Source organism: Vulpes lagopus, chromosome 1 (genome assembly GCF_018345385.1).
Source record: "Vulpes lagopus strain Blue_001 chromosome 1, ASM1834538v1, whole genome shotgun sequence".
Classification (NCBI taxonomy): Eukaryota; Metazoa; Chordata; class Mammalia; order Carnivora; family Canidae; genus Vulpes; species Vulpes lagopus.
This window is the reverse complement of record NC_054824.1, coordinates 142,789,779-142,856,720: the sequence shown is the minus strand read 5'-3', so window position 1 is coordinate 142,856,720 and position 66,942 is coordinate 142,789,779. Positions and strand designations below refer to the sequence as shown.

General features: G+C 49.2%; 5 protein-coding genes across 9 annotated transcripts; all 5 read left to right on the top strand.

Moving 5' to 3' along the window:
- Window positions 1–14,871: 14,871 nt before the first annotated feature.
- On the top strand, window positions 14,872–20,618 carry S100A2 (S100 calcium binding protein A2). 3 transcript variants are annotated; one of them, XM_041767592.1, is made up of 3 exons: window positions 14,872–14,894; window positions 18,996–19,143; window positions 20,224–20,618. In XM_041767592.1, the coding sequence occupies exons 2-3, from the start codon at window positions 19,003–19,005 to the stop codon at window positions 20,374–20,376; spliced, it is 294 nt and encodes a 97-aa protein (XP_041623526.1). In that variant the 5' UTR covers window positions 14,872–14,894; window positions 18,996–19,002; the 3' UTR covers window positions 20,377–20,618. The 3 variants fall into 3 exon arrangements, with proteins under 3 accessions (XP_041623526.1, XP_041623518.1, XP_041623510.1); XM_041767584.1 differs by lacking the exon at window positions 14,872–14,894 and adding an exon at window positions 15,982–16,067; XM_041767576.1 differs by lacking the exon at window positions 14,872–14,894 and adding an exon at window positions 17,613–17,774.
- Window positions 20,619–30,038: 9,420 nt separating this feature from the next.
- On the top strand, window positions 30,039–30,853 carry S100A3 (S100 calcium binding protein A3). Its single transcript, XM_041766067.1, has 2 exons — window positions 30,039–30,179; window positions 30,532–30,853. Exons 1-2 carry the CDS (start codon window positions 30,039–30,041, stop codon window positions 30,694–30,696), a joined length of 306 nt encoding a protein of 101 aa, XP_041622001.1. The 3' UTR covers window positions 30,697–30,853.
- A 1,459-nt stretch (window positions 30,854–32,312) lies between these two features.
- S100A4 (S100 calcium binding protein A4) lies at window positions 32,313–34,345 on the top strand. Its single transcript, XM_041765415.1, has 3 exons — window positions 32,313–32,367; window positions 33,200–33,355; window positions 34,049–34,345. Exons 2-3 carry the CDS (start codon window positions 33,215–33,217, stop codon window positions 34,211–34,213), a joined length of 306 nt encoding a protein of 101 aa, XP_041621349.1. The 5' UTR covers window positions 32,313–32,367; window positions 33,200–33,214; the 3' UTR covers window positions 34,214–34,345.
- Window positions 34,346–36,025: 1,680 nt separating this feature from the next.
- Window positions 36,026–39,248, top strand: S100A5 (S100 calcium binding protein A5). Of its 3 annotated transcripts, none has more exons than XM_041721900.1 (3): window positions 36,026–36,070; window positions 37,191–37,340; window positions 38,980–39,248. In XM_041721900.1, exons 2-3 carry the CDS (start codon window positions 37,203–37,205, stop codon window positions 39,121–39,123), a joined length of 282 nt encoding a protein of 93 aa, XP_041577834.1. In that variant the 5' UTR covers window positions 36,026–36,070; window positions 37,191–37,202; the 3' UTR covers window positions 39,124–39,248. The 3 variants fall into 3 exon arrangements, with proteins under 3 accessions (XP_041577834.1, XP_041577823.1, XP_041577841.1); XM_041721889.1 differs by lacking the exon at window positions 36,026–36,070 and adding an exon at window positions 36,850–37,058; XM_041721907.1 differs by lacking the exons at window positions 36,026–36,070; window positions 37,191–37,340 and adding an exon at window positions 37,721–37,870.
- An 892-nt stretch (window positions 39,249–40,140) lies between these two features.
- S100A6 (S100 calcium binding protein A6) lies at window positions 40,141–41,301 on the top strand. Its single transcript, XM_041763934.1, has 3 exons — window positions 40,141–40,309; window positions 40,598–40,756; window positions 41,066–41,301. Exons 2-3 carry the CDS (start codon window positions 40,619–40,621, stop codon window positions 41,198–41,200), a joined length of 273 nt encoding a protein of 90 aa, XP_041619868.1. The 5' UTR covers window positions 40,141–40,309; window positions 40,598–40,618; the 3' UTR covers window positions 41,201–41,301.
- The last annotated feature ends 25,641 nt before the right edge of the window (window positions 41,302–66,942 follow it).

Below are 66,942 nucleotides of genomic sequence, written 5' to 3'. Positions count from 1 at the left end.
CATACCCAGGAAAGCACAGTGGTGAGGGCTGGCGACCATGGGCAGGTGCAGCCTCCCCCAGGGGCCTGGAAACACACCCGCACAAATGGGGGATGACGGCATCACATGTTCATCTTAGATACTCGTGCAGCAGCTGGAGGGATCCTTTGCAAGTGCCAATCAGATTATGTCTGCCTTATGCTCAAAATATCTCAGTGGCCCCCTGTTGGCCTCCAAGGGAAAGCCGAAGTCCTGTCAGTGGCCCTGAGGCCCCCGTGAGCCCAGAACCTGCCCGCCACCTGCCAGGTTCCCCCCTCCGCCCCACCTCTTCTCCTCGAGGCTTTTGCTTAATGCAGCTGTTCCCATGGAGCCTTTCATGGCCAGTTTCCTTTCAATTAGCCTCCCCGCAGGTTCTTCCTCCTTGTGGCCTTTCCCCCTGCACTGCACAGGTAACTTCTGAAATACGCGTGCATCACTCATGCTGCCTGGCCTTCCCTTGGCACCAACCAAGCTGCAGGACGGAAGGTTGTCAGGTCTGTCCTGTGCCCTGGGCTGTCCTTGGGCCAGCACACAGTGAGGGCACACACCTGCTGAGCCCACGGATGTCCACATGGATGTTTCGCAGTGTCTGAAACCCACTAAGTCCAAAAACAAACTCCTGGTTTCCTCTCTAAATCTGTGCTACCCCCCCCCCCACGGTAATGGTGCCCCCATCTACTCAGTCCCTCCGTTCAGGTCTGGACTTTCCCTCACCTTAACTTCCCATATGCAATTCATCAGCAAGTTCTACCTCAGAAATCAGTCTTCAATCTCTCTCTTTCCCTCTCAGATGCTCCTCCCCTCATTTCAGGCCCCCGACACCCCCCACTTTACAGGAGCCTGTCACCCGCTTCCCATGTGGCTGCTAGAAACAACCACTTGGCTCATCTTTTCTGCTTCTTTTTTAGAATGTCCATGACCCATATCCATGAGTCCCAGCAGCATTGACAAAAATTCAAGCAATACAGCAAATCCTGATGCAACAGAGGAATCACTATCCCACCACCCAGAATAAGCACTAGCACTGAGTGAGCACCATTTAGATCTCTCACAGTATAAAACAGCTAGAAAGAGAGAGAGAGGGACTTACAGGAAAAAAAGCCACAAACATGGACCATAATACATGTTATTTGTAATAAAAAGGAGTGGGGCACCTGGGTGCCTCGTGGTTGAGCATCTGCCTTTTTTTTTTTTTTAAAAGATTTTATCTATTTATTCATGAAAGACACACACAGAGAGACGGCGGGGGTGGGTTGGGGGGTGGGGGCAGACACACAGGCAGAGGGAGAAGCAGGCTCCATGCAGAGAGCCTGACATGGGACTAGATCCTGAGCCTCCAGGATCACACACTGGACTGAAGGCAGCGCTAAACCGCTGACCCCTGGGTGGCCCAAATATCTGCCTTTGGCTCAGGTTGTATCCTGGGGTCCTGGGATATAAATAAATAAATAAATAAATAAATAAATAAATAAATAAATAAATATCAATGCATTAGATGAGAATGTGTATTTTCTCTTTCTTGGGTGTAGAAGTTTATATTTGCCAGTATCTTGAATTTATCAATAAGATTACTCATCTGTTTTATACCTCTATTTTCATCTCCTTGATCATCCAGTTCTAAGAAGAGTGTGTTAAAATCTAACCATTATTTATTTATTTATTTCTTCCAAAGCAAAGTTGTTGGTTCATATATTTTGAGGCTATGAGGCTATATTCTTGGTGCTTCTATGTTTATGATATTTGTATTTTCTTTCTTTTTTTTTTTGAAAGATTTTATTTATTCATTAGAGACAGAGAGAGAGAGAGAGAGAGAGAGAGAGAGGCAGAGACACAGGCAGAGGGAGAAGCAGGCTCCATGCAGGGAGCCTGATGTGGGACTCGATCCTGAGTCTACAGGATCACGCCCCGGCGGAAGGCGGCGCCAAACCCCTAAGCCACCGGGGCTGCCCGATATTTGTATTATTTTCTACTTGTCTCATTTTTTTCATGTTGAACTTTTCTTTATCAAATATCAAAATTATTACCCAGATTTTTTTTGGGGGGGGGTCATTGCTATTATTCATTATGCTTTATAATATTCAGTCAACACATAAACTAATCTATTACTTTTAAGTCTTTCCCCCATTGGTTCTTTTTTAAATTTTATTTAAATTCAATTAATTAACATATAATGTATAATAATACATATAATACATTTCAGAGGTAGAGGTCAGTGATGCATCAGTCTTATATAACACCCAGTGCTCATCGCATCACATGCCCTCCTTCATGTCCATCACCCAGTTACCATCCACCAACCCTCCTCCACTCCAGCAACCCTTGTTTGTTTCCTATGACTAAGAATCTCTTATGGTTTCTCTCCCTCTGATTTTGTCTTGTTTTATTTTTTCCTCTCTTCCTCTATGATACTCTGTTTTGTTTCTTAAATTCCACATGAGTGAGATCATATGATAATTGTCTTTTTCTGATTGACTTATTTCACTTAGCATAATATCCTCTAGTTCCATCCATGTCTTTGCAAATGGCAAAATTTCATTGTTTTTGATGGCTGCGTAGTATTCCATTATATATACCACGTCTTCTTTATCCATTCATCTTTTGATGAACATCCGGGCTCTTTCCATAGTTTGGCTATTGTGGACATTGCTGCTATAAACATTGAGGTGCAGGTGTCCCTTTGGATTACTACATTTGTATCTTTGGAGGAAATACCCAGTGGTGCAATTGTTGGGTCATAGCATAGCTCTATTTTCAACTTTTTGAGGAACATCCATACTGGTTTCCAGAGCAGCTCTACCAACTTACATTCCCATCAATAGTGTACAGGGTTCTCCTTTTCCACATCCTCCCTAACATCTGTCATTTCCTGACTTATAACTTTAGCCATTCTGACAGGTGTGAAGTGGTATCTCATTGTGGTTTTGATTTGTATTTCCTTGATGCCAAGCGATGTTGAGCATTTTTTCATGTGTCTGTTGGCCATTTGTCTTCTTCAGAGAAATGTCTGCTTATGTCTTTTGCCCATTTCTTGACTAGATTGTTTGTTCTTTAGGTGTTGAGTTTGATAAGTTCTTTATAGATCTTGATACTAGCCCCCTCCCCCTTTTTAAAGATTTTATTTATTTATTCATGAGAGATACAGAGCGAGAGGCAGAGACATAGGCAGAGGGAGAATTCATGCAGGGAGCCCGATGCAGGACTCATCCCGGAACCCCAGGATCATGCCCTGAGCTGAAGGCAGACACTTTAACCGCTGAACCACCCAGGTATTCTGATACTAGCCCTTTATCTGATATGTCATTTGCAAATATCTTCTGTTCTGTAGATTGCCTTTTGGTTTTGTAGACTGTTTTCCTTAGTTGTGTAAAAGCTTTTTATCTTGATGAAATCCCAATAGTTCATTTTTGCTTTTGTTTCTCTTGCTTTTGGAGATGTGTCTAGCAAGAAGTTGCTGTGGCCAAGGTCACAGAGTTTGCTGCCTGTGTTTTCCTCTAGGATTTTGATGGATTCCTGTCTCACATTTAGGTCTTTCATTCATTTTGAGTCTGTTTTTGTGTATGGTGTGAGGAAATGGTCCAGTTTCATTTTTCTGCCCATGGCTGTCCAATTTTCCCCACACCATTTGTTGAATGGTGTTGAACTGTTGAATTTTCCCCACACCATTTCCCCATACTGTCTTTTTCTTCCAGCGGATGTTCTTTTCTGTTCTGTCAAAAATTAGTTGACCACAGAGTTGAGGGTCCATTTCTGGGTTCTCTCTTCTGTTCCATTGATCTATGTGTCTGTTTGTGCCAGTACCATACTGTCTTGATGATTACAACTTTATACTAGCTGTATAAAGGCCTTGTGATGCTGCCAGCTTTGGTTTTCTTTTTCTTTTCTTTTTTTTTTTTATAAAGATTTTATTTATTTATTCATGAGAGACACACAGAGAGAGGCAGAGACACAGGCAGAGGGAGAAGCAGGCTCCCCAACGGGGAGCCTGACATGGGACTCGATCCCAGGACCCCGGCATCACGACCCTGAGCCAAAGGCAGATGCTCAACTACTGAGCCACCCAGGCGCCCCTTTGGTTTTCTTTTTCAACATTCCTTTGGCTATTCGGGGTCCTTTTGGTTTCATACAAATTTTAGGATTATTTGTACCAACTCTGTGAAATAAGTTGATGGTATTTTTAAAAAATATTTTATTTATTTATTCATAAGAGACACACACACAGAGAGGCAGAGACATAGGCAGAGGGAGAAGCAGGCTCCCTGCAAGGAACCTGCTGCAGGACTCGATCCCAGATCCTGGGATCATGCCCTGAGCTGAAGGCAGAAGCTCAACCACTGAGCCACCCAGGCATCCCAGTTCATGGTATTTTGATAGGAATTGTATTGAATGAATAGATTGCTCTGGGTAGCATAGACATTTAATAGTATTAGTTCTTTCAATCCATGAGCATGGAACATTTTTCCATTTCTTTTTGTCTTCCTCAGTTTCTTTCATGAATTTTCTATAGTTTTCTGAGTACAGATCCTTTGTTTCTTTGGTTAGATTTATTCCTAGGTATCTTATGCTTTTGGGTGCAATTGTAAATGGGATTGACTCCTTAATTTCTCTTTCTTATTGTTTCTTCTTGTCTCATTGTTAGTGTATAGAAATGCAATAGATTTCTGTGCATTCATTTTGTATCCTGCCACTTTGCTGAATTCCTGTATGAGTTCTAGCAATCTTGGGGTGGAGTCTTTTGTGTTTTCCACATAAAGTATCATGTCATCTGCAAAGATTGAGAATTTGACTTCTTCTTTGCCAATTTGGATGCCTTTTGTTTCTTTTTGTTGTCTGATTGCTGAGGCTAGGACTTCTAGTACTATGTTGACTAACAGTGGTGAGAGTGGACATCCCTGTCGTGTTCCTGACCTTAGGGGCAAAGCTCTCAGGCTTTCCCCATTGAAAATGATATTCACAGTGGGCTTTTTGTAGATGGCTTTCATGACATTGGGGTATGTTCCTTCTATCCCTACACTCTGAAGAGTTTTAATCAAGAAAGGATGCTATACTTTGACAAATGCTTTTTATGCATCTATTGAGAGGGATCATATAGTTCTTGTCCTTTCTTTTATTAATGTGCTATAGCAAGCTGATTGATTTTCAGATGTTGAACCACCCTTGCAGCCCAGGAATAAATCCCACTTGGTCATGGTGAATAATCCTTTTATTTATTTATTTATTTATTTATTTATTTATTTATTTATTTATTTTTGAATAATCCTTTTAAAGTACTCTTGGATCCTATTGGCTGATACCTTGGTGAGAATGTTGGCATCCTTGTTCAACAGGGCTATTGGTCTGTAACTCTCCTTTTTTGTGGGGTCTTTGGTGTTAGGATCAAGGTAATGCTGGCCTCATAGAAAGGGTTCAGAAGTTTTCCTTCCATTTCTATTTTTTGAAATAGCTTCATAAGAATAGGTATTAATTCTTCTTTAAATGTTTGATAGAATTCCCCTGGGAAGCCATCCAGCCCTAGATTCTTGTTTGTTGGGAGGTTTTTGATGACTGCTTCAGTTTACTTGCTGGCTTTGGATCTGTTTAGATTTTATATTTCTTCCTGTTTCATTTTTGGTAGTTTATATGTCTCTAGGAATACATTGATTTCTTCCAGATTGCCTAATTTGTTGGCATGTAGTTGCTCATAATATATTCTTAAAATTGTATTTCTTCAGTGTTAGTTGTGATCTCTCCTCTTTCATTCATGATTTTATTTATCTGGGTCCTTTTTGTTTAATTTTTGGAAAATTTGGCCAGGGGTTTATCAATCTTATTAATTCTTTCAAAGAATCATCTCCTACTTTCATAGATCTGTTCTACAGTTCTTCTGGTCTCTGTTTTATTGATTTCTGCTCTGATCTTTATTATATTATTTCTCCTACTGCTTGGTTTAGGCTTTATTTGATGTTCTTTCTCCAGCTTCTTCTTCTTCTTCTTCTTCTTCTTAAAGATTTTATTTATGTATTCATGAGAGACACATTGAGAGAGAGAGAGGCAGAGGGAGAAGCAGACTCCATGCAGGGAGCCCGACGCAGGACTCAATACCGGGTCTCCAGGATCAGGCTCTGGGCTGAAGGCGGCGCTAAACTGCTGAGCCACCCGGGCTGCCCTCTAGCTTCTTTAGGTATAAGATTAAGTTGTGTATTTGTATTTGAGACCTTTCTTATTTTTTGAGAAAGTGTTGTATTGCTATATACTTAGGATCACCTTTGCTGCATCCCAAAGGTTTTGAACAGTTGTGCTTTTATTTTCATTTGTTCACATGAATTTTTAAAATTCTTTAATTTCCTGGTTGACCTATTCATTTTTTAGAAGGATGCTCTTTAGCCTCCCTGTATTTGAGTCTTCCCGAATTTTCTCTTGTGTTTGAGTTTCAGTTTCAAAGCATTGTGGTCTGAAAATATGCAGGGAATGACCCTAATCTTTTGGTACTGGTTGAGACCTGATTTGTGACACAGTATAGAATCTATTTTGGAGAATGTTCCACGTGCACTTGAGAAGAATGTGTATTCTGTTGCATTAGGATGGAATGTTCTGAATATATCTGTGAAGGCCATCTGGTCCTGTGTGTCATTCAAAGCCCTTCTTCCTTGTTAACCTTCTGCTTAGATGATCTGTCCATTGCAGTGAGTGGAGTGTTGTAGTTCTCTACTATTATTGTACTATTATCAATGTCTTTCTTTCTTTCTTTCTTTCTTTCTTTCTTTCTTTCTTTCTTTCTTTCTTTCTTTCTTTCTTTCGATTTTATTTATTTATTCATGAGAGACACAGCAAGAGAGAGGCAGAGACACAGGCAGAGGGAGAAGGAGGCTCCACACAGGGAGCCCGATGTTGAACTCGATCCCAGGACTCCAGGATCACACCCTGGGCTGAAGGGAGATGCTAATTCACTGAGCCACCCAGGTGTCCCCAATGTGTTTCTTTAATTTTGTTATTAATTGGCTTATATAACTGGCTGCTCTCATGTTAGGGGTATCAATATTTAGAATTGATAAATCTTTTTGTTGGGTAGACCCTTTAATTATGATATAATGTCCTTCCTCATCTTTCATTACAGTCTTTGGTTTAAAATCTAATTCATCAGCACCTAGGTGGCCCAGATGGTTGAGTGTCTGCCTTCAGTTTGGGTTATAGTCTCTAGGTCCTGGGATTGAGTCCCATATTGGGCTCCCTGCTCAGCGGAGAGTACCTGAAGGTGTGTGGAGGGACACATCTTCTCAGTTTTTGGTATTTGGGAGATAGGGTCATGTCATGGTAAAACTTGCTGGCACACAGTCTGACATTCTCTGCATTTTGTCCTGCTCCCCCTCAGTTCATCCTTGATTAAGAGGCCATGTCACAAAGCAATAGGAATGTCATCCCAGCATGATTTCTTCTTAAACTACTCCTTTTCTGCTGTCCTGAGGTGTCAAACCAGGTTTCTAGGGGAAACATCTCCTCAGCCTGTTCTCAACTTCAGTATTACTGCTTCAGACAAAGGGATCCTGGATATCCCTTTAAGGGGGTGTCCTATCCAAGGGTTTGGGCAGCATATTTCTGCTTTCATGTAATGCCCTTGCTTAGATACACACATAACTACATTTGGCAGGTGCCTTTCATGATTGTGGCTTGAAGTTATACAAATTTCATTGAACATGGTCTTTTCTTCTCTTTACATTTTGTTGTGTTTGGTTATTCTTAGTGTGGCTCTGAAGGGGAGACACAGATAAGTACCTTTACTTTGCCATCTTTCACTGAGAATTCTCCAGAATCATCTTTTATTTTTTATTTACTTTTTAAAAAGATTTTATTTATTTATTCATGAGAGACACAAACACACACACAGAGAGAGAGAGAGAGAGAGAGAGAGAGAGGCAGAGACACAGGCAGAGGGAGAAGCAGGCTCCATGCAGAGTCTGATGTGCAACTTGATCCCGGATCTCCAGGATCGGGCCCTGGGCTGAAGGTGGTGCTAAACTGCTGAGCCACCCGGGCTGCCCTCCAGAAACATCTTTTAAAAAAATATTATTTTGGGGGATGCCTGGGTGGCATAGTGGTTGAGTGTCTGCCTTTTGCTCAGGGTGTGATCCTGGGATCTGGGATCGATTCCTGTGTTGGGCTCCCTCTGGGGAGCCTACTTCTCCCTCTGCCTGTGTCTCTGCCTCTTTTGCTCTCTCTGTCTCTTGTGAATGAATAAATAAATCTTTAAATATATATATATATATATATAATTTTAAAAAAGATTTTATTTATCTTTTTTAAGATTGATTGATTGATTGATTTATAAAGGTTTTATTTATTTAGTCATGAAAGACCCAGAGAGAGAGAGAGGGAGAGGCAGAGACACAGGCAGAGGGAGAAGCAGGCTCCTCACAGGGAGCCAGATGTGGGACTTGGTCCTGGTACCCCAGGATCATACCCCGGGCAGAAGGCAGGTGCTCAACCGCTGAGCCACCCAGGCATCCCTTTATCTATCTTTTTATTTATTTATTTACTTATGAGAGATAGAGAGAAGGAGTGGGGGATGGACTGACAAGACCGGGGAAGAGGGACAAGCAGGCTCCGTGGTGAGCATGGAGCCCAACACAGGGCAAGATCTCACGACCCTGAGGTCATGACCTAAGCTGAAATCAAGAGTTGGACACTTAAGTGACTGAACCATCCAGATGCCCCTAAAAAATTATTATTTTTTTAAGTAGTCTCTGTGCCCATCGTGGGGCTTGAATTCATGACCCTAAGATTAAGAGCTGCATGCTCTTTCGACTGAACCAGCCAGGCGTATCCCACCTGCCTCCAGTGACTTCCTGTTGTACTTAGAATAAAATCCAAAATCCTTACACTGGCCTACAAGGCTCTACGTGATTAGACCCTTCCTGACCTTCCCAGTTCCATCACCGGACCTTCTCCCCATCACCATCCATGGTCTGCCACACTGCTCTTTTCTTCTTTCACACCCCAAACTCTTTTGTACCTTTGGGCCAGCCTGGAACACACCCTCCTCTCCCAGTATAGGCACTCCTCATCCTTCAGGGCTCCTCCCTTAGCAAATCCTTCCCTGACTACCTGCCCAGGTGATAATTCTGTTGGTACACCTGTTCATTTTTGTTGCTAGCCCTTACTACAACCTGTACTTTACATTTATGTCCCATATTCCCCATGTGATTACATGTTCTACTAGGGCAAGGGATGTCTCTCTTGTTCACCACTGTATCCTTGGGGCCTAGACAGTGTCACTGCTGAAAAGAGATTTGCTGAGTGTACGCATAAAGCATGAATTAGGGAGTTGGATCCTTGAGAGCCGCACTTAAGAGTTTGTTTGTTTGTTTGTTTGTTTATTTTAAAAGATTTTATTTATTTATGAGAAGCTCAGAGAGAGAGAGAAAGGCAGAGACACAGGCGGAGGGAGAAGCAGGCTCCATGCAGGGAGCCCGACATGGGACTCGATCCCTGGTCTCCAGGGTCACAACCCAGGCCAAAGGTGGTGCTAAACTGCTGAGCCACTGGGGTTGCCCAACATACTTAAGAGTTTAAATAATATGGTGGTCAGGGCGCTGAGTGGCACAGTCGGTTAAGTGTCTAGGTCTTGGTTTCAGCTCAGGTCATGATCTCAGGGTCTTGAGATCAAGCCCTGCATCTGGCTCTGCGCTCAGCACAGGATCTGTTTCAAATTCTCTCTCCCTCTCCTTCTGGCCCTCCCACTTGTGCTCTCTCTCTCTCAAATAAATAAATAAATCTTAAAAGATGTGGTGGTGAGTAGTGAGACCCAGAAGGGTTTTGAGCAAGTGAGTGGCAGAATGGACAGCTATGATCATAATGGATGAAGAAGGGAGTCCAGGAAGAAACTGGTCAGGAGGTTGCTGCCTTAGGACAGCTGGGATGAGGCAGCAGCTGTAGGTACAGAGAAGAAGGGTCCGTGGGTGGACTTGGGATGGCCAGGGCTGCCTGGCTAGGCCTGGGGTTCTATGGAGCAAGTCAGAGACGATGTCCACATTGGGGCAGCAGCCAAGGCCTAGGGCTGCACTGGTGGGGCTGCCTGAGTGCAGAGGCAAATCCTTTCATTCTAGGAGTTGTCTAGATGATGATGCTCTGAGAAAGGGGGAGAGACAGAAAGGCAACCACTGTAAGCGAGCAAGAGAACAAGAGAGAAAAAGGTAGACACTAATGACAGCCCCACCAGCAGGCACAGGGGAAGGAAGAATAACCAGGAAGTGGCCAGGGCAGGAACCTGGGGTGGAGAGGTGGCGGTGAGGGCGACTGAGTTCAAATCCTGACTCTATGCTTCATCCTCTGAGCCTCTGTTTCCTGATCTGTTAATCACAGACATTGCTCACATTATAGGGTGGTTGAAAGGATTGAATTAGATAGTGTATGTGTTGTACTCAAAACAATGTCTACAAAGAGTAGGCCCTTAGTAAACTTCAGTGTCTTTCCTCCTTCCTGCTTGCCCTCCTCTTTTTTTCTTTTATCTAGCTCGAAGCTGTGCAGGTTCAGAAAGGCATTCTTTACCACTTCAGTTAGTGATGATCGTGTTCTGAGAGATTAATTATTCTTCATTCCTGTGACTGCCTGGCAAGCCCAAACATTCCAGAAATCAGCTCAGTTTATTCCCAGCAGGAAAGTCCCTTTGAGAATCCAAATGCAAACCAGAGTCTGGTTGGTGGATAGAGAGCCAGGGCACATGAAGATGACAATCTTAGCAGGTTGCGTGGGGAGCTGGCATGATGATGTGAGTGTCTGCCCCTATGCAGGGTATCAATTTCCTTCTCTATGACATGGGGTGCAGGGAGGCTAAACTGGATCAGGCTAGGTTGTCACCAAACTCCACTATCTTTGAAGCTGGACTTGCGTGTTTTGCCAATTACAATGGGAAAAAAAAAAAAAAAAGAATCAAGCAAATAAACAGATTTTTCTCAATTTTAAGATTTACTTTATTATTTTTTCCTAAGGTCTTAACATCTGATACTAGCAGATGACCAAATGAAGTTTCAAAGGATGAATAAATATTGACAAGGAAACCAGGAATACATTATTGTTTTTGTGTTTTGGGGGATGTATGGCGTTTGATTGTATTTTCATGTTGCTGAGGTGTTAGACAACCCCATCTCAGCAATGACATAAATTCTTACTATACTTCTTCTACTGCTGTATCCAAAAATCCTTTTAGTATTCACTATGTGCTTTATGTGTATCATCTTGTTTGATCTTTGAGGGGGGATGATAGCATCCTCACAATACTGAAGAGGAAACTGATGTTTAGAGGGAAATTAAGGACCATCTGTAAGGTCATATGGCTAGTGTAGTAACTGTGATAACTTCCTTCTTCTGGTAAGAATCCTTTGACCATTGGGCTGGGAACCTGACCCACAGTGCCCAGTCATAGTGCCCTGACTCCCTGGACATAAGCATTGGTTCATGGCTGAGTGTGTGAACCAAGCAAGGCCAATCAGTGCTCTTCCTGGGATAGATTGGTACTGGGTTTACAAAGCTGGGACAGCTTATGGCCTGTTCCTTTTTCCTGCTGTGGTAAGATTAAAGCCAGTGTGTAAAGAGATGAACAGTGATGAGAGAAGGATGGATGGATGGACAGCTGGATGGACAGCTGGATGGATGTTGTTGAGTTCCCTGTTTTAGTCCCAAGGCTATGGTTCATTGATCCTTTGAATTATCTCAATGAGATTACCAATTACATAACACAATATTTCCCATTTTTTGCTTCAGTGAGCTTACGTGGAACTTCTTACAGATGAAGACCCTGGATGGATAGAATGAGAAAATGGTGAGGTCAACGTTAAAACCCAGAATCTGATGTTTTCTCTGCTGTTACCATTTCCTAGTATGACATATCAATCTCTTAAAACATCTCTCTTTAAACCACTTCCTCATGAGCAACACCCTGTAATTTTTAAAATCACCGCTCATCTTCCTGAGTCAACTTTCTTTTTTTGAAGCTGCTGTTTGTCCCTTTCTGAGATTTGGGAAGGGAGGTTTCCCTGGTTTATCAGAACATATCAGAATGCATCTCTCACTTTGGGTGTTTCTTGGCTGATGGCTAATCTTTCTGCTTTGTGTTGATTTCTGTTGGCACCAGTCTTACCAAGTGACACCTTCCATCCTTGGAACTTCCATCCTGGCAAGTGGTAGAAACCTGCCCCTCAGACCTGGGTGTTTGCTGAGCCAACAGCCAGTCTCCAGGCAGAGTGAGGCTGTGAGGAAACTGCAGGCAGAGGTGTGGGGGTAGTGTCTCAGCTCCTGAGTCAGGAGCTACAGGCCTCTGTACACTGACTTTCTGCAAGGACTTGTGGATAGGGCCAAAAAGTCCCCAAACCTGAGGTCCAGCAGTATGGGGGAATGGCCTGCCTCCTTCATGAGGACATAGATACTGGTGGGGGTGGCTGGAGGTTGGGGGCACAAGGTGTGGTTTGTTTCTGACCAGATCCCCTGAGTATTGATCCTCCTTAATGGTATGTTTTCCTCTCCTGCTGCCTCCGAAGCTGACCTTTCCCACTTATGGAAAGCAGCTGCCCACCTGTAGCCCTGTCCCTGGGGGGTGGGCCCATTGGGGAGGTGAGGAGGGTGCAGCCAGCTGGTTGAGAAAGAGAGCCAGAGTGTGGAGTCTTACCTCTTGCTTGTGGACAGAGAGAGGAGTGAAAGGGCTCTGTCCCCTAGAAGCCCTCCTGGGGAGTGGGGTATTGAATTGCCTCCTCCCCAAAGCACTGGCATGGGCAAGCAAGCAGCATCTAGTGGATGCCATGGTAGCAAGTCAGCTTCTGGAAGGTTTGGGGTGGTCTGGAAACGTGGTGTTGAAGGGAGTGGGGGGATGGTGGCGATAAGGGACAGCACTAGCCATTGGCCAAATACTTGCTCTGTGTCAGGTGCTGGGGACACTGAGAATGAGCCTAGTCTACTGGGGGAGACACATAAAGAATAGTCTCATAAAAGTTGCTGTTATAGGGCAGGGGACTGGTGAAGTCTGTAGGAGGAACACCTAACTATGTGCGCGTGTGTGTCCAGCAGGTATGGGGGCTGTGAAGTAAATTTGGGGTGTTTGCAGAGGAGTTGATCTTTGAGCTAAGTTTTTTTTTTTTTTAATTTTAAAAAGATTTTATATATTTATTTAAGAGAGAGAGAAAGCGAGAGACAGAGCATGAGCAGGGGGTGGGGGCGGCAGAGGGAGAGGGACAAGCAGAGCAGGGAGCCCAATGCAGAGCTCTATCCCAGGACCCTGAGATCATGACCTGATCTGAAAGCAGACCCTTGACTGACTGAGCTGCCTAGACGTCTCTTGAGCAGACTTTAAACTGTGATTAGGAGATGGACTGGACACACTGAGGATGGGCTCTTGGAGAGAATGAATGGCTTGTAAGGGCTTTGAGGTGTGAGAGGCCAAGGCCTGTGCATCAGCGAGATTGGTGCCTGAGCAGGTGTGTTGTACTTGGTAGTTTTCTCCTCAAAGTTATGAGACATCACTGGGCTTTCACCTGAGGGGTGACATGCTGAGATTTGAATTTAAGATCACTCTGGTGGCAGAGCTGAGATGGAGTCGGAATGGTGGCAAGGTTAGGGTGGCAGGAGAGTCCAGCCATCCAGGGGCACAGGGATGGGGCCACAGCTCAGGCAGTGAGACAGAGATGTGCAGTATTGAGGATGCAGGTGGCCTAATTAGCACCTGGAGGGCAGTGAGGGGAAGCAGGAGCCTAGGAGGACAGCCATGTTTCTGGTTTGGGTTAGGTCAATGGTGGTGTTATTTGTGGCACAGAGGGATACTGAGGGAGGTGGGAGGTCTAGGTAAGGTTTCTTTTAAGTCTGCTTTAAATGCAGACTGGAGTGCACTGGGAGGCAAGAGGAAAGGGTGGTGGTTGAGGATGCCAGAGCAGCGCAGGTGGAGGAGATGCTCCCCTGGGCACCGGTGAGGTTGAGAGATGAGTCCAGGGATCCCTGGGTGGCTCAGCGGTTTGGCGCCTGCCTCTGGCCCAGGGTGCGATCCTGGAGTCCCGGGATCGAGTCCCGCGTTGGGCTCCTGGTGTGGAGCCTGCTTCTCCCTCTGCCTGTGTCTCTGCCTCTCTCTCTTTTTCTCTGCCTATCATAAATAAATAAATAAATAAATAAAAATCTTAAAAAAAAAAAAAAAAAAAAAGAGAGAGAGAGAGATGAGTCCAAGGGGCCTGGTGTAGATGTGAGGAGAGAATGGCAGAGTCACGGTCTGAGTGGGAATAGGAAGGTTAGAGCTCTCAGGGATTTGCAGGGATTGGGGTTTATCGAGATTTACCATTATGACTACCCATGTTTAAATCATACCTCGGTTACTGTGTGAGCTCTGGCAAACTTGCCTGAGCCTTAATTTCCTCCTCTGTAAAGTGGGGTGAGATTGTATCAACTTTCTGGGATTGTTGTGTAAATTAAGTGGAATAACCTGCAGAGATCACCCAGAGCACAGTGGGTGCCCTGTCACCTGCCAGCACTGGGCCCGCACTAGCTCATCACCTGGTGAGATCAGCAGGATTTCTTGTGATCATGCTCTTAGGGGATAGTTAGATAAATTATTTAATGCAGTTTGTTCTGAGAAAACATTTCAAACTATATTTTGGGGCAGAGGAATAATAAAAGGGATCCTTATGGTGAAAAGGTCGAAGCTCAAAGTTGTGGTGCGACCAGGCAGAATCTCCAGGTGAGCTAGAGGGAACACCAGGGCTTCTGCCGAACTGCCCTGGGGTGGGGTGTGTGGGCAGAACCTGGCAGTACTCAGCCCCCTTCTGCTACCTCGGTCCCTCCGCCCCGTCCTTGGCTGTTAACAGCTTCTAGACCTGTGGCTTCCCTCTCACAGGTCCGCCTGTGCGGCCCGGCTGGGATCATCCAGGAAACGCCTTGTAAGTCGGGCAGGTGTGAGGCTGTGGGTGTGGGAAGGCCCCTGGACGTGAGTCAGCGGCCTCCTCCCTGGTGAGTCAGGGGTGGGGGCCGGCTGGCAGGGAGGAGGCGGAGCAGGGCGGGGCCGGCCAGCACAGGTCTCCACCACCAGGGGGCAGGAACCAGGCGGGGAAAAGCAGCCCCAGTGCTGGAGGCCTCTGGCCCCCGGGCCGGTGGACGTGGAGCCGAGACAGCTCCGCGGGCTGGGCGTGGGCGGAGTCGCTGCCGGGGACGTGCCCATGGCCCAAGTGTGCCCGGTTTCTCTGCCTTCGTGGGCAAGTGGAGATGAACTGGGATTGGTCGCTGGGGTCATTCTCTCCAGCCCTCCTGTCTGCTGACTGGGAGGGAGCTGCTCCACTCGCTGTGAGTCAGCGGCATGTGATTCTCACCAGTGTCAGGCCTCTGGCCCCTTGATGGGCACCGTGGGGCCTCAGTTCCCGAGGAACAGGCCTCCCGGTGCCGCCCTGGCAGTCGGTGGCTCTCTGGCATACCCCTCACTGTGCCCCCCACCCCCCACCCCGTTCCTGTGGCCTTCTGGACTGTTCTCCCTGGCTCCAGGGTCTCCAGCCTGCCACTGGGGCGATTGCGCAGCAGCTTCCCTCCCTGGGCCCCAGGGCTGGAGCTGGCAGTTCCTCAGGGGGGTTCCTCAGGGATTTATAGCTTCCGGAAGCTGTTTTCCAGTGTCTAAGTGTCACTCCTGGGATCTGAGAAATCATGATTTGGTAGCAGAGCCAGTGGTGTGATTTGGGAGGTGAGAAAGTCCCCTGGCTCCTAAATACCATCCCTAGTGCCCCCACTGTGTTCAGTAACCACAGACACGGTTGGCACCGGGTGTGCGTGACCCTTTGCTCATGCAGAACTGAACGAGACCCAGTCCTCACCCAGTGAGCTCACCAATGTGGGAGTGAGGGCAAGAGAAGACAAGCCCTCGGCTGACTCAACCCAGAGCAGATGCTCTAGTCCTTGTATGGGACAGAGCAGGTAGAGATGGAATCTGGCTGGGCCTGGGGAAGTAGGTGGCCTTTAACTGGCCTTTGGGGGGTAGCTGAGATTTCAGCAGGAAAGAGGGCTATGGGGTGCAGGGGCCAGCATCCACAACAGGTCTCATGGTGAAGGCAGAGCTGTGCTCAAGGCAGGTAGGCTGTGTGCAGAAGAGGCCCCAAAGCAGGTGGGGCCAGAGTCCCAGCACCTCAGGGCCAGGCTGTGTATGGGGTCCACGGGCCACAGTGCCCTCTAAGCCTGAGAGGCCTTTTCTCAAGAGCACTCCACTCACTGGGCTTTACTGGTGGGGTGCAGTAGGATTTGATGGGGAGGGTCAGTCAGGGAGGGGTCCACCAGCACTGGGAAGGAGGGGACATGGGGGTTAGGGGGGCTCCAAGGCCTGAGTCCATCTGCATGGGTCAGTCTGCCACAGGTCCCATGGTGACCCTGGGCAGGAGCAGCCCAGCATCTATGTGACCCTGTCACATCTGTCCCAGCTCCTCCACACTCACTCAAAGCTCCCAGGGGTGCCCCACGAAGGGCCCTGTGCCAGTGCCCTCTCCCCAAGCACTGCCCCGGCTTTCCGGCCTTCTGAGAGGAGGCGGGTGCCGCTGAGTCACTGCTTGGGTATCTGGGGCTGGAGCCATGGCTGAGTCACCTGGGACTAGGGCCCGGGGGATGGGAAAGGAGCTGCTGGACATCTGGAAGGGGGAGGGGGGCTGGGCGGAGGCAGGAAGGGCAGTGCCAGCTCTGGGGGGGTGGGGACCAGGGGCAGTGGACAAAGAGCCGGGAGCCACTCATCCCTGGCAACCCCTCCCCTGGGCTGGGCCCTGAGTGGCTGCTGGGTTTGGGGAGGAGCCTGGCAGGATGGGGTGACCCAGGGTGGTGACTGTGCCCTGCCCCAGGCCTGGCCTCCACTGGGGAAGCTGCCTGCCTTGCTCACTTGCCCACCCCCCACACTGGAGAGGGGATCCTGGCCTTCCCTGCTCCCTGCAAACCTCCAGGGTCTCCCTCACAGTCTCACACAGAATGCTCACCCCACCAACCGTAGACCCCACCCTGACAGCGCCCAGACCAACAGGGCGAGCAGAGCCTCCGCCTCCTGCCTCCCTGACGCGCCTCCTGTCCACGGGGCCTCTCAGCGTGTTCTCTGCACAGGCTTCCCTCATTACCTTACCAAGAGGAATTCCCAGGAGCTCCCCTAGCTCCTTTTTTTTTTTTTTTTTTTAAAGATTTTATTTATTCATGAGACACGCAGGGAGAGGCAGAGACATAGGCAGGCTCCATGCAAGGAGCCTGATGTGGGACTTGATCCCAGGACCCCAGGATCATGCCCTGGGCCAAAGGCAGGTGCCAAACTGCTGAGCCACCCAGGGATCCCCACTCCCGTAGCTCCTTAAGTCAGCTTGCACACATACACACACTCACACACTCACGCGCACATACGCTCACATACATACACACTTACACGCCTGCCCGGGAAGTCCCTGGGAGCCTGTATCCTCTGACTCACAGATGAGCTGTGACTTGCAGGCATGTGTCAGAAGAGGCCTGGCATGAGACGCTCAGCCCACCAACGGGGGCCACTGCCCCTCACCCTGGGCCTGGGCTGCCCCTTCCCCAGACACCTCCCACTCCTCTCTGCGACCTGGGTGAGGCCTTCCTTTCCAGCTGGTGGTGGAGCTCAAAGTGTCTGGGAGGGAGGGGGCTAGCCAGGAGTGGGTGGGGGTGGCAGGAGGCCAGACTCTGGCGGGATCAGGTTAGGGCAGGTTTGGGGGCCAGAGGGGCAGGCATATAAACCCCACTGTGCACACCTGGCCCTCTGCTTTCCTTGCAGAGTGTGTCTGTCATCATCGGGTCTGGTGAGTACCTCCATCCTGCTGAGGGCTGGTTGGGGGGGTCCCCTGGGTCTCTGCCTTATTCCTGTGTCTTGACCCTTGTCTCCATACTTTCCTCATTCTGGATCTCTCCCTCTAGGGGACCTTGTTTGAAGTGTGGGAATGAGGGCTTTTCCCAGGTTCCTCTGTGAGGTCTCAGTGTGGGGGTAGCTCTGAGGCCTTCTCTTGGGTCTTATTCTGGGCATCTCAGTCTAGAGACCCTTCTTGGGGGTCTAGGCCCAGGAATATGAGGTGTGGAGGGTGATGCTGTAATGAGAGTCTTGACTGTGGTTTTTGTTTTTGTGAAGTCCTGGGTTCTAGCAGGACTGAGGGAAAGAGCCAGGGATCTCAAGTACCTGGGTCCTGCCCTGAGTGGCTGCACGGTGCCCTGCCCTCCCCCTTCTCAACTCCTCCCTTTGGAGAAGGCAGTGCTAGCAGGGTGGGCCCAGGGCACTCCTTGGCCCGGGACCCTCACCCCAGGACCCCCAAGCTTCCCAGGGCTGCTCAGAGCATTCTCAGGGGCAGAGCCGTGGAAAAGATGGCCTCTGAGTTCTGCCTGCTGTTCCCAGGGCACAGGACATGCAGTTCCTTTAGTACCAATTGTAATAGGATCCTTCTTTCTGGGGAGGGTTGTTCAGTGGCCTCCACCAGTTCCCTGTCTGATTGAGACAATGCCCCTCCCCTGGGGGCTCAGAGGTTTCCAGTGTGAGTGAAGATCCATCCCTGTCCTCTGAGAGTCCTTAGTCCAGTGGACAAAACACACTTGCCCAAGGGCACTGCCTCCAGCCTTACGGGCCCCTTGTATATGAGGGAGATGACTCCTCGGGGACTCTCATACCCTGGGCTGCAGCTGTGACTGACTAGGCTGTGGAGAGGCCACCTTCCCGGTGCTGGCACAGAGCCCACTGGTCTGTGGAAGAGGCTCCATGGAGAGGACAGTAGGTGGGACTCTGGCCACCTGCTCATTTCCCTTTCCACAGACACTCAAAGTGGGGAGCCCTGCCCTCAGGGCTGTGTCACAGGTGCGATCGGAGGAGACACGAAGCCCTGCCCTTGGTGATTTCCAAACACGGGGAAGAGTTCAGCATCTGCCTGCAGCGGGTAGTGGATATATAGCTTCTACCCAGGGAGGCACAGTGTCTGGACAGACGCAGAGAGGAGCACAAGGGCTGAAGTGTCTCCATCACTTGCCACCCCGTGCCCCAGATCCAAGATGTCCAGTCCCCTGGAGCAGGCGCTGGCTGTGATGGTCTCCACCTTCCACAAGTACTCTGGCCAAGAGGGTGACAAGTTCAAGCTGAGCAAGGCGGAGATGAAGACACTTTTGCAGAAGGAGCTGCCCAGCTTTGTTGGGGTGAGTGGGGCTGGCTGGGATGAGAGGGTCCTGATGTGTGTGTGGGGGGGTTGCTGCTGCAGGAGGTTGAGGCCCCAGTGGGAGTACCCTATCACTGCTGTTCCCACGGCTCTCCAGAGGATGGATGGCTGTCAGGGCCCTCAGCGGCCATCTGTCCAGTCCCCTCACTGAGTTGAGCAAGCCAGAGCCCCGAGAGGGGAAGTGACGGCCCAGGAGCACACAGCTCTCTTGCTCTTAGTTTCCATGTTCTATGCCAGACTAAGAAGGGACACCGGGAGAGAAAAGTGCAGCTAGCACATGCAGCCTGGGGTTGTTTGCAGACAGATGCAGTCAACTTTCAGTTTGCCCCTTGCCTTCCCCATACTGACTACTGAATAATTTTAAGTCAGGCCTCAGGCTGTGGACTTATGCAGCATGTCCTTTATTCTTTTAAAATGTTTTTTGGTTAAGCCTTTCTAATTTGGTTTCCTTTTGGCTGGTATTAAAAACTTTGCCTTTTCTGAATTCAGGAATTTCTTCATCAGCAACATGAGGTAGCGATGCCCACGTTGCTGGTCTCGGGGGGTGGTGGTTACCTGGGGGCCCCTCACTCCCCGTACAGGCAGCTGGAGACCTTTCTCACCGAAGGCCTACCTGTCCTCACTCATGTGGTCTCCTCGTAGCTCCCCGGAGCTCCCGGCCCACTTACCTACTGCCCAGTGCAGACAGAGGGCTGGGCTCTGGAGCACAGCAAGGACTGTGTCTTCTCTGTGTGCCTGCACCTTACCAAATGTGTGGTACAGAAGAGATACTAGCACCGGTGACAGATGAATGATCCCAGTGGGATATTATGCTTTAGGCCCCAACTGGAAGGGGTTGCTGAACAGTGGTTGGTATCTGACCTAAACTGCTTCAAGACTAACCTATCTTCTTCCCCTCTTTTGTTTTTGGACAAATTTCACTTGTAGCATTTATGAATCAGCAATAAAGATCTAAAAATACAAAAAAAAAAAAACAAAAAAAAACAAACCCATAGTGGGTGTGGGTTTGGTGTGGGGGTGGGTGGAGAGCAGCCTGCTGAGGTATTCTCTCTCCCTTCAGGAGAAGGTGGATGAGGAGGGCCTGAAGAAGCTGATGGGAAATCTGGATGAGAACAGTGACCAACAGGTGGATTTCCAGGAGTACGCGGTTTTTCTGGCCCTGGTCACTATCATGTGCAATGACTTCTTCCAGGACTCCCCAGACCGGCCCTGAAGCAGAACTCTTACTCTGCCAAGGGCCTCCTGGCCTACGAGGACTCTAGCTTTCCTTTTTGTATTCAATAAACTTTTCTGTTGATGGTATTCTAATTGCTCAGTGATGCCCCATACCCTGGTCTGCACAATTGGGGTGCTGGAAAACCAGAGCCTCCTTAGATCCTACCTCCCCTGGGCCCTGACTCTTTTCTGGAAATCTCCTCAAGGCCAGAGCTATGCCTCAGGTCCCAGACTTTGTGATTTCAAATACCATCAAAAAATTGAGATAGTTTGCTAACTTTTTTTCTTTTTTTGCCAAATAAAGATATTAAAAAAGGCAAATCCCATTCACCATCACCATCATTTCATAAAAAGATAAAATTCCAACAAAGGAGGAAGGATATACTCAGAACAAAGGACAGGCCTTGACATTCAATGCTGTGAACAGTTGTACTCAGAACTGCTCAAGAGGTATACATTGGTCTGAATGACTCGGCACACCTCCTCATGAAGGACTTCTTGCCAGGTTGCAGGCCATCAGCAGTGGCCCTGTTTTAGCAAAGTTTTTTTTCTTTTCTTTTCTTTTTTTTTTTGATATCTGCTCTCAGATTGGCTTTCGTGTGAATTCATCCTTCTCTGGTCTCTGTTGGAAGCTACCAAGCTCATTCCTATCAGCATCCTGATTGTTTTCTACCATGTTCCCTAAGCTTGTATAGTGAGGTTGCCATCTGTTCTGCACCCTATGTTCAATCAGGTGACAGCCTAACCAAGTGCTTTGTCACTGCCTTACAGGGTCACCGACTTTCCAACTAGCAAAGTTGAGGTCTGCATATATTTTTTTAAGATTTTATTTATTTACTTATTCGAGAGAGAGAGAAAAAGAGAGAGAGAGAGGCAGAGACACAGGCAGAGAGAGACACAGGCTCCATGCAGAGAGCCCAACGTGGGACTCCATCCAGGGTCTCCAGGATCAAGCCCTGGGCTGAAGGTGGCGCTAAACCGCTGAGCCACCTGGGCTGCCCGAGGTCTGCATATTTTATTCTGTCCTCTCTTCAATTAATTACGTACATTAGGTTTTTTCTCTCTCTCTTTCTCTTTCTTTTTAATGGGTCCCAATCCTCGTTACCAAATTCTCTACAGTTAGGAATGTATTCAGTTGTAAGGCACAGGAAACCTGACTAACAATGGGATAAATAAATTGGCATTTAAGTGCCTCATTAAATAAGTCTGAGATATGCAATTCAGGTTTGGTTCAGTGACTCAGAGATGCTGTTTGGTTACCTGTCACTGCATTAAAGTCACCCAACACTTGGTGAATTAAGACAGATTCATTTTCCCTCCAGTTTCTGTAAGGAGACCACGATCAGTCAGTGGGGTTCTCATTTGGAATTCCTCATGTGGTTTCAGATGGATGTTGGAGCTGGAGTCATCAGAAAATTCCAATCAATTCAACTTCTGAGGTAGCTCACTTAATATGTCTGGCAACTGGTGCTGGCTGTAAGCTGGGAGCTCAGCTGAAACTGTCATCTGGACCTCTCTATGTAGCTTGGACTTCTCAGAGCATGGCAACTAGGTTCTGATAAGGAGTGTCCCTTGAGTGAGTATCCCAAGAGGTCCCAATGGGGGCTATGAGACTTTCAAGGTTTATCTCAGAAACCCAAGAATATCACTTCTGCTGCATTCTATTCATCAAGCAAGTCATTAGTCTGGCCCAGATTTAAGGTTCCATCTTTTCATGAGAAGAGCAGTAGCACAAAATCGACACTGGCCACCTTTGGAGACCGTATACCATAGTCTGACTTCTAGCAACCATGTGTAGAATGCACATGACCTACCATGTCTTACCCTATTAAGGCATCCTTCCTTAGACCTACCAAGTCTCACCCCATTAAGGCATCAATGTGAAGTCCAGGGTCTTGCCATTATGTCAGCCCCAAGTTTGGGTGTTGCTGAGTACAGCTCCTTGAGAACAATTCCCCTGGACCTGAAGACCTATGAACAACACATTCAACGCACAAAGGTGAGATAGACAGGTAATAAACACACCTAGTCTAAAAGGAGTGGTGGTGGATTGAGGGCATGAAAGTGTCATTGGCCCATAGCAATTCTGAATTTGAGTTGGACGTGTGCCACCAGAATCTTGATTAGGGCCAGTTTTGCTCCCTATAACTGATTCTTCATGGGTCCACTTTCTAAGCTCTTGATTTCATTCTCTTTAACTCTTTATTTTTCCATAAGAAATGTTTGTGTTGGGCCCCTGAGTGGTTCAGTCTGTGAAGTGTCTGCCTTTGGCTCAGGTCATGATCCCAGGGTCCTGGGATCGAGCCCCATATCAGGCTCCCTGGTCAATGGGGAGTCTGCTTCTCCCTCTGCCTCTTCCCCTGCTTGTCTCTCTCTAAAACAAATAAATAAAGTCTAAAAAAAAAAAAAAAGAAATGTCTGTTTGTAGCTTTCTTAGCTGTCTCCTGCCCAAAGGAAGTTGACAACCCAAAGCTTCTTTTGTTTGCACCGTCTCTATGATTTTCAGCCCAAGATTATGTAATTCCTTTAAAAATGTTGTGGGGGGCATCCCCAGTGGCTCAGTAGTTTAGTGCCACCTTCATCCCGGGGTGTGATCCTGGGGACCTGGGATCGAGTCCCACGTTGGGCTCCCTGTATGGAGCCTGCTTCTCTCTCTGCCTGTGTCTCTGCCTCTCTCTCTCTCTGTGTCTCTCATGAATAAATAAAATAAAATCTTAAAAAAAATGTTGTGGGCTTTCTGTGTATCAACTTATAATTCATTTGATTAGACAAAAGCCACACTAGCTAACCATCCAGAGACCAGCCCCTCCCTCCCTTAGATGGACAGCCAGGGAGCTCTTATCTGAAAGGCACACTTGTGAATTATTAGAAGCCAACTTGTTTATCCAAGAAGATATGTGAGACTTGCCTTTAAATCTTTCCAAGTCTATACCTTTGACTTCGTTTTTACCTGGTGTCCTTCTCTATTGGGGAGGCCCTGCATTTGACTTTGCCCTGAGGCCATTTATCACTTTGAGAGCCAAGCTGGCCATAAAGACTGTTCTGGGTCCTCTATACTTCTTCTGAAAAACCTGAGCTGTTCCTTCTTAGGTCATTTTTTTCTTCTCATATTTTATCATGGGTGTCAGAATAAGTAGGCCCTTTCAGCATTCTGTCTAAACATCTCCTTAGCTGGATCATGAGTTCATTAGGTACTCTTTCTATTTTTCTGTTACCATAGAATTCCCAGACATTCCACGACTACCTACTAGGGGTCACCCTTCCTTCAGCCTTCAGTAATAATTTCCTCACTACCCTCTAAATTATTCCTGTGAACCTCTTTGAGGTGTTCCTAGCTTTCACTTATTGCCTGCTCCCAAAGCCAATGGTTTGTGTAACAGCATCATCCCTTCTTGCAAGGAACCAGCTCATATTAACTTACTAAGCTTTTCCTACCACCTCCTCTATCACTATGTGTAGTTTCCATTTGGCCTGCATCCCCAAGATACATCAATGAACAGTTCAATGAAATATTTTGTCATTTCATAACAAGGGTCCCTGGCTTTCCAGCCTGGACGAACTGGGCTCTTGTATCTCTCTATCTTTCCTCCTCCACATAGCCAATTCTACATTTGATTCTTTTATTTGAGGACTGCACTTTCAGATGTAAAATTCTCTACCAGTTTGGAATGTATTCAGCTCTGAGTTGCAATAACCTGATGAATAAGTGACTTAAATTATCTTATATAACAAGTCTGGGGTGGGCAGTTCAGGGTTGGTTCAAGGGGTGCAGAGATGCCACATGACACCAAGTGTCTTTTCAGTTTTTTTGCTCTGTAACCTATAGTATATATGCTTTCTACCTCGTGCATGCTGTTTCATGATCACAAGATGGCTGCTATACCTCCAGGTCTGTGTTCTAGTCTGGAAGATAGAGGAAGGGTAAGGTGCAAAAACCTTTTCCTTAGACTTTGCCTTTTTATTATGCAAAAACTAGTCTCTCCAAGGATTTCCACTTGCATCTCTTTGATCTTAAGGATATATTATGGCTAGTCCTAGCTGCAACCAAGTATTTTCACCAGGGCATGTGAAAGAAAAAAATTGTTTTTTTTTAAAGATTCTATCTATCTATCTATCTATCTATCTATCTATCTATCTATCTATCTATCTCTCTATCTATCATTTGATAAATAAAATGTGAGAGTGAGCACACATATGTGGGAGCAGAGGGTGGAACAGAGGTGGAGGGAGGGAGAGAGACAAGCTGACTCTGTACTCAGCACAGAGCCCAATGCAGGGCTTTGCCATCTGGTCTCAGGACTTTGCGATCACAACCTGAACCAAGACCAAGAGTTGGCCACTCAACCAACTAGCCATCCAGGTGCCCCCAAAATGGGTTTTAATAATAAGGAGAGACAAGAATGGACAGTGGACAAGCAATCGACAATATTTTCCTGAACTGTCTGGGAGCTGGGAGAGGCTGAATAAGGAACAGTGTTGGGACTTTACCCAGGTCTGTAAGAAAAGGCCTCACTTCTATGGGACATGGGATATGGAGCAGGGGTCTGGGCCTTCCTCCTTTTCCCCTGCCCACCTTTTCCCCTGCCCCTGTCCTTTGGCTTTGGGATGCCTGAGTGACTCAGTGGTTGAGCGTCTGCCTTTGGCTCAGAGCATGATCCCGGAGTCCCAGGATCAAGTCCCACATTGGGCTCCCTGCATAGAGCCTGCTTCTTTTCCCTCTTCCTGTGTCTCTGCCTCTCTCTCTCTGTGTCTCTCATGAATAAATGAATAAAGATGGTATTTTAAAAAAATAAATGAAGCTTAGGCTTTGTGGGAAGGGAAGGGGACCTGGGTAAGCAGAGTCCAGACGTTCTTGGACTCTTTTTTTTTTTTTTTCATTCTTGGACTCTTGATGAATCAAGGGGAAATACGGCTTATTTGTTGGTGGTCTGTATGCTCACAGTGGACCCTGGCTTTTGCTGGGGCTCAGTTCCCCATTCTTGGGCTGTTTTGTCTTGTGGAGACTGGCCTCAGCTGGCTGGGCACTGAATGGGGCTAATTTCTTTTCCTTATGCACATCTGAGAGACTTACAAACACTAGACTTAGCTAGCTGGTTGCAACAGTCTTCCTAGAAAATCTGTGCTGAGGCAGAGGGCAGAAGAGTCCAGAAATGGCAGGTTCAAAGAGGTTGGCCAGCTCTCTCCCTCCCTCCTCCTGGAGCTGCAGCTGGGAGGAGGGCCTGTTGTTCCCTTGGCTTTTGGCTCTTTGGGATCTACCTTTGGCAGCCTATTAACCCTTGCAGAAAAGATAGTGACGTCAAGTGTGGCTCTTGAGATGAATGACTGAACTAGAGCTCCCCGTGCTCCTGTCTTCAGGTCACATGAGCTCTCCGATGACTCACCGCTCCCACCCGGCTCAGCCATCAAAAGAGGTGGTGTCCTAAGCTGTACAGGCTCTCCTTGGCCTCCGTTCTTCCCAGCAAAGGCTCCCTGGCTGGAGCCCAGTAATCAAATATTCCCTGCTCACCTCTTCTTCAGGGGCTTAGATGATGAGGAAGAAGGTGGATCAGTCTAACAACACTTCATTGGCCCCACGGGGCTATGGCATTGGGGGTACTCACCCTGCCCCAGGCCCATGTCCTTTTGGAACAAGCACGTGAATGTCCAGATGCTCTAGGACACTTCATCTTATTTCTCCCTGAAGTGCAGAACCAGACACTGAGCTTCAGAGGGCAATGTAGTTTCCCAGGAGCCTTTCAAAGACCATGGTGGATAAGGTGGGGGCAGTAGAGAGAGGGGAGGGAGAGAGGCAGGGAAAGGGAGGGCCAGCGCTAGGGGAAGTCCTCCCCGATCAGATTGTGTCTACTCCTACCCGCACACCCACAGGCCAAGGAGGGACCCTCACCTTCCAAATGTGCTGGACACTTGCACAGGGCAGCTCTGGGGAAAGCCCAAGTATAGAGAATCGAGGGTAGGTCTCCACCGACAGCAGACAAAGAGGGTGGCCACCCACTGGCCTGGGGTGTGTGTGTGAGGTACCTTAGGGACCATTGCAACTCTGCAGAAGAGAGTCCAGGCCAGCTGGTTGGGAAGGCAGGTGGATTCCCAACACTGCAAGGACCCAGGAAAGCAAGGGTTTGCAGCTTACCCGTGCTCTGTGTGGAGGCAAAAGTCTGCACCAAGTGGCCCAGTGACAAGGGCCTTGCACTCTCCTTCCACCTCCCCACTCTTGACACCTCCGTGGAGGGGTTTCAGTGGGCTGGAAGGCTGGAACGGAGAATGACATCAAGCCCCTTCACATGGGAGTCTTAGGGTAGGAATCTTCCAAACCCACTTTGGAGGGCCAGACAAGGCCAGGGTTAAGTTCCAGGTGGCAGGAGGGTGCTGGAGTCTGTGGCCGAATCCAGTGAAGGGCTCTTTTCATGCCTGTCCTCTGACCCCAAAGTCCCAGGTGAGCTCTTGCCTTTCCCAGTAGCAGGCAAACAAAGGTGGAGCATCCTTCTGGAAAGTGCGACTGACTCAGGATTGCAAAGGACCTATGAGTACCAGGCTGTGGCTCTCCAGACCACCCCGTAGGGGATTAGCCTGCCACCATTGTCTTCCCCCTTGGCCCTGCTCTGTGGGTCTTGCTAGCATGGACTCCACCAGCCCACCATATGTTTATTTGTCCCATCTGTGTCATTTCCACAGAGCCCAGGACTGACCTGTCTTCCTTATGACTATGCTCACCAAGCCTTGGACAGGTGTCTTTAAATATCTACATGAGTAATGAGTGGCTCCTAGGCTTGCCACTTAGCTGTGTGACCTCACTTAACATTTATGCCCTTCCTATGCACTTCCTATGCACAGACACTATTTATCTGTGAACTTGTGTATCTGAACTCGTATACGCCCCACAGCAATCCTATGAAGTGTCACCATTATGATCCTTGATAATGGACAGAAGACGGAAGTGAGGCCCAGAACGCGGGCTGCCCTGTGGCAGGGAGGCGTCTGGCGGCAGAGCCCAGAAATCACAGGCCCCCACTTCTGTGCCCTCCTTCTTGTAACCTTGCCTATAAAACAGGGCTAATCACAGTTCTCCTTTCCCTACCTGCCCCTGCTGGCTCCCCTCACCCACAGGGGCAAAGTTTGGGTGCTGGGAAGGGCTGGGGTCCAGGCACTGTGGGCTCTCTGACTGCCTCCACCAGCACGGCCTTCCACGGAGGCCTGGGTGCGACCTTGTCTCCCCTTCCTGCATACTCTGGCAGGTCTCGGGTTCTCTTGCTATGAAATGGGGAGGGTCTCTCAGGCTGGGGGTGGGAGAGAGGGAATAGAGTCAATGATACGGAGGGGTTTCCACTTTAGGTAATACAGTGGTCTGTGCCCACTGCATCTAAAAACAATAAAAAATGCTGGACAGGATTTAAAAAAATGTGTTTCCAGCAATGAGGAGCTCACGGGGCAGTAAGGAATCAGGAGACCAAAATCTAAGAGAAAGCCAACTCTGAGAGGTGAGCCGGCACCAGGGGCCCTCATGTCCCGAGAGCATTGGCCAAGCTGAGCCAAAACCACCTTTGGCTTTCATAGTGTGTGGAATGAGGAAGACAGATGCTGAAGCCAGGGCTCATTGAGGAGGGCAGATGAAGGGCAGGCCCCATCATGTCGGGACCCCAAAGGGCTACCTACATACCCCTGCTAGCAGCCTGAAGGATCCCAGCCCCATCACATCAAGCCTCAAGAAAGGGAGGACAGCACATACCTTGGGACCCTGTGCATAGGGTCTGTAGCTCCTCACAGCTCTTAGGGCAGTTGTGGATGGGGAGCAGTCAGCCTGAGTATGGAAGGGCCTCAGAGCAGCCACCTCCTCCTATTCCTCCAACACCCTGCAGGTGGTCCTCAGGAGACAGAGCAGCCCCTGCCTGAAGCCACTGAGGACCATCGATCTCATCAGGCAGGGAGGTTATGTCAGGCCTCAGTTTCTTGCCCGCAGATGAGGAGCAAAGCAGATGCTCCCCAAGATCCCCTCTGGCACAGGGGTCTTCTGAGGAGGCTATGTGTGCCTGCACTTGGCACCCCTCTAGAGTAAGGAGGTAGTGGTGGATGTGACAGATTGGCCTGTCTCCTCCAAGTGCTCTGCTAGGGGATGGGGGCATGAGGGTGTGGTGGTGTCTGTGGCCCAGACTGGGCCTTTGATGTACTCACAGGTAGGTGGGCTGGCGGGGCCTGTAATAAGGGCCGCCAGGGCAAGAGGCAGGGGAGCCCCTAGGGGCATCCGCAGCTTGACCTGCTTGGGTCCCCATAATTGCTTCCTCCCCTCCTTGGGAGGGTACAAATAGAGATGCCTCGTCTCTAGCCTCCTACAGCTGAAACCAGCAGCAGTGGTGAGTGCCAGCTGCTGGGGTCCTGTCCTGCAGTGGGTGTCAGGTAGTTCAGGGTCTGTGGATGGGAGTGGGGCTGGGAAGGGATATCAGGTATAGGGGGCTCAGGGGGCCTCTGTACAGTGAAGGGCTGCCCGGAGTTTGGGTTAGGGGTGTGCAGAGCTGAGGGCTGGTGGGGGCAGGGGCCTCGGTGGGGAGAGAGGATTCCTTCGGGTCTCCAGACAACCAGCTTCTGAAAAAGCAACCTGGTGCCAGCCAGGCCAGAGGAGCCCAGAAGGGCCACGGAGCACCTCTTAGGTTCCACATTCCTTGGGCTGTGGCCCTTTTCTATGCTGGGAACCCAGACACCCTGTTCCAATGCTGGCTGTCACAAGGACCCTACAGGCAGTTTTTTGCCCCTCACTCCTGCCCCTTGCCTGGCCAGCCTTCTACCCCACAGGCCCGCAAAGGGGAGGCAGGGACAGAGCCTTGGCCTTGGCTGCAGTGCTGCTGATTCCTGTCCGCTGGGTCATGGGGACCAGCCTGCCTCCCCGGCTGCCTTGGTAGTTTCCGAGCAGGTGATGGGATTGGGGGAAGCAGGCATTTCCCGGAAAGGCTGCCCCTCCAACAGAACAGGGTATTCCTCTGCAGAGCTTGTAGCTCAAGACCCCCAGGGAAGTGGGAGACTGCTTCAGGTGGGGCAAATCCCCAAACTGGCTCTCTGTACACCACCTGGCTCAGGTCCCTGAGTCTGCCTGAGAGGTGAAACAAACCCCAGTTTACAGATAAGGCCCCTGACACCCAGTGTCAATGACTCATCTGAGGAGGCATGGCTACTTGGATGCAGAGTTCAGGGGAGGAGGGGTGGGTGAGGGTGGTGGTGATAAGCTGGTGGGGGTGCCTCTCAGTCCTCACCCCTCCCCGAGAATGTCCAGCTCCTCTGAGAGCTCGTGCTGTTTCCTACAGAAGGACCTTGGGTCCTAAAGGTTGGATGACTGCATTTTATGGTGCTACAGAGTGGGACTGGGTGTCAAGGATGATCAGGGAATCCTCACGGGTCCCCAGTGTGGGGGTGTTGTTGGTGGGTGGGGCACACTCCCTGAGGAGTTCACAGTGATGGTGGAGAAAGAAGACCTTTGTCCAGGAGAATAACAATGGGGTAGTTGGGAAATGTCTTAGAAGGGGCTGGAGTGGTCAGGGAAGGCCACTCGGAGGAGGTAGAGCGTGTGGGCCAGAAGCCTTGGGGAGACAAAGGTCTGGGAGTGGTCCGTGGGAGACACCTGGGCAAAGGCTCCCTGAGTCTCCGGCATGAGGCTCACATCCTTGTTCTCTGACAGTGAGGATGGCCAGGCCTCTGGAGCAGGCGGTAGCTGCCATCGTGTGCACCTTCCAGGAATATTCAGGCCGTTGCGGGGACAAGCACAAGCTCTGTCAGGCAGAGCTCAAGGAGCTGCTGCAGAAGGAGCTACCTACCTGGACCCCGGTGAGCACCCAGGGATGCACTCTGAGCCGGTGGGGCGCAGGCGGAGCTGCGAGGAAGGGACACCAAGATGGGATCCCCGTGGGCGCCACTGCTGCTGCTTTGCAGGGCTTCTGGGAGGCTGGAGCAAGAGCACCGTGCAGAATTCCCAACACATAGTGGGCCCTGAGCAGCATACAGTGGGACCTGGGGAGGGTGCTCAGGGGGCACGGCCAGGGGCTGGCTGAGGTTGGCCTTGGAAGGGGTGCGCGTGGGGTGGGGTGTGTGTGTGTGGGGAGGGGTGGCCCACAAGGGGAGGGTGGGACGTGGCATGCTCACACCTCACCCTCACTCCTCCCCCACCTCCCCTGCACAGACGGAGCTTCGAGAGTGTGACTATAATAAATTCATGAGTGTGCTGGACGCCAACCAGGACTGCGAGGTGGACTTTGTGGAGTACATGCGCTCCCTCGCCTGCCTCTGCACCTACTGCCACGAGTATTTCAAGGGCTGCGCCCCCGACCCTCCCTGCTCCCAGTAGGCCCTGCTTCCCCCAGCCCCGTCCTGTACCCTCCGCATGGTTACTCTGGGTTGTTGGCCCTGTACCTGTGAGGCCTGAGTCATGAGGGGACCTCCTCAGCATCATGGCTGTCATGGCTAGAGACACAGAGCAGGCTGCTGCCGTCTCCCTACTGAGGCCGTGGTGGTGGGAGGCGGCCAGCGCTCAGAGCCTGTGTGCACACGAGAGACCACGACAGGGAAAGGCCCACTTAACTCCTAATAAAGAACTGGTGTCACTTGGTTTGGCTTGCTTCTTTTGAGAGGGTAGCCTGGGGTTTGGGGCAGTCTTCACTCCTCCCTGGGGAGCAGGAGGCTGAGGCCAAAGTCAGCCCAGCAACAACACACCGTCTCCACCTCCTGCAGGAGGGCTGGGCTCCGTACCAGGAGAGTCTAGGGGCTTCGGGGTGTCTGTTTCTCTTTCTCTCTCTGGGGTCTCTGAAGAAGCGGTAGCCCTGGGCTGTGAAGGAAGATGCAGGGGCAGCCAGAGGCTCCCTGGGGTGGGAGCTCAGTTCTCCCGAGCTGTTCCTGTTCTGAGAAGGAGGGTGGGGTGTAGGGGTGGGGCGGGCTTGTTTGCCTGGCTGTGGGAGTCCAGAGAGCAGAACTAATAGGATTAGGGTGTCTGAGGTCTGATGAGGGGATTGCTCCTGGCCAGAGAGGGGTGCCCTGCATCGGAGGGGTAGGGGACACCTTGACCAGTGCCCATCGCTGGAGCCAGGGCCAGCCGAGTGCCTTAGGCTCTACTCCTGGTTCTCAGTCACCCTGAGTTCATACCCCACTCTGAGAAGGTGACCCCGATCCCTGCCTTCCCCCTTTTGTGCCATTTCTCCTCTAACTATCCACTCCAACCTGCATTCTTCATCCTAATGCCACTCCAACTCTAGATACCCCCTCTTGAGATCCTCCCACTGCCCAGCCCTCTGGGTACCTGCCGTCCATCCTTGAGCCCCATGTCTGATTCCTGCTCCCTACTTCATCACCACCTCACCTGGACCTCTGTCCACTGACATGCCTGGGCTGGTCCTAGCATCACCTCTGGGTGTTGTTCTGTTCTTCCTACAGACCCCCAGCCCCTGCCCTGGGCCTCATCCGTGTGGCGGAGTGCTCTCTATATAGGGGAAGGACAGTGAGATCAGTGCCACTGAGCCTGGGGTCTGTTCCTTAGTTCCTGGGCAGCTACATCTCTAGGGTAATTTCTTTCTTTTATTTCCCCAATATTCAATTTTTTTCATCTTATTTATTTTTTTAAGTAGGCTTCACACCCAACACGGGGCTTGAACTTACTACTCCAAGATCAAGAGTCACACACTCTACCCACTGAGTCAGCCAGGTGGTTTCCCGGGCCTCACTCAGCACGCCTGTGTCCTCTTTCCTTGCTGCCTGTGGGATACTGCGCCCTGACCCCCATAGCCCTGAAGTCAGGTTGAGCTGTGCCCACCACATTGACACCCCTGCCCGTACGGGCTCTCCCACTGTCCTGTGTGCCTGCCCTGGGCAGGAAGCTGCAGGCCCACGGGAGGACTGGCTCTCCCTCATCCCCAACCCCTGCTATGGGCAGGGCCTGACCAGGGTATAAATAGGACAGAGCGCTGGGCTTCCCCCACTCTTCCTCTCTTCGCACCCTCTCTCCTCATCTCTTCTCCTTCTTGGTCTGGTGAGTTGAGTCTCCTGATTAGCACACACGGGGTGTCGGGCCCAGGCTGGGGTCAGGCTCTGGGCAGAGGAAGGAGTGACTGGTGAGAGCCAGATGCACTAACTGGGTCCAGTGTGAGATCATGATGTGGAGGCCTTGGTGTGGGGTGGTGCATGTGTGTGTGCGTGCTCCTACATGCATGCATGTGAAAGAGATAAAACAACAACACAAGCAGTGTGCCCGTGGCTGGATCTGACTAGTTGGGTGGTCCTGAGATGCTGGGCTTTGCACGTGTATTGCTGTAGTGTGTGTTGGTGTGTGTGTGAGCCATGCGTGTGTGCATACTCGGGTATGGGATGCTAACTCAAGGCCACTGTAGCCTTTTGTCTGGTTGTGTCTTTGGAGCCTCTGCTCTGCACCAGCCGCCTGGAGCCTGCCTCCCACCCCCAACCCCTGCTTCTGCCACCGCACCCTGCCCCTCCCTACTCTAGGGCTAGGCCACTGGTTTTTTCCGATGTAGGCCCCTGGGCAGGCCTCCAGCAGCCCTGGGAGGGGGAGGATGGGGCAGGGTGGGGCTGCTGTGGTCACGGGAGTACTGGGGGGGCAGTCGGTGAGGCCCAGCCTGAGGGATGCTGCCTGACCCACACAGCCTGTGCAACGGTCCTGGTCAGTGTTGGAGGCCTGAAGCACACGCTTCTCAGCAGGGCTGAGCCCACCTTTCTGGGGTCCCCCTCTGGTGGGAGCAGAGTCTCACCTGGTGCTCCCTGAGGGATGGAAATGGGGTGGGGCATGCTGCATGCAGACCCAAAGTTGGGGCTGGGGGAGATAAGGGTGTCTCTGGGCTTGTCCTCAGATCCTGACAGCCACCATGACGTTCCCCCTGGAGAAGGCTCTGGATGTGATGGTGTCTACTTTCCACAAGTACTCTGGCAAGGAGGGTGACAAGTTCAAGCTCAATAGATCAGAGTTAAAGGAGCTGCTGATGCGGGAGCTGCCCAGCTTCTTGGGGGTGAGTGGCTCCTGCCTGAGAGTATGCCTCTGAGTGCCCCCTTCCCCACAGAGGAGGGGCTGGGGCCAGGGTGTGTGGGGGGGCAGGGTTTGCAGCCAGCATCTCACTGAGATGGGGAAGTCGGGCACAGAGCTTGCTGTGGAAACGCAGTTGGAAACACGGTGAGCACTTGCCACTCATTTCTTGGAGCCTGGCAAGAAGAGGGCCGGGACCCAATGGGTAAGGTTGCAGGCCAGACGTGCCAGGCATTGCACAAGTTAACGGAAGAGGAAGAAAAGTTCAGACCTAAGTTACTCCCTCAGGTAGTGGAAGGGCAAAGCTGAGACTCACACACTGCGACAGTCTTCTGGTTGCCACCAGCCCAGCAATGAGCAAGGTTTGAGTCTCCGTGGACAAGAAGACACAGTTACGGAGACACCTGCCCACACCCCTGAGCACTCACGGCTCTCGTCTATATCAAACTTTATGCAGTTTATATGTTATTCTCTGGACAACCCTGGGGGAAGGGACTGTGGTCCCTGGTCTAGCCAAGTGCAGGTGCTCAGCCGAGAGCAGGGTTCCCAGGCAGGGCCCCCAGGGCAGGCCCAGGGAGACGCTGTGCCTCCCTGAGCTCCCACCTGCAGGTGGAAACCTGCTTTAGTCTTGGCTCCATCCCCAGAGCTTGCGGTCCTACCTGTAGCCTCTTCCCTGCAGAAAAGGACAGATGAAGCCGCCTTCCAAAAGCTGATGAGCAACTTGGACAGCAACAGAGACAACGAGGTTGACTTCCAGGAGTACTGTGTCTTCCTGTCCTGCGTCGCCATGATGTGCAATGAGTTCTTCGAAGGCTTCCCTGATAAGCAGCCCCGGAAGAAGTAAAGGCCTCTGTGCGGAGGGGTTGGGTCCACCAGTTGAGGTCTTACCTGTTGGCAGCAGGCACGGGACCTCACCCTGGCTCCCCAGATGTGTGCAAGTTGTAGACCATGTTTAATAAAGATTCTTGGAAGCTTTGAGGCTGATGGTCTGGGAGACTCTGGGTCTGGGTGGGGGCTCAGGCTGGTGGGGGCAGTTCTGTGCGGAGCAGACTGGTGAGGGTCAGGGAGTGGTGAGCAGAAGACTGTCTGTAGTGCGCCTGCTGGGGTCTGGAATGGGGTTTGGGTGCCTTGGGACAGGGGGCTGAATCAGTGCCTGGCTTCCAACCCAGGGATGGGTGAGTCCAGCCTGTCCATGGTGAGGTTCTGGAGGCCACACCATTGCAGCAGCCCCAGGATATCACCCCTTTGACCTTTGTTCCTGCCCCAGAGATCCTGGGATGAGGGTTGTTAGCAGTTAGGGTCATGGTCCTCCAGAGAAGGACAAAGGACCTCAAAGGGATGAGTGGAGGATTGTGGCTGTGGTGAGAGCGAGGGAGGTGGTGGGAGGTGGCCATAACTTTGGAGCTGAAAATGGCCATAAATTTGGAGATGAAATTCCAGACACCGGATCTGATAAATGAAATTGACATTGTTCTTCCCCCAGAAAATATCAGGAATGATGTTGTGTCCCTTCTGGTCACAGGCAGGTGATTGAGGTCAGCCGACCAGGCCAGGCTGGGGTGGGTTGGGGGCCTCCGAAGGTCATGTCCTCAGCAGGAGGCTTGGTCCCCTTGACCTTTCAAGCTCTCCTCCTTCCTTCTCATTCCATCCTGTTTTTCTCTCAAGTGTCAGAGCAGAGGGCAGGTGACTCAGATATTCCTGCAGATGTGACTTGCAGAGGCCTGGGGAGGATTTGGGTCCAGGAAGCAGCCGCCTCCTCCCCTTCTGTGGTCGGAGGGAGCCCTCCCCTGGGCCTGCAGCACTCTGCCTTGGAAAGTCCCGTTGCTGGGCAACCAGTCCCTGCTGCCTCTGCAGCCCTGCAGGGGCGGGGGTGTGGGGGGTGTATGGTGGTGAGACACAGAGCACAGCGGGGCAGGGAGAGCCCAGACAGGCCAGGTGGGGCCATGGCACCACAACAAACCCCAAGTTGGCTCTGTTCTCAGACCTGAACTGGTTGGTTGGTAGAGCTATGTATTTCCTGGGATTCAGAGGACTCGTCCTGACCCTGTCCCCTTCCTTCACACACCCTGAACCTGCTTCCAACCCACCCCCACCGCATTGCCTGGCCTCCCCATTCTGTGTGCCTTCCCCGGACCCTGATCCTAGGCTTCCATTCCAAGTCTGACAAATCTTTCCCATGAAGACCACTGAGGCTGAGAGAAATCATTTATTTAAAAACTCTGCAAACGCCATAGGCTCTATCCTCACTAATGACTTTGACAGTGCCCTTGGCAGGATACATCTTCCCTCATGGATTCCCATCTCCAGGTGAGCTTGCTTTGCTCTTGGTGTGGACAGTGGCCTCGGGCACGAGCACAGTCCCTATATTTGGCCCACACTCCTGGGTCGTGTTCCCAGAGTAGCTGGTTTCTTTTCCATCCCCTTGTCCCAACAGATTGAGTGCTGGTTTTTGGTTGGCCCTGAAGCTGTGTGTGGCACAATGAACTCTAGGTGTCCCTTCCCCTTGGGAAAGGAGGGAGGCAAGACTGGCAGAGGGGTTTTTCCTCAGCCCCGTCCCAGGAGGCCTCCTCGGGTCCCCACCCATTCTCATTGGCTCTTTCCCTGCCCTGGTTTCCTGGGGATTAGAGCAAGGAAACAAAGGCAGGGAGTGTAGAAGGGAGTGTGTTTCTGCTGTGTGCTCTGTCTGCTGGCTCCTTCCCAGGTGAGTCCTTCCTTCTCACCTCCTGGCTCCTCTCTGTGGTGGGGCAAGTGGGCGATGACAAGCCTTGGGACCTCCACCAAAGAAGGCCAGGCATGAGTGGGCACTTGCTCAGAAAGGACGGCCAAGTGTGAAGCTGTGCTTCTCAGAATTTCTTGAGAAGGGGCTCTGTTGCAGATGTCCGGAAGCCCCTCCTTCCCTGTGGTCCTGGCTGAGTCTCCTGGGGGAGGCTAAGCTGAGGTTTTGGGGTGCCGAGAGGTCACTGATGGATCCAGTTCAAGAATCACTAGGTGGGCTTCAGGCTGAGGGAGGGAACCAGCTGCTCTTTCCTCCTTGCTCTGACTCCACACAGATTAACCTGGAATCCCCACGTGTTGGGGGGTATAGTCCCTTCCAAAGAGGAAGTGGTTTTTGAGTCTGAGTCTGCCTTCCATGGTGGATGGATGGAAGGTGGATGGATTGGGTGGATGTGGCTGTGTTGATGGACGAGGAGGACCACATCCAACCCAATCTTTGGGTCCAATCTCAGATTCCGGAGATTTCCATGCGCCCAACCCACTTGGTGCCAGTCGTGTGTGCATTTCTCTGGGCCAGAGATGGAGACCAGCTGGACAAGTCCAGTAACCTCTCCCCTATTTCCTGCTGAGACCATATCTCCCAGTTCCAACCCCAGCCCCCTCCAAGCCCTGGACTCTCTCTTTGCCCGGTCCTCCCCTTGTACAAGAGGACACACTCTGTCATCCAGTGATTCAGGCACTGGGGCAAAGGAGGGTGCTTAGGAAATGAGTGCCCATGCTCTGTGGGCCAGGGGCCCTTACCACCAGTTTATCTTTTGGGGAGGTCCTCTTGTCATCTACACCTAGAGCCCTTTCCAGCATTTTTGGAACATGCAGCTCCTTTGGGGCTGGCTGGTCTCATGGGTCTAGCTGCTCCACATTTGCTTCAGGTCTTACTATACAACCTGTTCTGGGACATTTGAGTCCACTTGATGGTAAGTTCTGTTTCAACCTGGGTTCTAGTTTCTGGTCCTTGAGAGAGAGCCTCAGGGCTGGGCTAGTGATGGGGAAAGCAAAAGGTCTGGCTTCCCGGGGAGGTAATCCTTCTCTCTCCCTTCACCCTCCAGAGGTACCCACTGATGGAGACTCCTCTTGAGAAGGCCCTGACCACTATGGTCAGCACTTTCCATAAATATTCTGGGAGAGAAGGCAGCAAACTGACCCTGAGCAGGAAGGAACTAAAGGAGCTGATCAAGAAGGAGTTGTGTCTTGGAGAGGTAGGTGACTGTCACCTGCAGCCAAAGACCTGAGTTCTCCCTGTGCACAGCATGGGGGAGGAGGAAAAAAGTGGAATTACATTCCACTGTCAGGGGCTCCCCTCCTGCGAAGGAGGAAGCCTCAGTTCTGCATCTGTAGAGACCCAGCCGAAAGGACCCACACCCATTCTCTGAGTGCTCTAGTCTCAGCCAGGAGAAGGGTGGCCAAAGGGAACCCCTGTGGTGAAGAAGGTGCCAATCTTGGGCCAACAGATGCAAGACCTCTGTGTGTGTGTGGGAGGAACTGGGTTTCACTGAGAAGGAGGGAGGGCAGTGTCAGAGGCTGAATTATAGCCCGTGTGAGGGGTTAGCGGTCAAGGAGCCCATCAGCCATGGGAGAGCCTGTGTGAGGAGCCATGGGGCATGAGGCACCAGGGCGCCCAGCTAGAGCAAGGGCAGGGCACCCACCTGCATGCCTGGCACAGCTGGGGCTCTCAGCTGGCACTGACATGGGAACAAAAAGGATCATTCTGCTGGAGTGTGAACACAAGGTTGGAAGGAAACAGATTGCTTCTTGCCAGATGGAGAAGCTGGGAGGCGGCTGACGGAGGGGAGGGCCTATGAGGAAGTTATATTATTTTTATGGGTAAAAAAAAAAAAAAAAAAGAGGCTCAGAAACATTATCTAGCTTGTCTAAGGACACTCAGCGAGTAAGAGGCTGAGTCCTTCCTTTTCCCCTGAAAATCCAGTCTTGAGGCCTCTCCAGTCACATGGTCAACCTTGGTGGCCTCCTCAGAGAGAGCCTTCCTTTGGGGACTGGATGGAGCAGGTGTGGGTCTCACCAGGCCTGCCCTCTGGCTTGCCTGCCAGGCTCCCTGCATTCTGGAGTTAATGAGGGCGAGGGGAGGGGCCACAGATCCCCTAGGGGTTAATTACGGGGGACAGAGGCCCTGGGGTAGGCCTGAGTTTAACAGGAGCCCAGTCTGGGGGCAAGGACCACAGCACAGAGATGTTGTTTCCATCTCCATCTCTCCTGACGCCCGTCTCCTGTGGAAAAGTGGGAGCTGAGGGCAGTAAAGAGGGGAGGGCAGAATGTGTCTGTCTGTCTTCCTGTCCCACCCAAGGGCCCTGTCTCCATCCTCCTAGTGGAGCAGGGCTGGGAGAGCAGGGGACAGACGGAGTGTGGCTGAGCCAGGGATTCATCTCCATATGGCTGTGCCCCCCAGAAAGGGAGGTGGCAGTGGCTGCTCGGCCCCAACACTGCTCTCCTGGAGTGTTGTCGGGGTCAGTTCTCAGCTACCCACTGTGGGGACAGAAGTCTGGATCATGCTCAGTGCCACATAGTCACCAAAGCATTTCTGTTAGATATTGTATAAAGTCCAGATGATTCTTTCTTTGGATGGTGGGAAGTGCTGAGGAAAAGGGAGGGTGGACCAGCTTTCCTCTGGATATTTGCTCAGACTAGGAGTCAGGTCACCACATGGTGCCAGGCCTTGTGCTGGGTGTGGGCTGGGGACACCGTGGGGGTTGAGATGTTCAGTGTTGCTGAACCAGCTGAGGGTCACCCTGAGGCTGTCCTCCCAGGGGTGGGTGGCACCGTGCACTGGGGGGCAGGGCTGAATGGGGTGGCTGACCTGTCCCTCTCCCTGTGCTCTTGAAGAAGATGAAAGAGAGCGGCATCGATGATCTGATGAGGACCTTGGACAAGAACAGTGACCAGGAGATCGACTTCAAGGAGTACACGGTGTTCCTGACCACACTGTGCATGGCCTACAACGACTTCTTCCTGGAGGAAGATAAATGACCAGGGCTCAGCCCCTTGCCCCTGGCCTCTTCAGCTGTCTCCCAGACACTCCCTGGCCCCTGGCCCTGCTCTCCCTTCTGGATGGACCCTGCTTCTGCCTTCCCTTCCAGCAGAGGAAATAAAGATTTTTTCCATTCCTGGCTGGTTTTGCAGATGTCTTGTCCACCTGGGCTGGGGGTGGGTCGGGTGAGGCAGGACTTCTCCCTGAACTGAGCCTCGGGGCGTTAGGGTCACCTACCTCCTGCCCTTCCCAGTGTGGATGCCACCCGGCTTCCTGGGCTTAGTTCTGCCCTTCAGGGAGATGGGGAAGTTGGGGCAGGCTTTCACTTGCCTTTCAGAGAAAGCTAAGATGAAGTGCTTTGAGGAGCACAGGTACTGGGGAGGGTCCTGAGGGCAGTGGTGGACAAGCCAGCCTGAGGCTACCCCATGCCAGCTTCCCCCAGCAAGCCCACCCCACCCCACCCCATCCCACCCCACCCCAATCTGTGCTTTCTGTTGTCTCCACTCCCCACTGTGAAAATCCTTTCACTGGAGAGCAGCTAAGTAAGGCCAGGGCTGGTCAGCAAGTGCTGCCTCGCAAGAGGCTTGCAGGTGGGATTCCAGGCTGGGCTGTGGGGGTGCGGGCGGCGCGGAGGAAGGGCTATGGGGGTGAGGGTGGGGTTGCGGGCGGGGACGGAGGGCTGTGGGGTGCGGGCGGGAACTTGCTTCTGTTGAGGGGTGGGTGCTGTAGATGCCCTTTGAGTCATATCCTATAGACCTGGCTGCTCCCTCTCCTTCAGCTAGGGTTGACCCGACACCCTCTGGGGACCCCCGCCCCCCTCCGTGGGCTGTGGTGTTGGCCGGGACCTCGGTGTCACGGCCCCGCAGCGGTCTCCCCTGCGATCCCCGCTCCACCCTGGGAACGCGGAACCCGGAACAGCCCCGAGCGGGAGGCGCGGAGGGCTGCGCCCCCCCTGCCCCGGCCCGCCCCGGGGTGTGTCCTGTAGACGCGGGCGCCCTGCGGGCTTGGGTGGGGGCGCGGGAGGGGCTGGGGGCGGGGCTGGGGGGACATGGGCGAGGGGGGGCAGGGCGGGGCTGGGGGCCTGGGGGCGGGGGGAGTGGGCTCCGGCCGCCGGCCCTCGCTCCCCGCCGCTAAAAGGCGCGCAGGCCGCCGCCCGTCGGTCCCTGGACGCTCTCCCGCCGAGCGGTGAGTCCCTGCGCGCCCAGCAGGCGCCCGCCCCGGCCCGAGGGGCCCCGGGCTGCGGGGGCGTGTGCGGGTCCCCTCAGGCTCCCCAGCTTCCCCCGGGCCGCTCTCGCTGCCGTCCGGTTGGTTCCTTGGCCACCTCCCTCCTGCGGGCCTCCAGAGTGCCTCTCCCTCCCCTCAAGCCCTGGGCTGACTCCTGATGGGGACCCCGACGCGGGTGGGGACACAGCTGTTGGGGAATGTGGGTGGGCGGGGGGGGCCTCCAGCACTGAGCAGCCTCTGCGCCCCCAGCTCCCAGCCCAGTGCCCAGCCATGGCGTGCCCCCTGGATCAGGCCATTGGCCTCCTTGTGGCCATCTTCCATAAGTACTCGGGCAAGGAAGGCGACAAGAACACTCTGAGCAAGAAGGAGCTGAAGGAGCTGATCCAGAAGGAGCTGACCATTGGCCCGGTGAGTTAAGTCTCCCCTAGGCCCTAGAAGCAGGGTGAGGAGAGGGAGAGGTGCCAGGTGCATCTGACTCACAGTTACTGGGACGCTCACTGAGACGGTTGGTCACTTCCCGATACTTGATACTCTCAGCCTGGTACCTGCCCCCAATGAGGAGCAGGTGTGGAGAACCAGCCCAAGGTGGACTCGCATCTTTGGTGACAGGGAGAGTGCAGAGCTACTTGCATGAGGGAGGGCTGCCTGGAGGAGGAGAGGAAGAGAACCTCAGGCTCTCCTCACATTGAGTCTGGATTTCCCATTCTGTCCCGTTAGAAGCTGCAGGATGCTGACATTGCAAAGCTGATGGACGACCTGGACAGAAACAAGGACCAGGTGGTGAACTTCCAGGAGTACGTCACCTTCCTGGGGGCCTTGGCTCTGATCTATAATGACGCCCTCAAGGGCTGAGCATACAGCAGGAAGGTGGAGACACCACCCTCCATCGGGCCTGCCTAATTGAGATCCAGTGCTGGGTAACTGTTCAATAAATACCTTTCTTTGGTCAAGTCTTCCTCTGTGTCCTGGTAGCCTAGTGATTTATGTCCCGCTCTGCTTGGTTGCTGCACCAGCCATCAGAGTTTGCTCACAGTCACCTCCGGGGGTGACTTGCAAGGCCCCACACTTGGGGCCACCCTGATGAGGCCACTGCTAGGTCATAAGATGCCTTTACATGGATTCGAAAAGGGTCCCACTCTGGGTGAAGGCTCACATGGTTCCCAGGAGAAAGGTTTCTGGGATGGGACCAAGAGGAGTGGAGAAGGAAATGGTGCCTGAACCTGGCCCTGATGGGTCTGGATTGGGGCAGAGAAAGTCCGGGTGCTGTACTTTTGGGATGTTGGTGAGGTTGGCAAGGTCTGGAGCCAAGAAAGAATTCTTGAGATTTCTTTGGTGCAAAAAGGTGGTTTTGTTAATGCACAGGGACGGGATAGTGCAATTGATTATTGAGGTTGGGGGAAGTAAAGAGAAGTTCCAGAAGGATCTTTATCAGCTAAAGGAGATTCACAGGATCCTGGGGGCATTGCTTTTGTCCAGCTAAGGCTGTTTTTCCCTCCAGCAGGGCATTGAGACAGCCAGGAGCTTCCTAGAGGAAGGTTCTGCTCTGCTGGCCTCAAGGCACTGCAGATTACAAGGACGTTTAGGGTTTTTTACATTTCCTTCTGCCTGTTCCCTTGCGTGGCTAGTCGGGGCCCTGAACCCCTGAAGATGATCGAGTTGCCTGTTTGGCCCTGGCTGTGCCGCAGTGAAGCGGAGGCAGAGAGGCCACATCTGGCAGGCCCAGAGCCTGGCTGGAGAGGCCACCCGGGACACTGGATGGCTGCGTCCATGGCAGCTGCCCACCACCCAGTTGAAGGGGGGGCATACTGTCTCCGTATTCAGTGTGTAAGTGTTCTTTGCATTGGGTTGGAGGTCTGAGTAGCTGCAGGGGGTGCTTGGGATGGTGGGGGGGGCAGGCTAGCCACAGCTTCTGGCCTCTGGATCAGTATTCAGTGAGCCCATCCCTGTAGCCTCAGAATGAATCACCCCAGTCATTTCATGGGAACCAAGCCTGGCTCTCAGCCCCTATCAGGGAGGATGACTAATTGAATTATTGTGTGAATCCATTGTTTGTATTTGTGGTTTCAGGGTATGGGGTGTGGGGGTAAACTGTATCTCAGGGCAATGGGGCATTTGTCACTGTTCTCTGCCCTCCAGGCCTAGTCGGAGCCAGACAAGTTCCTCTGTAAGTTCTGGGCACTTTGGAGGGAGACCACATCCTCCTTCCCCTCTTCCTCCCCCACTTCCTGGGGGCCCAACTTGGTGGAATTGTCGTCCTTCTGTACGGGCTACGGGCTACAATGAGTGAACAGGGGAGAACGGGCAACGGGCTACGATGGGGAGAAAGGGCAACGAGTCCTCTAGTAACCCCTCCTGCCCCTCAGGGAGTCAGAATCACCAGCCAGGGACTCAGCCCCCACAGGCTGAAAAGCCTCATCTCAGCCTTGGCGGGGTCCTTCCAACTCCATCTGGAAAAGTACCCTCCCTGCCTGTGGGGGTGGCCCCTGGAGCATGGGGCGTTCACCCTCACCATCCTGTGGGCAGACAGCAGGGTGCTGGGGGATACCGGTATGGGTTCTCTTGAACCCCAGGGGAGGAGCCTGGGGGATGGAAGCTGCCACAGCTCTGGTGCTCAGGGAGTTCCTCTTATGAAGAGGGAGACAGTATCTGGCCACCCAGGGGATGTCAGTGGCTCCAGCATAGATTCCTACATAAACAACTCAACTTTGTCTACGAGGCACCTATGTGAGTGAGTCAGTGAAAGGAAGGCCTTTTGCAAAGTCAGAATTTGAACCTCTTCCCCTCTTTCAGGGGTGAAAAGACCTTGGTGCAAAGTGAGAGGGGGAGCTGTCTCAGCAGGTAAAGACCCCTCCCCAGGGAGGAGCTGCTCTGGCCAGGCTCACCCCTGTGTTTCTGGGGCGCTCTGCTGGCTGGAGGACCAAGAGGCTGAAGTGAGACTACAAACATGCACAGTCCGCCTGCTGAATAAACAGGATTATTCTTTGGCTTCTGCTTCTCCACAGTAGTGGAGGGAATGGGAAAGAGGATTTAAAAATTAAAACAAACCCTGAATAAATAGCAAATCTTTTTGTTTGCTTTGGGAGTATGACAATTTTTAAAAGATTTTATTTTTCAATTATCCGTACATACAATGTGGGTCTCAAACTCAAGATCCCAAGACCGAGAGTCCTATGCTCTACTGACTAGGCCAGCTAGGCAGCCCAGGGTATGATTTTAAAGGTTTTGTTTTGGAGGTGATGGTGGTGGGAGGAAGCAACATTTCCAATGCTATCTGGTGGGTGCAGTCATGTTCTTAGGGGTAGTGGATGCATGAACTATTCATTTTTATTGTATTTGACTCTGATGTAAAGTTGAAGTGAACGCTTGGAGCTCACTCCGTGAAGCGGTCTGGGCTAACAGGAGGAGAGAGGTTCCTTTTTTTAAAAAAATATTTTATTTGTTTATTCATGAGAGGCACAGAGAGAGAGATAGGGGCAGAGACACAGGTAGAGGGAGAAACAGGCTCCATGCAAGGAGCCCGATGTGGGACTCGAACCGGGTCACCAGGATCACACCCTGGGCTGAAGGTGGCGCTAAACTGCTGAGCCACCGGAGCTGCTCAAGGGGAGAGGTTCTGATGGGAGTCTAGGTCACCCATCGGTGGGTGGGACGGTGGAAGTGGCAGTGTGACCTCATTCACCTAGCTCAGGGTCCTTTTCTGTTTGCTGTGTATAATTGATGTTAATTCTTCTACCTCATGGCCCTGCATGAAGCTGCTGTGTTTGTGAGCTGGGGTGGGCCCAGGAAGGGGAGAGGACTGAGTCACAGAATGGAGCTCTCTGTTCCTTGCCCAGCAAATCTGGAATTAGTAAGAATAAGGCCACCTTACTTTGGTGTAGCACTTTTGTTTTTACCAGACACTTTAACATCCATTGTCTTTTGTAATCCTCAGAAGACCTGCATGTGCTATGGGTTATCAGCCCCATTTGAGTGAAAAGGGAGGTAAGAGCCTCTACTTGGGCATGGGATCAGAGCTGGGCCTTCGCCAGCCCCTTGTCAGTGCACAAGTGTGCCTTTAAAAAAATTTTTTTTTTCTTTATTTAAGCCATCTCTATCCCCCACAGGGGGCTCAAATGCACGACCCAGAGGACAAGAGTTGCGTACTGTTCCAACTGAGCCAGCCAGGCGCCCCTAGTGTGCATCTTATCATGACATAGTTTGGCCATTCTTTCTTCATCTTTTTTTCTACATGTCTTAATTACATATTGAGAGTATACAAAATGATTTGTAGAACACATCTAAGATGTAAGAATCATGGCACAAAACCCTCGACTGTTACCTTTATGTTTCAACCTCTTGGATGGCCTTCCCCATCCTATCTCCTTCCCTCCAAGTGGAATCATTGTCTGGTCTCTGTGTTCGTCCTTTCTTTCTTTTTCTTTCTTTCTTTCTTTCTTTCTTTCTTTCTTTCTTTCTTTCTTTCTCTTTCTTTCTTTCTTTCTTTCTTTCTTTCTTTCTTTCTTTCTTCTTTCTTTCTTCCTCTTCCTTCCTTTCCCTTTTTTTTTTCTTAAGGTTTTACCCATTTATTTGACGAGAGAGAGAGAAAGAGAGAGAGCACAAGCAGGGGGAGCAGCAGAGGGAGAGGGAGAAACAGGTTTCCCACTGAGCAAGGAGGCCAACATGGGGGCCCGATCCCAGGATCCTGAGATCATGACCTGAGCCAAGGCAGATGCTCAACCACTGAACCATTACTATTCTGATCCAAATAAGTCTATAAAATTAGTCCCTGGGTGGCTCAGTCTGTGAAGCATCTGCCTTCAGCTCAGGTCATGATCCTGGGGTCCTGGGACCAAGCCCCAGGTTGGGCTCCCTGGTCAATGGGGAGTCTGCTTCTCCCTCTGCCCCTCCCCCTGCTTGTGCTCTCTCTTTTTCTTGCTCTCTCTCAGATAAATAAATAAAATCTTAAAAAAATAAATTGATCAAATTAATAAAAATCATACAAAAAGCAAATGCTTTACAAAAATAAAGAAAATTAACTTTGAAAGTGAAGGTGAAATGATATCTTAAAGAAAGGACCATCTTCATCACTGGAGCTGTTTTTGGGCTGTGGTGTGTCCTCTGCTGCTGGAAACACTGATTCTACGCTCAGGTCAACAGGGGTGGGGTTGGCTGACACCATCTTCACATAATCCTATTTCTTTTTTTTTTTTTTTTAAGATTTTATTTATTTATTCATGAGAGACACAGAGAGAGGCAGAGACACAGGCAGCAGGAGAAGCAGGCTTCATGCAGGAAGCCTGATGTGGGACTCGATCCCAGATCCCAGGATCAAGACCTGAGCCGAAGGCAGATGCTCAACAGCTGAACCACCCAGGTGTCCCACATAATCCCATTTCTTGTTTGATCAATGAGATGCTTTTGAATTTTTTTCGAGGCATGCAGTCTGTTGTTAATCATAAGCTATATAGTTTCTGTATTGAAAAATATTTATTTGCTTTGTCTCCCTTAATTACTTCATTTATGGATAGAGATTCCAATTCAGAGTAATTAGTATTAGTTTCAGCGCTGAAATGTCCATCCATCACCTGCTCAGAGATAAGAATAATTCTTGAGGTGGGGACTTTGCTTGTTGATTGCATTTTCTTTCTCCTCTTATAGATTATGAAGGTGTAGAAGAATGCTTTCTAGTAGAGTGAATCTTTGATTTGAAGTTTTAATATCTATAATTCTTAGGAACATCTCAATATATAAAGGATTAAAATTTCAGACTTTAAAAAATACTGAAGTAGCATTGCTATACCAACAAAGATGCTAATGTTTGATCCCTAAAAATTGTACAATATAGCAGAATTCTGAAATACAGAAAACAGACATTGTAATCATTTATTCCCTAAAACAAGCAACAGTCACATTCCCAGCTAAGCAAGATGCCTGCATCCACTCTCAGTCTCTTGGGGGAGGGAAGATGTTCACAGTCTGCCCTGAGGAAACTGCCTCCAGAAATGGGTCAAATTCCTTAATGCATCCCCCGCAAAGATAAACAAATATTTCTGTTTTCTTACCAAATCTTCCTAAGTGTATAATTACCTTTTCAGTGACAGCACACAGCTCCTTCCTGTTGACGTCCATTTATTTCAGACATCTAGATCATTTCTGGGTGTCCATTTCAGTCACAGATTATGTGGGCGTAAATAAATATTCTCATAAACACAGTGTTTACTTGGGAGTTAGTCTCAAGAGTGTGAGTCATTACCAGAAAAAGTCAGTTCTGTGGCATAAGTCCAGCTCCAGTTTATTATTGTATGTTCTGAGAAGTGTCCTTGTGCACAGCTCAGAGCCACAGCTTTAGTTTAGGAACACACAAATGTGTGATCCAGAGCTCGATCAGGAAATTACTGACTTTGGTAAGTAAAACTTCTCCAAGAAACTGGAAAAGCCTCTAAAACAAACTGTGTGTGTGCATGTGCATATGTTTGTGTGTGTTTGTTTCCCCATCCCTTGTCCCCAGTTTGGGGAAAAATTGTACGCACTCCTCCTTCTGTGCTCCCATTCAAGGGTTAGAGCACAGGGTTGGGAATGAGTGACCTGGGGGATCAGGCTGCACTGGGGCCTAGAACCCAGGCGCTTCCACGGGAGAGAGGCTCTGAGCAACCTGGTGATGGTCTGGTTGCCAGTCCTTTGGCTGCTCCGCTCAGTGCCATCTGTCCCCTGGGAGTTCCCTGAGAGGCCTGAGGTAGCATGATTGCCATGGACAGCCTGGCAGATGGCCAGATCTTTGGACACTGGCTGGCTGGAGCAGAAACCAGAGCATTCTGCTCCTCTTTAGGGATGTGCCACACAGTGCTAGTGACTGCAGCCCCACAGGGTAAGGAAAAAGTTGAATTAGACATCTTGGCCTTAGTTCTCCTACATTGCTGTCAAATTTGTCTTTGTTTAAAATCATACCAGCTTCTACTATGGATTGAATACAGTTCCCTCCTCCCCCATTCCTATACTGAAGTCCTAATCTCCAATGTGATGGTACCTAGAGAGGTGAAGCCTGTGGGGTGTGATCAGGTTTGGGAGAGGTCATCAGAGTGGAGCCCTTGGAGCCCCTGTGGGACGCCTGGGTGGCTCAGTGGTTGAGCGTCTGCCTTTGGCTCAGGGCATGATCCTGGAGTTCCGGGATTGAGTCCTGCATCGGGGTCCCTGCAGGGAAACTGCTTCTTTCTCTGCCTATATCTCTGCCTCTCTTTCTGTGTCTCTCATGAATAAATAAATAAAATCTTAAAAAAAGAGAGAGAGGGAGAGAGAATGGAGCCCTTGTGATAAACTTGCTGCTCTCTGTGAGTAGAAAGGAGGGCTACTCACAGACCAGACACTTGTCTGGTCTGATCTTGCCAAGTTCATGCAATCCCCTGTGTTTCCTGGCAGCCCCCTCAGGTTATCCTTTATGATATATCGGATCCCAGGCACAGGTAAGAGCTCCCACAGTCCTCTATGCCTGTCCTTATCACATGAGAGTGTGACAATCCTTCTGCAAGCCTGACCGCTTCCAGCTCCAGCCCCACTCCTGATACCCACTGTGACCTATTCAGTGCCACGGACCATGTCATCCTCATGTTTGTTGAGCACAGAACCTACTACACAATAGGTGTTTGATGAATCTTTGTTGAAGGGATGAACTCCTTTCCACCCTGGAGAGTGTGGTGGGTTGGAGGCAGGACCTAGGGGTGAGGTTTTCATGTAGGACTGCAGTCCCACAAAGCCCCACAAACCCATCAGTCATCAGGAACACAGTGAGGGCTCATTCTTGCTGCTGAGGGGTTGGTGGACAGTCCCAGCTCTGGTGGGCACACAGGGTGCTCTGTGCCTTTACCCGACATGGTGCTTGCCCTAATGCAGGCACTTACTATTATAAGCAGCTCAATGAGTGCATGGGACTTGTGAGGTGCAGTGGACCAGCCTGTCCCCTCCAAGTGTTCTCCAATAACCCCTTCTTGGCCATCGTTTTTCTCTACCCCTGAATGAAATCCTTCTGGTCTCATAGCCTTTCCGTCTTCAGATGGGAAAAGCCCCAGTCAGAGGTTCGTTCCCCCACCCCTGATCTTGGGGAAGCTGCCATGGGAGAGGGTGAGGGCAGCATCTTCACCGGTGCCTCCTTCCTGCTCCATGGGAGCTTTGGCCCTCCAGGCAGGTGAGAGGAGAAAGTGAGACCACAAAGTTCTCTCTTCCCAATGTATTTATAATCTGGCCTTGGCATCCTCATTGGGTGGTGGGAGTAATTCTTGTGGGTTTGTCAGAGCTGCCCCTGGTTTCCAACAAAAGTCTCCACAGACTCTTCACTGGGGCCACCCTGTCTGGTAGGCCATCCCCCTTCTGTGGGGGTGCACATGTGGCTGCAGGTCCTGAGCAGCCACCCGGCTACTGGGGTTGCAGTCACACCGCTCTGGAGACATTTCTCCCCATCTGCTGCTGTGCAGGACGCTTCTTCCCTGTAGGTCTTGGCTATGAGTCAGGAATCACTGCTGGTGGGTGCCAGTTCTGTAGGACGCAGCCAGAGCTCTCTGAGTGGCTCTCGCCTGGGTTAGGGAGAGGGGAAGCACCCTGCCCTCACCCTCCATGGGGTGTGGGGTGGGGAACGAGGACACACCCTGCCAGCATTCCAGTTTACTCGTCTCTCTGAGCACCCCAGTCTTCCCTACCCTTGAGGTGAGGGATGGATCAAGTCACCTCCTGCCTTGAAGGTGGTTGTGTAGACATATAACAGCCTTGTTCTCAGCTTTGAGGTCACAGTGAGGGAGACAGCACCCTGTTAGTTTAGGTTTGTGGAATGAACACATGCACAGCTGAACTTAGTGTCCCGAGTGACAGGCCTGTCACCAGCAGAACTGTGGCTGTGCAGGTGGAGACGTGAGCCCTAGCTCTCTCCTTGCCTGGCATGTGTTTTTGGAACACATGGAACACATGGAACACCACTTCCTCTCTTTCACAGTTGTCTCCTCTCTAAAATCAGGATAATTGCGGAGCCTGCCATACGGCGGTGAGGTAGACCAGGGCTGCCCACAGGGGTGTCCCAACTCTGGCAGAGCCTTTGGTTCTGGTGTCACTTGTCCTCGGTGGGAGGTGGGTGGGTAGCAGATGGGAGTGAGGCGGGCGGCTCAGGTTTCTTGGTTTGGCTGGAAGCGTCAGGAGGAGGATGTCTGGGAGGTGGGTTCATGGTGAGGGATTCAGAGGAGGGTGAGGCTGGTTTCTGGCCCCTGGGCAGGAGACTGTTGGAGAAGACAGGTCCCTGCCGAGGCTGCTCCCACCTACCTGTCCTTGAGGATGCTCGCTCAGTCTGCTTGGGGACAACTTGCCTTGTGGGCTTTCACCAGTGTGTGTGTGTGTGTGTGTGTGTGTGCAGGGAGGGGGGGTCCTGCATCCCTGAGAACTAGTCCAGTTCTTTTCTCCCCATGGGGTCATCTCTCCTCTCTGGCTGGGCGGTGCAGTGACCCGGGTCTTGGCCTGGGCAGCTGACGCATGTGCTCTTGTGGTTTTCTTGCAAACATTTCTGCAACCCCCTTCCTTGTCTTGGAAGTGGACACTTTATTTCATGATAGCTGCACAGAGCTAGTGAGTCAACGGGGACCAGGTTATTGGTATGGAAGGACTTGGGAAGTTCAGAGTTCCCTGCGAAGGCCATGGAGGCCAGTCGGTCCTTGGTGTTACTGCCGCCTTCACGTCCAGCCACACCAGTCTGACCACTGCCCCTTCCCTACTGCCACCTCAACCCGGTGGTGCTCCAAGACATACTGCCTTACTCTTACCTGCCCCAGGATGAGCACCTGACCGTGGGCATGGCTGCTCCCTCAGCACTGCTCCTGGTGCCGATGGCCTTGGCCAGCCTGCTGTGCCCAGTCCTTCCTGGCACGGTCACATAGGAGGCACTTGACGGACAGTGGCCGATTGGCCATCCTGACCCAGCTACAGTGTGGCTCTGCCTGGGTGAGTGATGCAGCAAGACAGGGCTCATCGCCAGGAAGAAATTATATCTGGATGCTGGAGTTAGATCCAGGTGATGTGGTTTCCTAAAGGCAGTTTCTGAAACTGCTGGAGTTTCAGTACGACAAGTTTGAGAACATGAGGGAGAAATGAGGAAACTATTTGGAGGACATCCTCAGCCTGACATTCTCTGGAATGTTCTGTGGAAGTGGAGTTCTCTGGGTCTTTTGCTATAAATATAAACTTTACATCAGTGAGGTGTCAGAATGCTCTTTTTTCTAAGCTTCAAACCCAGTTATTTTTTTTTTTTAAGAGTTTATTTATTCGGGATCCCTGGGTGGCTCAGTGGTTGAGCATCTGCCTTTGGCTCAGGGCAAATCCCAGTTTGGGGATCGAGTCCCGCATCGGGCTCCCTGCATGGAGCCTGCTTCTCCCTCTGCCTGTGTTTCTGCCTCTCTCTGTGTCTCTCATGAATAAATAAATAAAGTCTTAAAAAAAGAGATTTTGTTTATTCATTTGGGAGAGAGAGAGAGAGAGAAAGAGGAGAGAGAGAAAGAGAGAGAGAAAGAGAGTGCACAAGCAGGGGAAGCCAGAGGAAAAGATGGAGAAGCAGATTCCCTGCTGAGCAGGGAGACAGACCTATGTGGGACTCAATCCCAGGACCCTGAGACCATGACCCAAGCCGAAGGCAGATGCTTCACTGACTGAGCCACCCAGGTACCACAAATATTTTTTAAATAAATGAAATAGTATCAAGAATATGCTTGCAGCTTGTATTTGTAGTGACTTGACTTTTTTTGTTAAATTGCTTCTCATATGAAAATATATAGAAAATAACTCTGCAAGGAGATACCTCTGGATGATGAAACTATGTTAGGCCACCATGTTTTATGATCTTATTTTTAATGAATAGGCATTACTTTTTAAACCAGTGATATAAAACTAGTTTTATTTTGAAAAGCAAAAGTTAGAGAGATAGGGCACAGAAATCATGGAAGCACTGGGGTTGATGGAGGCAAGCAGGATTTCATGTGTTTCTGGGGAAGATCAGGAGTTTCCTGGTAAGGCTGGAGTAAGGTCCCAGGATGGAAGAAGATGCCAGATAGTCCCAGGAACAATGGCTGGGACAGAACTCAAATCTGAGGAAGTTTGGGGGTGGAACTGAGGCAGATATAAGAGTGGGCTTATGACCTGGCAGTCTTGTGGCCACTCTCCCAGGGCAGTGAGTGAACTAGGTGAGGCTGAGGGTGAACACCCTCCCCTCAACCGTTGTCTGATTCAAGGCTCATTTTTCTTTAGTATTGCTCATATTTATTCCTGCAAGTTTTAGTGCTGATCTTCAATTCTTCAGAGACCCATTGGTAATTAATTCATGAATGAAGGCCTCTCCAGGACAGTTTAATCCATTGTTATTGCTAACACAACTTTTCCTTATCCCCAATTCAGAGAGAAATGGGAAGTATATCAACTAAAATAATATTAAAAAGTATAAAACTGGGCCAGAAGATAGATGAGGTAAGCTTGGACATGTTGGTGAACCATAAATCAAGAATTCTGTCAAGGGCTCGTGAGGTTATATAATAAGGTAAAAGAGTCAGCTATTTATAAAGACAAATGAATATGTGAAAATCCAAGTATTCCTAAGGATGAGAGAAAAGGAAGGAGGAAGGGATAGATGATTGGGAGGGTGGGGACACAGCCTTAATGAATGCCAGGATGTCATTGGTGGTCGTCAGCGTCCTCATCTCACTTCTCTGGAAATTGTGATTAAAGAGAAGGAATTAAGCATTTCTTCTGCTTCTCTGGTATGAGCTGTGTTTCAGGATAACCAAATAGCCCACTTGTGGAGGGAAAGTTCTTCCATTCAAAGAATTCAAGATAGTAAATAGAACGGTTGCCCAGAGCTGTTTTCAGTACATTTGTTGCCTCCTTGGTGGGCTTCTATAGTCTACTCCCTCAGCAACAAATCAACCTGCAATTCTGTTATCACCTCATACTTGTATTGAATACAATGTGTTCATCTCCATCATTTCTGGCTGTTCCTGGACCTGAGACTATGAGTGGCTCTCCAGAGCCATATGGAGAACTGATAATGGATCTTGAAGCGGAGGCCCTAGTACCTCCAACTCATGGGTCAGTTCTTTCACATGGGTCTTTTCTCCCTGTGATTCATTACTCCTCATCTGTGCCAGGTACTGTGTCTGGTTGTGAGGGTTTAAGGAGGGAGCTGCCTGCGGTGGAACCAGTGAGAATAAGATAGAGACCCTTGCATTCAGTACAATGTGGGAATTGAGAAATACGGATGTGGGTCCTGGGGAGTCTGGAGAGAAGGGGAGGGAACTCTGTTGGGTGAAGCAGGAGGGTTTGTAAAGCAGTCAGAGAATGGGGGGAAGAGAATCACAGGCAAGGCTGAGAGAGTGGATGGAGGTTGGGAGGGGTCCCTGCAGGACGTGGTATGGTCAGGGGTCCAGAGGGGCTCATGTGGTGGGGGGTGGGGTGCATGCAGGTGAACCTGGAGTCCTGTTCCTAGTGGAGAGTAGCCCCCTTGAAGTAGCCCCATGGCCTTTGTCTCTGGTTCTTTTGCATGTCCCTGAGGTGACGGAGTCATGGACATATCTGTATTTTTTTAAATGAATTTTTAAAGTTTTTTTTTTAAATTTAAAAGTATTTATTTATTCATGAGACACACACACACACACACACACACACACACACACACACACACACACAGAGAGAGAGAGAGAGAGAGAGAGAGGCAGAGGCACAAGGAGAAGCAGGCTCCACGCAGGGAGCCCAATGCGGGACTCGATCCCCGGTCCCCAGGATCAGGCCCTGGGCTGAAGGCGGCGCTAAACTATGAGCCACCTGGGCTGCCCACATATCTGTATTGATGATGCCTCCGGAAACCCAGTCCCTGCCCCCAAGGAACTTAGACTACAATCAGTGGTTCTCAGACTTTCTCTAGGACACAGTAAGAAAAATTCCAGCCCAACTCAAAGCAAAGCAAGAGAGAATAAACCAAACAACCTTGGGACACTCCTTTATTTTTATTTTTATTTTTATTTTTATTTTTATTTTTATTTTTTGGACACTCCTTTAAATGCAGCTTCTGGGGGACCTGGGTGGCTCAGCTGGTGAAGCACCTGCCTTGGGCGCAGGTCATGATCTCAGGGTCCTGGGATTGAGCCTCCTCCTCCAACTTCTGGCTCTGTCTCTCTCCTTTATCAGAGCAGTTCTGTTGTTGGCTATAAGTATCTGCTTTCTTCACACGATTGTTTGAAGAAAGTATTTTTGAGGGACGCCTGGGTGGCTCAGGTTGAGTATCTGCCTCCAGCTCAGGACATAATCCTTGGGTCCTGGGATTGAGTCCTGTATCAGGCCCCCCAAAGGGAGCTTGCTTCTCCCTCTGCCTGTATCTGCCTCTCTTTCCGTGTCTCTCATGAATAAATAAATAAGGTCTTAAAAAAAAAAAAGGTTTTTGGGATAAGAAGTTTTGGGCTTTCAGAGCCTTAATTTCAATTAAGGTTTTTTTTTTTTTTTTTTTTTTTTTTTTTAAGATTTATTTATTTCAGAGAAAGAGCCCTCGAGTGCAGGGAGGGGAAGAGGGAGAAGCAGACTTCTTGCTGAGCATGGAGTTCACCCCAGGACCTTGAGATCTTGAAATCAAGAGTGGGCTACTTAACCTACTGAGCCTCCCAGGTACCCCAATTACAGGCTTTGAACAAGAGAGTGAGCAGTGGAGGCAGTTAAAATAGAGAAATACAGTATATGGAGAAGAGGGCCTAGGACGGGCACCCCTATTTTTGATCTGTCTGGGGGCCACAGGCAGGTCGCTGTGTGGAAGGACAGACAGAGAAGAGGAGGTGCCGTTGGAACCTGGGGTCCTGGCAAAGACTCTACTTGAAATAGTGGAATATTCCATGGCAGAGGTGAGTGTGGATGTCTGAGGTATGAACCAGAGTTTTCTAAGTGAACGGGAGGTAGAGGGCATGGTGTGGGCAAGGGCATGGAGAGTTCAGGAAACCCTGCAGGGTGCAGTGGGCCTCCTCCTTCGAGGCCTGGTCTCTCCGGTATGGAGATGGTACTCTGCTTCCAGGTTGTTCTGGATATTTGATGAGGGAATCTGAGCCCTGCTCTCAGGGACCTTGAAGTCAAGACCAGAGGTCATACTCAAAATATTTTCAGAAACAAGTAGCAAAATTTGCGGCAGTGAAGGACAATGCAATCTAAAGTGTAATTTACTCTATTCTCAGTGGAGGGCCCCATGCCCCAGAGAAGGAAAGCCGAGTGTCGGAGGGCAGGACCGCTGTGGTGTAGAGCTAGCCGAGTGCTGACCAGGGAGCAGCAGAGTCTCGTTGTGAGTGGGATGACCTGTGGAGTCCTCAGGCCCAGGGGGCAGCCTGTAGGGGGGGGTGTTGAGGGTGGTGACAGAAAGGCAAGTTCTCTGGACTTTATCCTGGGTCCAGGCATTCCCTAAGCACCTGTGGAAGCTGTCAGGCTCTCTTGGCAGTGGCCCGAGACTGTCCTGAAGTGACAAAGTGAGTGGGGTTCATTCTGCTTCCCTCAAGGGAGCCTACTTTATCTATCGGCATGTAGAGAAAAGGTTTGAGGCCTCTGCTGCTGGTCCCAGAAGGCTTCAGACACCTCTGAGCCAAGGAATGACCATGAGGAAGCAGCAAATGAAGAGATGGGAGCCTATGGAGAGGCTGGGGTATCGGTGAGAAAGAGGAGCGACCAGGAACCAGGCCCTGCCTTGGGGAGGTGGGGAGAAGCATGAAGAGATCCTTTCAAGGAAGCACGTGTCAGATTTGTTGTTTCTCGGCAAAGTGGCTGCAGGAGAAACCCAGATGACTTTGGGTCATCCCAGTAAACACATGGAAGGCTAAAGATATCATTTCCTTCAGAACAAACTGTGAGGAGCAGATAATGCTCTAAGGGACACAGGTGCCTGTATGGAGGTGGCTGCCTGAGGATCCTGCATCCATATGGGAAAGCCTATCTGGGGAATGTGGCAGATGGAATTAGGAAACCCAAAGAGTGTCAGCTGGACCGTTCTTCATGAGTCCAAGGGACCCCTCTCCTAGGCCCCTGCCGTCTGAAATCCTATCTGTTCTTTGGTGGGGGAGGCTCTGTGGAGAAGCTCAGCTCTAGAGCTTTTCACCCTTTCCTGGCTTCTTTAAGTCAAGTCTCATAACCCTGGAGTCATTGGCCTTGTTCCTAGTGTCTGAATTCTGGGGTCACCATCTCATTGGGTCTAGATAGTGGTTCTCTCTGCATGGCCTAGGCTTCCCTTGGCGTTTTATGGGGAAGTGGCAGAGTCAGGGGTCCTGGGTTCCAGTTCTATGTCTGTCATTCCACTGCCTCTGTGCAATAATCTGTCTTTCCCCCAGGGTTTCTTTGAGAGTCTAAGTAAGACGATGTCACTGAAAGTGCCTTGACTGGCTCAGGGAGCCTCACTGTTGGAAAAAGTCCCTTGTTCAAAGTGTCAGTGTTCTCTACACAGCTGTCCCTGTCAGAGCGGCAGGAGGGTAAAACCAGGGCTCTGGAAACCACTCAGTGCTGCTGGGACCTGGAGCCTACATGGCTCCCTGGACGGAGGTCCCCTTGCCCCCATTACAGTCCTGGTGACTTTGCTGTGCAGACATTCGTGTTCATGGCTATCTGCATTCCAGATCATCGATGGTGTTGCACAGGCCCTGGGTGACCCCTTACCTGCCCCAGAGGCTGACACAACAAGTGTCCCATAGAACGTGGAACACAGGTGCCAGGGAGCTGGGCTGACTTGGGTTCGAGTCCTGGATTTGCATATAGTAGATGCACATCCTGCCTGTGTTACTGAGCTGCTCAAATCCTCAATTTCCCATCTGTGTAACGGGGACAGCAATACTCAGCTTAGAGGTTGGAAAGGTGTATGTAAATCATCAGCACAGAACTTCTGGTTCCCAGTCCAGTGTGCAAACAGTGTGGACGTTGTCATTCCCATTCTTGCAATAAGAAAAGAGCTGAAAAAACTGAAAGCCAACAACTCTCCTTGGGTTCCTCAGAGAATCGAGGTCACAGGGCAAACCATTGTCCTGAAGATGAGAGAGAAAGACAGGAAATCCCACCTGACGGGAGCAGAGGCCACTGCTGGAGCCTGGGGGGAGCACTTGGAGGGGACTTGGCTAGAGGGTCAGTGTGAAGAAGGTGAGTGACTAAAGCTCCTGGGGCCCGGCCTTCCCGGAGCCTTTATACCTCCCTGAGTTTTACCTCTGGGAGTCGCGTTGGCTTCTCAAGGTGAAGATCACAGAAGAACCTCCTTGGGCTTCTAGCAAGGAGGAAAATCATAACCATTTGGAATAAGCTAGAGCTCTGTGCTCTCCTTTCCTGTTTGAAGGTAAATATTTTACCAGAGTCTATCTGACTGGGGTTTTATCAGGGCCTAGACAACCCAGGAGATGAGAGATGCCTAGTTCAGCCCCGAGGCTTTCCTGTGCCTTGTATGAGGAGGAGCTGCAGAGCTTGTGAAGGTCCCAGCCCTGGGCCAGGCCCCACTAAAAGACTGAGACCTAACCATGGGATTTCTGAAGGCTTTCTCTGTCCCCACAGCTCACCAGCACAGCAGTAGGGGCTCCTGCACGGCAATGACATTTACTGCTAAGTGTTTCCCCACTTATTCATGGGGGATATGGCCCAAGACCCACGGTGGATGCCTGAAACCCAGACTCACTGTGGCACCCTGTAGGCACAACATTTCCCAACACCTACCTATGGTAAAGCTTAATTTTTAAATTAGGCACTAATTTTTACTAATGTATAAATTAGTAAGATGTTAAAAGAATTACCGACAGCGATAGATAGAACAAGCATGACAATATGCTGTAATGAAAGTGATGTGAATGGTTGACAATAACAAACTAGGGAAAGCAGAACTGTAGACCCAGGGGTTTGTATATTATTCCAAATAGGCTCACATCGCCTAGCCCCCTTTTATTTTTTTAAAGATTTTTTTTTTTTTTAAGAAATTTTTTTATTTATGATAGTCACAGAGAGAGAGAGAGAGGGGCAGAGACACAGGCAGAGGGAGAAGCAGGCTCCATGCACCGGGAGCCTGACATGGGATTCGATCCCGGGTCTCCAGGATCGCGCCCTGGGCCAAAGGCAGGTGCCAAACCGCTGCACCACCCAGGGATCCCTAAAGATTTTTTTAAATTTATTCATGAGAGACACACAGAGAGAGGCAGAGACACAGGCAGAGGGAAAAGCAGGCTCCATGCAGGGAGCCCGATGTGGGACTCCATGCCCGGATCCTTGGATCCCTGGGGATCATGCCCTGGGCTGAAGGCAGGTGCTCAACCACTGAGCCATCCAGGCGTCCCACATCACTTACCCCTTGAGCCTGTTACCTTTGATGTAAAATAGGTGAGCCTCCTTAAGTGAGGCGACGTATGTGAGCATGCTTTGGAAAGTGGAAGGAGGGGTAGAGATGTTAACAATCATTATTAGACAGTAATCCATGCTGGTTTGTGGGTCAGGGAAAGGTCTGTTGGTCAAACATGTGTCTTTTGTCTACAATAAAAATCTCCCCCCATTAGACTCACTTCTTTGGATTCAACTGCTGCTTCTGGTAGTTTCTCCTCATGTACCCCTAAGAGTGGAAGTAACACAGTAGAGATCATAATACCAAGTGAAATGCATCCCTAAAACTCTAGAGAGTTTTTTATTTTCTTGGCATTTCTTCTCAGGTGCGCTAAATTGGTAAAACCCACAATCCTTCCTCCTGAGCCAGAAATCCCAGTTCTTTTTTTACCGTGGTCTTCTTTCCTGCTCACCTTCTTTACTCTCTCATGACTACCACACTCACACAGAACACTGCACTTCTTCTTTTTCTTCTTCTTCTTTTTTTAAAGATTTTATTTATTTATTCATGAGAGACCCAGAGAGAGGCAGAGACACATGCAGAGGGAGAAGCAGGCTCCATGCAGGGAGCCCAATGTAGGACTCCATCCCAGGGCTCCAGGACCACTCCCTGAACTGAAGGCAGATGCTCAACCGCTGAGCCACCCAGGCGTCCCAGAACATCGCACTTCTGACACTTCTGGTCACCAGTGTGTGGGGTTTTACCCTACACCAAGCAATTCTCTGTGATACTGGTTGGGCGTCTTACAATTTAATTCAGTTCTGACACTGCACCATCCACCTGGAGACAGTGTCAGATCCCACAGGTTAAGGGCTCAGTCCCACAGGACTATGCCCATACCTCCATTTGAGATGCCAATCACAAGTAGTAGGCCCCTGGGTCACTCACAATTTCTGTCCAACTTGGCTACAAATTGGAGTTTCCTCTGAACTCCTACACCTTTGGATTTGATTAGTTTGCTAGAGCAGGTCACAAAATCCAGGGAAACACTTAGCAGTTTATTAAAGGGAATGATAAAGATACAGACGAACATCAAGGTGGAAGAGAGGTATAGGGAGAGGTATGTGGGAAAGGTCATGGAGTTTCCATGCTCTGTCTGGGTGCGCCCCTCTCCAATACCTCCAACTGTTCACCAACCTGGAAGCTCCTGCACCCCACATTTTTGGATTTTATGGAACCTTCTTCACATAGGCATGATGGATCATTAACTCAATTTCTAGCCCCTCTCCCCCGTCTGGAGGGTGGGGAGGGGGGAGTGAAAGTTTCAATTTCTAATCAGGGCTTGCTCTTACCAGTGACCAGCCCCAACCTGGGAGCCATCCAAGTGCCCACCCAGATTCACCTCATTAGAACAAAAGATGCTTCTAGTGTTCTTATCACATAGGAGATTACAAGGGTTTCAGGAGCCCTGTTTTAGGAACTGGAGTAAATGACCAAATATTAGAACCCAAGATGTTCTCAGTGCTTTCATCACCCAGGAAATCCCAAGGGTTTCAGGAGCTTGTGCCGTACATTCGGAGCAGAAACCAATGATCTATTTTCTCAGCTCCAAAGAACACAGACCTCTGAATCATTCACCCTGGCAGTTGGGAATGGGGTGGCATGGGATAGAGTAAAAGCTAATTGGTTCTGGGCCTTTTTGTGTGTGTGTGTGTGTTTTTTACTCTGTTTTTTGAAAAAAAGTTCTTTTTAAAGATTTTATTTATTTATTCATGAGAGACACAGAGAGGGAGGCAGAGACACAGGCAGAGGGAGAAGCAGGCTCCACACAGGGAGCCCGACGTGGGACTCGATCCTGGGTCTCCAGGATCACGCCCTGGCAGGCACTAAACCACTGAGCCACCCGAGCTGCCCTCAACCTATGAGCCACCTACGTGTCCCCTGTTTTTTGAAATTTTAATTTAATTTAAATTCCAGTATAGTTAACATACAGTGTTCTATTAGTCTCAGGTGTATAATGTAGTGATTCAGCACTTCCACGCATCACCCATCATCATCCATCATCATGCTGCATCATGCCATAGTCCCCGTCACCTGTTTCCCTCTCCTCCCACCCTTCTCACTGTGTTCTCTGTAGTTAAGAGTCGATTTCTTGGTTCGTCTCTCTCTCTTTTTTACCCTACAAATATGATATTTGTCTTTCTCAGACGGACTTATTTCATTTAGCATGATACTCTTCAAATCCATCCACGTCAATGTAAATGGTAGGTATTCATTCTTTCTGATGGCCGAGTAATATTTCATTGTATATATACCACACCTTCTTTACCTGTTCATCAGTTGACGGACTCTTGGGCTGCTTCCGTAACTTGGCTATTGTAGATAATGCTGCCATAAACCCCAGGGTGCATGCATCCCTCTGAATTAGTGTCTTTGTATTCTTTGGGTAAATACCCAATGGTGTGACTATTAGATCCTAGGGTAGTTCTATTTTTAACTTTTTGAGGACCCTCTGTGCTGTTTTCCTCAGTGGCTGTGCTAGTTTGCATTCCCACCAACAGTGCAAGAGGGTTCCTTTTTCCTCCACATCCTTGCCAACACTAGCTGTTTCTTCTGTTTTTGAATTTAGCTGTTCTGAAAGGTGTGAGATGATATCTCATTGTGGTTTTGATTTGCATTTCCCTGATGATGAGTGATGGTGAGTGTGTTTGCATGTCTGTTGGCCATCTGGATACCATCTTTGGAGAAATGTCTGTACATGTCTTCTGCCAGTTTTTAAATTTATTATTTTTTTGGTGTTGAGTTATAGTTCTTTATATATTTTGGATACTAACCCTTTATTGGATATGTTATTTGCAAATATCTTCTCCCATTCCGTAAGTTGCCTTTTTTATTCTGTGTTTTGATTTAAGTCCCCAAACTGAAGGCCAGCTGTCCTGTCCAAGTACTTTTGCTCAGGCTGAATATAATAACAAAGGGCCAAAGGCCCTTTGCTTTCACCTCATTTACTGAGAGAGTCCAGAAGCAAACTCCATCTGCTGCCAGAGCCTTTGTTCTCCAACCAACGATTCTCTCTCTCTCTTCCATCTTAAAATGTTGTATCCAGGGATTGAAACAAGGGGAGGGTGCTGCTGCCTGTTTGCTTTAGTTAAAACCAGTGCAGTCCAGTGACTTCTTCATATGGAGGTCTGGGCAGAGAAGGTCCCTGACATTACATCCATTTTCTTATGGAGCCTTAGTTGCTGCCTCAGCCTTGATATCAGCCCCTGAGTGGGGAGGTGAGGTCTCCCAGGGTTCTGGTTCTGTTCTGGCCAGAACTTGGGCCATCTCCTGCAGACCAGAGACTTGAGCACTTCGTTTAGTGGGTGGCGGGATGCCAAGTTGTGTAAAGATTGGCAGGTTCTGGCTCTGGGGTGTCACTCTTGCCTCTGTGGCTTCCTCTCAGTCCCTGTGGTAGCTGTTGTAATAAACCCTAACATCTAGTACTGTGACTCATCCGATTTTTCTTCATAATCGTCTGTGCTATTCTTAGCCTTTAGCATTCCATATACTTTTTAGAATTAGCAGGTCAATTTCTGCAAAAATCCTGGATGGATTTTGATAGGGATTGTACTGAATCTTCGGGTAAGTTTTGGGAGAATTGACAGCTTTGCAATAGCAGAATCTTCTGGTCCATGAACATGGTGTATCTTTTTTTTTTTTTTTTTTCATGGTGTATCTTTTAATAGCTTTCCATCCCATTTAGGAATGGAATAAACTCCAAATAAACTCCAAATTTGCAAAGTCTTCCTTGGTCTGGCCTCTGCATCCCTCACAGATGTAACCTCACCTCCTTTCTCTCTCTGTCTCTCTGCTCTTCGTTTACATTATTCTGGCTGTTTTCCTTCTGTCTCTCCCACCTGCATGTGCGCTTGGATCAGCCATTTTCTCAAACTACAGGATTCTTCTCTCAGCAGGATCGTCTGTTATTCAGAGGCACGATAACATGGTTAATGTACAACATGGTGATGATAGTTAGCAAAACTGTATTGCATACTTGTCATCTACTGAAAGGATAAATCTTAAATCTTCCCAACACACATACACACAATGGTAATAGTGGAGAGTTATGAAGATGTTTGTTAGCTCGATTATGGTGATCATTTCACAATGTACACATGTATCAAACCTTCGAGTTGTACATATTAAATATATATAATTTTTATATGTCAATGATACCTCAATAAAGCTGTTAAAAAAGAGAAAAGAAAAATAGGTGCCATGGAGCCAGTCTAGGTTTGAATTGTGCCTTTGCATTTAGTAACTATGTTGCTTGGAGCATGTTCCTTGACTGATTCCTTGGGTTCTTTATCAGCAATCCTTGGGTTCTTTATCAGCAATCATTTTTTTTTTTAATTTTATTTACTCATGAGAGATACAGAGTGAGAGAGAGAGGCAGAGACACAGGCAGAGGGAGAAGCAGGCTCCATGCAGGGAGCCTGACGTGGGACTCGATCCCAGATCTCCAGCGGTGCTAAACCGCTGTGCCACCGGGGCTGCCCTTTATCACCAATCCTTATGCAGGTGAGACGAATGGGTAGGTGTGGAGTCTGCTCAGGCCAGAGGAAGTGCTCATTTAGTTATTTCTATATATTTAGTAATATTCTCTGTTTCCAGAAGCCTTCTGATTCTACAGAAGCAGCCCCGTCACTCTTCATACACTGATACCATTCTAATTTTCTACATGGCAAAGAAACGAAGTTACCCAGAAAATGCAATAATGTCACACTTTGTCTTTCATCTCAAAGAGTCTCCCTAATGATTCTAAAGCATCTAATAACCCCTCTCAGGCTTAGACCATCACTGGGTAGTTCCAGATACGACCAGGGAGGCCATTGAGTATGATATTAGTTGGTTCTAACGATAAAGATAAAAATGGGTCTGTAAAATAGAAAGTAGATAAACACTGATGAGAACTGGTAAAAATCCCAAATGGAGCTTCATTTAACCATTACAACCTGGTTCATTATCTTTGGTGTCAAAGTGGCCATATTTCTTTACTTTTTAAAGTAATTGTTTGAAATCCACCCCCTGCCTCCCGGAACCTAATATTCTCTAGAGGTGTTGGGCTTCAGGGCCAATTTTGAGCTAGCTTTCTCAAGCTAACTAGACAGGTAGTCCTTTGCTGCAGCGGCTTGTGGCCTGTCTTTACAATTGGACGGAGGTGAGGTGAGGACTATGCCCTGGCTACCGCAGGTATGTCTCTCTGGCACAAAGCTTGTGGAGGTCTTCTAAGCACACATGACCTTCAGCTGTTGTGTAGGTGTCTGCTTCCACCTCCAGACTATAATCTTCTAGAAGATAGGGTGTTGTTCTTTTTTTGAGTTGAGAAATATTTGACAGTTAATAACTGTATACATTTAAGGTGTACTATTTGATGATTTGATATACATTATACATTGTGAAATAATTACCATAATCAAGCTAATTAACATATTAGTCACCTTATATAATTACATTTTTTTATGTGGTGAGAAAACTTATGATCTACTCTCTTAGCAAATGTCAAATATACAATAAAGTATTAACTATGGTCACATTGTTTTACATTAGATCTTCAGAACTTGCTCATTTTGCATAACTGAAATTTTATATCCCTTGACCAATATTTCGCCATTTCCAACCTCCCTCCAGCCCCTGGGAACCACTTTTCTATTGTTTCTATGAGTTCAACTTCTTTGGACTCCACATATAGTGAGATCATGCAGTATTTGTCTTTCTGTGTCTGCCTTATTTCACTTAGCATAATGTCCTCCAGGTTCACCCATGTTGAAAATGGCAGGATTTCCTTCTGTTTATGACTAATAATATTCCATTGTATGTATATGCTGCATTTTCTTTATTCATTCATCGTTCAATGGGCATTTATGTTGTTCCCATATCTTGGCTATTACTAAATAATGTTGAAATGAACATAGGAGTGCAGATTATTTCTTTGAGATCCTGATTTCATTTATTTTCTTCTATTATTTTTTAAAAGATTTCATTTAGTCGTGAGAGACACAGAGAGAGAGGCAGAGACACAGGCAGAGGGAGAAGCAGGCTCCCTGCGGGGAGCCCGATGTGGGACTTAATCCCAGGACCTAGGATCACGACCTGAACCAAAGGCAGACACTCAACCACTGAGCCACCCAGGCGCCCCCGATTCCATTTCTTTTGGATGTATGCCCAGAAGTAGGATTGCTGGATTCATAAGGTAGCTCTATTTTCAATTTTTTTTTTGAGGAAACTCCATACTATTTTCCACAATGCTTTACTAATTTACATTCCCACCAACTGTATACAAGTATTCTCTTTTCTCCACATCCTTGCCAACATTTGTTATTTATTGTCTTTCTGAATATAGCCATTCTAACAGGTATGAGATGATATATCCTTATGGTTTTGATTTATATTTCTCTGATGATTAGTGAAGTTGAACATGTTTTCACATACCTGTTGGCTAGTTGTATGTCTTCCTGTTTATTAAAAGATTTTATTTATTTATTTGAGAGAGAGAGCACAAGCAGGAAGGAGGAGCAGCAGAAGGCAGAGGGACAAGCAGACTCCCCATTGAGCAGGGAGCCCAAGTGGGAGCTCTAACCCACGACTCTGGGTCGTGATCATGACCTGAGCCGAATAGCAGATGTTTAACTGACTGAGCCACCCAGGTGCCTCTGTGTCTTCTTTTGAGAAATGTCTGTTCAGATTCTTTGCCCATTAAGAATTTTTTTTGTTAAAAAAAGACAGGCAAAAAATTTTTTTTGTTGGGGAGGCCTGGATGGCTCAGTGGTTGAGCATCTGCCTTGGGCTCAGGGCATGATCCTGGGGTTCTGGGATCGAGTTCCACATTGGGTTCCTGTGTTGACCCTGCTTCTCCTCTGCCTGTATCCCTGCCTCTCTCTGTGTCTCTCATGAATAAATAAATAAAATCTAAAAAAAAAATTTTTTTTGTTGGATTGTAAAAAATAAAAAAAAAATTAATTTAAAAATATTTTTTGTTTTGTTATTAAGTTGTATGACTTCCTTATATATTTTGGATATCAAATATATGGTTTGCAAATATTTTCTCCCATTCTGTTGGTTGCCTTTTCACTTTGTTGATTGTTTCCTTTGCTGTGCAGAGCTTCTAATTTAATGTAATCCCACTTGTTTAATTTTGCTTTTATTGGCTGTGATTTTGGTCTCTACATCCAAAAAAATTGTTGCCCAGACCAATGTCAGGAAGCTATTTCCTATGTTCTTCTCTAGTAGTTTTATGGTTTCAGGTCCTATATTTAAGCCTTTACTCCATTTTGAGTTGATTTTTGTATATGATGTGAGATCAGGATCCAACTTCATTCTTCAGCTTTCAGTTTTCCCAGCACCATTTACTGAAGAGACTACCCTTTCCCCATTTCAGTATTCTTGTCAAAGATCAGTTGACCAATGTGTAGACTTATTTCTGGGTTCTCTATTCTGTTCTGTTGGTCTTCATTTCTGTTTTTATGCCAATACCATCCTGCTTTGGTGATCATAGTTTTGTAATGAATTGTGAAATCAGCAAGTGTGATTTTTGCCCAAGATTTCTTTGGTTACTCAGGATCTTTTGTGGTTCCATATGAATTTTAGGATTGTTTTCTATTTCCATAAAAAAATGCCATTGGGATTTTAATATGGATTGCATTAAATCTGTAGATAACTTTGGGTAGAATGGATACTTTAACAATATTAATTCTTCCAGTCTATGAAGATAGGATGTCTTTCCATTTATTTGTGTCTTTTAAAAATCCATTCATCAATATTTTCATAATTTTCAGTGTGTAGGTCTTTCAACTCTTTAAGTAAGCTATTTCTTATGCATTTTGTTCTTTTTGTTGCAATTGTGAATGAGATTGTTTTTTAAATTTCTCTTTTGGATAGTTTGTGTAAATAATATATTGATTTTTTATGTTAATTTCATACCCTGCAACCTTGTTGAATTTATTATTTATAACAGGTTTATTGTTGTTTAGTCTTTAGAATTTTCTATGTATGATCATCTGCAAATAGAGATAACTTTATTTCTCCTTCTCATATATGGATTCCGTTTATTTCTTTTTCTTATCTAATTTCTCTACTAGGACTTCCAGTACGATGTTTAAAAGAAGTGGTAAGAGTAGATGTCTTTGCCTTCTGCTAGATCCTGGAAGGAAATCTTTTAGTTTGTTTCTCCCATTAATTATAAGGTTGCTTGTAAGTTTTTCATATATGGTGTTAAGATCCTTCTGTACCTATTTTATTAGGCTTTAATCATGAAGGGGTGTTAAACTCTGTCAATTGCTTTTTCTGCATCTATTCAGGTAATTATGTATTTTTTTTTCATTTTGTTAACTTGTTATAATACCTTGGCTGATTTGCATGTGTCAAACCATCCTTGTATTCCTGAGATAAATCCCACTTGGTCATGGTGCATGATCCTTTTAATGTGTTGCTGAATTCACTTCGCTAGGATTTGATTAAGGATTTTTGCACGTATGTTCAACAAGGATATTGGCCTGTAGTTTTTTCTTGCAGTGTCTTTGCTACTTTTGGTATCTGGTGATATTGGCCTCATTAAATGAGTTTGGAAGTGTTCCTTCTTCCATTTTTTGAAAGAGTTTAAGAAGCATTAGCCTTAATTCTTTGAATGTTTGGTAGAACTCACCCATAAATCCATGAGTCCTAGGTTTTACTCTTTTGTTTTCCAGACAAACAAAACAGGGAGCTCATCACTATACTTACAAGGAATCCTTAATACAGTTCTTAAAATTGAAATGAAAACCCATTAAACAGCAACATGAAAGCATAGGAAAGCATAAATCTCACAGGTAAAGGTCAATATGTGGAGATATACAGATTAATGTAATACTGTAAAGGTGTCTATTGACTTTTATATTAAAGTAGGGAAGTCTTTGGGGGTACTCCTGTTCTTTTCCCCCACAGAAGGAAGTCATGGCCAATAGGATCTCTCATGGGTCTGCTTATGGGTGTACTTGCTGCAGCACTGACACCTGTGTCTAGATGTGGGTGTATGGGAAACAGCTATGGAGCTATGGAGCTCAGGCGCTTCCATCTGGGAGTTGGGTGGCAGCTCTGGTCTGGGAGGTGGGGTTCAGTGCACACTAGGGCAGATCTGGCTGGGGAAGGGGGTATAAAGCCATTTCTGTCCCCCTGCCCCCCAGCACCTAACACACATGGTAAAATTCTTAAGAAACATCAATATTAAGGAAGAGTTAGTTGAAATGTATAAATTTAAAGTAATTTAAATGTATACCAATAATAGATTTATGAAACA

Excerpts from the sequence above, each read along its gene's own strand:
- S100A2 (XM_041767592.1), top strand. The coding sequence starts at position 19,003 with ATGTCCAGTCCCCTGGAGCAGGCGCTGGCTGTGATGGTCTCCACCTTC. Across the intron at positions 19,144-20,223 it reads AGCTGCCCAGCTTTGTTGGG|GAGAAGGTGGATGAGGAGGG; the intron begins GTGAGTGGGGCT and ends CTCTCCCTTCAG.
- S100A6 (XM_041763934.1), top strand. The coding sequence starts at position 40,619 with ATGGCGTGCCCCCTGGATCAGGCCATTGGCCTCCTTGTGGCCATCTTC. Across the intron at positions 40,757-41,065 it reads AGGAGCTGACCATTGGCCCG|AAGCTGCAGGATGCTGACAT; the intron begins GTGAGTTAAGTC and ends CTGTCCCGTTAG.
- S100A3 (XM_041766067.1), top strand. The coding sequence starts at position 30,039 with ATGGCCAGGCCTCTGGAGCAGGCGGTAGCTGCCATCGTGTGCACCTTC. Across the intron at positions 30,180-30,531 it reads AGCTACCTACCTGGACCCCG|ACGGAGCTTCGAGAGTGTGA; the intron begins GTGAGCACCCAG and ends TCCCCTGCACAG.
- S100A5 (XM_041721889.1), top strand. Across the intron at positions 37,341-38,979 it reads AGGAGTTGTGTCTTGGAGAG|AAGATGAAAGAGAGCGGCAT; the intron begins GTAGGTGACTGT and ends GTGCTCTTGAAG.
- S100A4 (XM_041765415.1), top strand. The coding sequence starts at position 33,215 with ATGACGTTCCCCCTGGAGAAGGCTCTGGATGTGATGGTGTCTACTTTC. Across the intron at positions 33,356-34,048 it reads AGCTGCCCAGCTTCTTGGGG|AAAAGGACAGATGAAGCCGC; the intron begins GTGAGTGGCTCC and ends TCTTCCCTGCAG.